The sequence below is a fragment of the Manacus candei genome, unplaced genomic scaffold (genome assembly GCF_025592945.1).
Source record: "Manacus candei isolate 608988 ecotype Guabito, Panama unplaced genomic scaffold, ASM2559294v1 h1tg000018l, whole genome shotgun sequence".
Classification (NCBI taxonomy): Eukaryota; Metazoa; Chordata; class Aves; order Passeriformes; family Pipridae; genus Manacus; species Manacus candei.
The window spans coordinates 190,425-262,513 of record NW_026138066.1 but is presented as its reverse complement, the minus strand read 5'-3'; the positions used below and the strand labels follow the sequence as shown (position 1 = coordinate 262,513).

The 72,089-nt window shown below is 40.1% G+C and overlaps 1 protein-coding gene across 1 annotated transcript; it reads left to right on the top strand.

Moving 5' to 3' along the window:
* Positions 1-13,138: 13,138 nt before the first annotated feature.
* BTG1 (BTG anti-proliferation factor 1) lies at positions 13,139-16,007 on the top strand. The gene is made up of 2 exons (XM_051783978.1): positions 13,139-13,542; positions 14,725-16,007. Exons 1-2 carry the CDS (start codon positions 13,395-13,397, stop codon positions 15,087-15,089), a joined length of 513 nt encoding a protein of 170 aa, XP_051639938.1. The 5' UTR covers positions 13,139-13,394; the 3' UTR covers positions 15,090-16,007.
* Positions 16,008-72,089: the final 56,082 nt, after the last annotated feature.

The following is a 72,089-nucleotide window of genomic DNA, read 5'->3' as shown; positions in this document are numbered from 1 at the left end:
ACATTTGTTGTGATCCACTATTACAGACAGTGACCCAGTATATTTAAACCATGTTCTAAAAAACAGTTTGGAAAATGGGTCATAAATTCATGTTTGTGCTGCCCTCAGTCCAACTGTTGTGCCTCAGCTGGGAGATACAGAGTTGTGACTTTAATCTATGCAGGGTAGGCCTAATCATGGATATATTTAGACAGCCACATTATCAGCTGCAAGGGGGACCTGACTGCTGCTAAGAGCCCAGATCCTCCATTGCATCAGTGCCCTGGCTGGTGTAGCTTTCACAAGCGGGCAGCAAAAATATTCTGAGGTGACTGACATCCCTCTGTCCTGTCAGTACTGGGGCTCTCCACAGTGCACTCCACACTGGGACCTCACTCATACCACTGCAGAGACACATTTTTGTCTGTGATCACAACGCATCAGTAACCTGATGCTCACCATCCTGGTGAAGGACCACACATATAATGTGCCCCATTCACAAACGCACATACAGCCCATGGGACCAGGATAGAGGGAGTCACACACAGCCCATGGGACCAGGCTTCAGAAAATATATATTGTGGGGTTTGGGTCTTCAGCAACAGAAGTTTCACTCTGTAGATTTGCTTCTCTTGGGCCACAGCACAGGGGCACAGGTTCTGTGTGGGCAGGGCCATGTGTTGTAACTCAGCGTAAGGAAATGCACAACAGGCTGAAGAAGTGTTAGTTAACTAGGAGTTAAATGGGCATCATACAGGAACAAAAAGACTCTATCCTGGTTTTTCCTCTGTGCATGTCTGTGGACAAAGCTTGTGTTATCTAAGCCCTGTGCAGCTCTCCCAGAGGTGGTGGGGCCAGGGGCCTTGGTTGTCAGCCCAATATTCCCTCATCTATCGAGGAGAGACTGTTAGAGCTGGGGCCAAGCAGAAGGCATATGGGAGAGCATGCACAAAACGGAAAGGAGGAGAGGGCTGACTTTCTTTTTCTTTTCTTTTTGAAAAAGGCTTTGCTAAGTGGATGTAAAAACAATTACCCATCTTTTATGTGGTCTGGGATTTAAACATGACATACTTAAATAAATCTGAAATGCTTCACTACCTACATTGTCTTTGCTTTCTTTCCTGGTCAGTTGCAGAGTTTTTAAATTTTATTTTTATTAGGGGACATATTGATTCTCTTGAAAGTACCCTATGCACATGAAAATGAAAGTAGGAGTGGATTTAGTCCTCTTAAGGAGTAGGACTATTTGTGTTAATAGAATTATCTCAATTTAATACTAAAACTTTAAAGTCTGATAAGTGAACACATTTTCAAAATTCTTTAGAATTTAATACTCTGTTTGCATTTAAATGACAGATGAATTTTTGAGGAAAGTGTTTGTTGAAATGTGTTTTATCAGTGCTGTAATCCATATGGTAATCTGTAGGGCTTTAAAAATTAACATTTCTTGGATTTCATAACAAAATATGCCATTCAAAACTTAAACTATTTTAGCATAATTTTTTAAAAATAGGCCTTAATTCTTCCAGTATTACCAGAGGGGTTCAAATAATTCAAATCAGCATTGGGATGATATTCATTGTTGTTTGTGTTGCTTGATTTGCAAGGAAGAAACAGTTCATTTAACCAAGCCAGAAATAAAAATAATTCCTCTTACAATGATGTATGTGCCTAACTCACTTTAAAGTGACCCTTCAGTATTTCAATAACTCTGCTAGCTTTTAAACACATTTGTCATGTGCATGAGGTAACAAATGTTCTCCAGTCATAGGACTTAATAACTATTAGCTAAAGGACCACTGAGAAGATACAGTTCCTAACAAGCATTCTCTAGGCTCTGCCTCTCCAGAACCCTTGATCTCATACTGTGATATTGGCAGGAAGTAACTCAAGTATTTCCCAACATTTTAATGCTTTTACAGTTAAAACTGAGAAAAGAAAACCATGAGTGTCTGTCAATAGGTCAAAAGCTGCCAGGTAAAAGAAAAGAAAATTGGCTTGGTAAATTTTAAAGGCAAGGTTCCTGAATCATTCAGCAGAGTGAAAAACCTTGTAAAATTTTACCCTCTTTCCACAGAATTCCATGGCAAAACTCCATTGACATCAGAAGAAAGCATGTTGGATTTGGGAAGTGTATGCACCAGCAAACAGCTGCCATTAGCCCACAACAATGTGTTGACCTTATGTTTCCAGAAGAGGAAGATATGGATGAATAGGCTGGTCACATTCTTTTCAAGAGGTTAGTGTGACAGAAGTATAAACAATGAAGAAGTTAGTAAAGATAACTGTAAAAATATTTTGAAAGGACTCATGGCAGTTATAAAACAAAAATATTCCACTACCTCTGTTTCATTTGCTTCAGAAATGAGTGCACGTAAAATCCTCCTCCACCCTCCATTAAACAGCTGCTTGGTCTCCAGTCTTTGGAGTTAATGAGCAACATTACTGCATTTTTATGTGACCATCCATATCTTTATTTACTACAGGCAATCTTTTATTCACCTGTCTTCATAAAAAAGCATATTTACCTTTATCAGGAATAGTAAAACTGTTGTTGCCTTTGTTCTAAAACCTCCACTGATGAAATGGGCATTTCTGTGGTCAATGTAACTGCTTTATAGCTGGAGTGGGGAAAGTAAAGCAAGTTTCTGGCATTTACAAACACAGAGTCAAAGAGATTTGAGATTATTAGATTAAAAATGAAATGAGATCCACAGTTATCTAATGCATTCCAACCTGGCAAAAGGTAAAATTTCCATCTACACCCCAAGAAAGTGGAATTGCTGTACTTTTGGTCCTTGGGTGAAATATTGAGTTTAAATCAACAAAGCAGAGAAGTAAGATTTGGTTCATCTTTCCAAGACTGTCTGTTTTGTGCTGAAATCACTGAAGTAATCTAGCAATTTAAAACATTTATGTGAAAAATCCAGGTTTCAATCACTATTTCTTACTGTACATTCTACTACCTCAATAACCAAAAATATTACCAGTCTTCAGGAAATATCAGCTATTACTAAGCCATCTTTATATAAACTATTGAATTGGTCTTCGATACAAAGAAGGAAATTGCATAACTGATGACCAGATAATTTCCTCTAGGACTGTAGCAACTGAAGGATCTCTCTTATGATCACTCCTGGACATCTCTAATATGTTTATACTGTGATATCAATATATAAAATCCAGGGGCTATGCACCCACACTTGGAGGAAGCTTTGAACAAATCTGGAAATTTTGAGGCAGAATTGGGAGTTTTTTGTTGTTTTTGAGTTTTGCCTTTTGAATCTTATGTGAAACAGAAGTGTTTGGCTGCTGGCATCCCCAGCTCTGACATGGTTCTACTGAAACCATGCTGCCTGACAGATGAGACAGAAGCTCTGAGCTCATGGGAGGAGATGACTCTGCAGGAAATACCCTACAGCTCCAGGGTAACAAAACTGAGTGGAAACAATGAAGGCATGTCTACACGGAGGAACGGAATGTGTTGCAGGCATTCCCTGCCTTGGTCTTGCTCATGTTGGTTTCTTGGTATGAAGTAGTGCAGTTCTGGGGCCTGGTTACAATGATGTGGCACCAGAGTAGTGCTGAGACAGCTGGTGGGACTCTGCCTGGTTTTGGTAGAGCACAGCACCATGTTCCTGTTCCGTAGTGTAGGTGCATGTGACTTTAGGTCTCCCTTCTTCCAATATCTCAAACGAATTTTTACTTGTTCCCTCTCCACTTACTGCTAGCTGAATTACGTGGCACAAAAATCCAAAGGAGGAAAATGTGGTTGCAAAGACATTTTATGAAGTTTCTCAAGGGATGCTTTATGCAACTGTTATATCTCACATAATTTTTAATAAGCAGGCTTTCATAAAGCAGAGAATTTTTTTAAAATTGTGTTTGAAAAAAACCAGAGTCCTCTGAAATAATTAAAAAGTGAATTAAGATGTGAAAAAGAAAAGAAAAAGTTCTGAAATGGGAGGTTCATTCTCTGAAAGCTTGGGATCTTGTATTAATGTATTGCATAGTTGTGAAGAAAATGGCTTTCTATCTTTGCCTGTATGTTAGATCCTGCTGGAACACTCTGTTCCCTGCTCCCAGGAACACTTAATGCTGCTCGAAGCATGTGTACCCAGCGCTACATGGAAGAATTAAACGGCTCCTCCCACACAGCCAGGCACATCTCCTTTCTATTGTAATGGGGGAATCAAGCAGCTTTTGTTCCTCTGTCTTTGAAAATGCATCAGAGACAAACATGGGGGGAAAAATGGTCAGTGTTTGAAGGTGCAGTTGAAAGCACAAAGCAAAAAAAACCTTAGATCACAAGGCTGGTTTTTTTTTATATTAATAAATGCTATGCATCTATTTTTTTTTTTAAATTAAAAATCTGTGTATTTCTTGCTTTGAATTGCAGGTCTGCTTGAGACATCTGGTTAATTTAAGTGAGAACTGATGGCCTTATTTTATAGTGATGTGCTTTTCTGCTGTCAAGATTTTTGTTTCTATTTCTACTAGGTCTTTTCCGACGTCCTTTAAAAAAATGGAGGAAAAAATTGTTTCGTTTTTGGTGAGATAAGTGTGGATTACTAAATCAGCTTGTATTTAGGCCTCTCTCCCTGCTATTCCAGTGTTATAAAGCATCATATAAGATGCTTGTATAAAGAGTCAGATAGTACTTGTTTTCTGTAAAACTAATATAATTAAAAAGCTAAACTTTTTTCCTTTTCTTTCTCTCTCTCTCTCTTTTTTTTTTTTTTGGTAGAAATAGGCAATTTATAGGCAATATAGGACAAAGTAGGTTTCTCAGTTTATGGCACATCTCTCAGAAAGGTGAAAAAACCAGTGGGAGCTCTAATATTCAAAGTCTTGGGTTAGGTGCTCTAAAATAACAATCCTGGTAATTTGCAATTATATGGATAATCTTATGACTGTCAGTAACATTACTCACATGAGTGAATTTAGTAAGGTTATTGAGTGTTCAGGTTTCTTCATCACTTCTGGGGAAAGAATTCAAGTTGCATAGGGACCAGCCAAAGAGCTTAATTTTAGGCATGTGACATGCAATACAATCCCGTTAAAGGGATGAATGTCTACATTTTCACACAAGCATGATTGAAGTGTTCACACATAAATGCAGTTGAACAGCACTGCATATACAGCTACACAAACAAGTAAGAATGGTGTATCTGTGATTTTAAATTTTTTTTCCCACCTGATTATATACAGAAAATCTGTCAGTACTTAAAGGTAATACATAGACTCTCAATGTGATGTTCCCTCTGCCTGCCAAATCGGTCCTAGAGAATTAATTATATTAATTTTGTCCTGAGAATTCTGTCTGAGACTGATTAAAATGCCTGAGTTAATACCATTGCAAGGAGAAGAAAAAGCTGTAACAGAAGCAGTGCCATGACTACAAATGACAATGGGAAAGAGAATAAGTTGTGGCAAGTGTTGGCTAGGAAAAATGAAGGAAAAAAAAAGATAAATGCCTGTTTTCGCAGCAGATATTCATTGCATTGATATGCAGGATTTAGATAGACAGACCACAATGACAGGATAAAAAAAGGAGCTAAAATGAAATAATTTGATCTCCAAAGCCAGACCCTGCACTAAATGAAACGTGCAGAGACATCTGATTTACAAACAAAACCCCCCCCACATCCAGCTCTGGTGGAGGGATGTTATAAGTGTAGTGAGGCAGGTGTGTATGTCTAGTTAAATATTACAATCACTGTTTTACTGGTTTTTTTTCCTGTCTTAGTAAGCGAATAGTAGGTAATCTTTGTTGTCTGTGGAAGCCTAGCCTATAATCTCCAGTGTTACCGTTGCAACATGTCCATGTTTTGCTATTTTGAGGTATTTTTGACACAGGCAGATTTGGTGAAGGTTTGTAGCTAGTATTTAATAACTGGTCCAATGGAGCCATCCATTTAAAAGTCTATCTGGTACCCAAATCACAAATCTTATTTAAGATGCTTAAGGAATTTTTATTACATCACTGCAAAATAAATGAAATTGTTTTTCTCAAATGTTTTCTAAAAAGGTTTTTAAAAATCTGTTTAGTTTTTTAACCACATCATATATCAAAGTACATAAAGGTGCAAATACTAAGGAAAAAGAATACTTGTATTTTAATGAAATTTGCAACTATAACCTGCAGACACTCAGAATTTTAATTCTAACAGTCAGGAAATACTGTTATAAAAGTATCATTAAATTTCTTGGGTTTTCCTTTGCCCAACCACAGGGTGACTGACAGCTCCATGCTGGCTGACACAGGCTGCTCTGTCACCAGACAGTGCCAGAGCCCATATAGAGCCACTATGGACAAGGGTGTTCTGAAATTATTTCAGGTGTCCTTAAAGTTGTACTGCAGGCCAGAAAAAAAAAAAACCCTGAGAAGCAGAGAAATTTAAATCTCTTTATTATCCCTCCCATCCCAGTTTGAATATGAAAAACTACAGGAAAGATTAAAATTTGTAATTTGATATGACATCATCTGATTGTAGAGCATGACAACAAATGGTTAAATCATTCTTTTCACTTACAAGTTATTTTTACTTTAATATTACTGTTAATAACTCCCATTCAGGATTGCAATTTCTGATTGTTTATCTCATCTATATTAGTCTCTCCTGTTTTATTCATAAGTGCATACAAATGAAAAAATGTGTCTGGGTTTGAGACAATTTAGAGGGAGGGAGACCTCAGACACAAGTCTCCTCCCTCGGATTCAATACCCCTGCTTTCTCCAATACAGAGAGAGACCAAATACACCTGGATGAAAGTGAAAAAATAACTCTTTACTAAGAAGAAGTGCTAATTATAATAATAATACTGTTAAAAGTATTATTGGGTTAAACCAACAGAGGAAAAACTGATGAGGAGAAACTTCCCAAGTCCCACTGGTTGGCAGCCAGCCTTCCCCACTCAGGAGAAACACATGTGGCCACAGCACAGAGACGAGATGGCCACTCTTCCATGTGGCTCACCTCCCCCACACCTGGAAAACCCGGCGAGAATGGTTGGAGAGTCAGCACGGGCAGGACACAGCTGATAGCTGGGATTTGATACTGGCAGACACTGGTGGGTGCTGGAGTGAGGCTGCGGTGCCAGTACAGGCAGCTGGAGCAGGGCTGTGGATCCCCCAGGTGACTGGAAGGACCCACAAGACACCCGTTGCATCCCGCGATGACTCTTCATTGTTACAGTTTCGCTGTTCCTTGGTGGAAGTGGTCGCCCAGTCCAGATCCATCAAGATGGTGGTGGAAGCCCCAGGTGGTGAGGGAAGTCTCAAAACTTAGCTATACACGCTCAAATTCAGATGGGAACGCCTTCAGGCTAGGTGTAAATGTTCCAGGGAGTTATCACAGCTGACACACCTGTGTACGGAGAAAGAAACAGTACTCTGCTTCACAGGATTTGCCTCTTTCCTTGTCTTGTTTAACACACAGGTTGTAGCCTGAGGCACCTGGCCTGAGTGGCCACTCTGCACATTGTCAGCAAAGCACACCGTTGATTGAGCCAGGAGCACCAATAGTCCAGTCTCTTACAGCACCTGGGTGGTCACTGCAGGTGGTAATTAATGACTGCAGGTCATTAATCATTAGCAGTTCAGTCTCTTTAAAGAAGGCAAAACACCAAAAAACCAAAAAGGCATATTTGGAGAAAAGGTGGATACCAGAATTTTTGTGTATCCAGGACAAAATGGATGATAATAATCATTATATATGACTCTGTGTTGTTATGTATGATGCTATGCAGGAGCTCTCTCTATTGATAGTTTGCCAACAATCTGGTTCTATTGTCTTCTGTTTTTACTGGATCCAAACTATGGTTCCTTTGTTCAAAACAAGTGCTCCATGTGCTGCCACACCTGCTACTATCCCATTAAAGAAAAAAAAAATCATCTTTATAAAAAAACCACAATACTATGTTCTGAATTTGCTTTTTATCTTCTACATGTGCATGCTGTCACATGTATGCCTTCTGTTGAACATGTCCTAGACAGATTCTGGTTTCTGCCACCTGAGGCTCACACTACAAGGAATATCTTCTTAGGAAGTGGCCCCTTTGAAATCAAACTTAACTCTGATAGAGCAAGCCTTTTCCCGTATGAAGTAAGTGCAGCAGAGTTTTGTCATTTTAGGATGTCATGAGCTGAAATGAACGTGCAGTAGTTATAACCAATGCTGACAGTTTCCCTTTGCCCCTCTGAGTCTTTCCATCCCTTCTTGAGCTTCCTGCAGTGGCAAAAAGGTTTGTTAAACAATTGCTGGAGTGCAGAATGGGACTTTGGCATATGGAACTTGTCTGATAGACCAATTTACAAATGCAGAGTGCATGAGTGTGTGTTCATGTGTAAGCACGAACATGCTGAAGGGAGAGGGGGGTTCCCAAAGTGGTCACAAATCAGACTTTTGCCCTTTCTCTGATTCATATCAGTCTATCTTATCCTTGCAAATGTGAGACTCCTCCTTCTGATTGACTTCTTCACCCCCACACTTTTCCAGGATGAAACACTCACTGAGACAAACACTGCAGTTATGTTCAGTGTTGCGATGCTGGGTTGAGAGAAAGGCTTACAGTCGGAGCTGAAAAGCTCTTCTACCCGTCTCACTGCAGAGTGCTGCTTTACAAGTAGGCTGGATCTGTAAGACATTTCTGAGCCCAGGTCTGAGCTTGAGTCCAAACATTTCTTGTGGCAACACAAAAGGAATGACAGCTTGCTATCAAGGCTTCAGGGAAAAAAAGATCCCTTAGGGCCATATACCCCTTGAGAGGCAGATAAAGGCACTCACCCTGCAGCAAGGGGGCTAGCTGCTGCTGCTGTCTCTGTCTAAATCAAAGACATGCAGCCAAAGTCTTTCCAAGGAGGACTCCCATATCACCACTGTAGCTTGAGGAGCATCTGCTGGAAAATTTTACATAACAAGGTGTGAACTCACAACAAGACCATGGGGGCCTGTGAGGAGCAGCATGACATGCAGAGTTGGCTATGGACTCTGGGTTACATCTGCCTCCTGGAACGGCAACTTAATGTCACTACAGCTGCCACTGCATATTCAAAGACTGAAAAGGGCTAAAACATTAAAAAATGTTTTAAGTATCCCAAGGAAAGTTTTCTGCAGAAAGAAGCAATCTATTGCTATATGATTTCAAATACTCAAATGACAAAAATAATGTGGAATTTTGGTAACAACTTATGCTAAAAATAAACTCTATACATAGCATGGACTGTTTTTGTATTTTATGTATTGCAAGCAGTACTCTTCAGCTAACGGGTGAGAGAAAGCTTATGCCAATCTAAGGCACATATACAGCAACTGTTACTTCTTTATTAGGTCAATGCCAAACAGTGCTAAGCATTATCTAGAATTGACAGTGAAACAGGAAAAGCACAGATCTAACACTTTTCTCCACTGAAAGGATTCAACAAGATACCACATAAAAAGCCTGTAACATTTTCACACTTTCTTGCATTTCCTTATTCTGTCAGGAATAATTTCCCAAACAGGAAAAAAAAACCCATGCTGAAGTGTGGTGTATTTATTTTCATAAACAAATATATATTAATTCAGACCCTAAGACGAGAACAAAAATTTTAAAAATCAAGTAGTTCTAATTCTTCTCCTTTGAACACTTCAATCTTCCCACTTACTATAGAGAACACTCGGTAGCCTCCTTCAGGAAAAAGCTTTGAAGAGCAATATATATCGCAATAGTTGCAGGGTGTGTATGTGGCACAGATAAAAGTATATTTCTATTACTTATTTCCATTACGTAGAACTCACAAGGTACTAGGCTCCCTCCAAACCAATAGCAAGAAACAGTTCCTGCAAAACTACATGAAGGAAATATTGTAAATGTTGCATTGTATTGCTTAAAAGTTAGGAAATATCAGAAGCTGCATTGCCGGTACGACCTTAATTCAACCCTTCTGTGCATATCCATTATGACCCAGTCTTTAATTATATGATCACATACTCTTTTTCTTTATTTTCTCTCCCTAGGGCCTCTGGTTCACTCAAAGTATCAGATGGGCTGAATAAAGCAGTTGTTAAATGGTTACATTTATCTTCTTCAGCATCCTGCCATTAAGGTATCAGCGAGTATCTTGCACTATTAACCAGGCGAACTGCCTCCTCTGTGTCTGGAGCTGCAAAGACAGGAGTAGACAGCTGGGGTCTGGCCAGAAAGAAAAAGAACCACTACATATATTCCAAAATGTACAGGTGCTGAAGAAGCTCACAGCAACTGAAGAAGTTCTGGCATACTGGCAGTAATCTAAGGTACAAACCAGCAACAGTATGGGCAGTTTCTCTGATGCTCTCCACCAAAGCCCTATCAAGAAAAGTTTATTTTCCCTGATCCCGTGAGCTATAACCAAAAGTCTTCCTCATTGGTAAGAGCCTGCATACTTTAAAGACAGGGATCTTTGGGAGCATTTCACAGGCTGGAAAAGGCAGCAGCTGCTTTGCTATACCACCACAGCACTGAGATGGAAGTGGACTCGCCAAGACTGGGAAAATTAGTCAACTCTCTGCATCAGAAGCTCCAGTTACCTTGTTCCCTCCTACAGATACAGACCAGGTCCTGCTGGCAGGCATCTCACAGAGCCTTGGCCTCAAAGTTACACTTGAACAGCTTGATGGCTGCAAGCAACAAAACCCAAGGTAGTTCGTTCCTTATCAGTAGACTGGATCTGTATGCACAGCCATTTACCCTTTCCATAGGGAAGGGCTTCTTTATACATGCTGTAACTATTTGGAATCAATAGGAATCAATGAAAACTTCTTGATAGCTAAAGAGTTCTAAATTTATTGACATTGGAAGAGATTTGAGGGAAACTTTGATCATCTAGAAAGATTCTTGAAAAAAAAAAGATAAAAAGGAATCTTTTAAACTTCTCCCCATCTCACAGAGCATTACATCAGGTGCATGTGGCCACATTATGTTCTTAAAAGCACAATTCAAGAGGGATGATTCAAATCTGAACAGCCTTCCTGTCCACAGCAGTTATGGCTGGGGAGAGCTTTTTAAACCTCGTGTTTTGGGGTGCTGCTATATAAGACCACATACCTACTTGGGAGCTCCTGAAACTCCTTCTGAGCATTTGATTCTGGCTGCAACTAAGCAAGAGAAACGAGAAAGTGGCCCAGATAATAAAGCTCAGGTCCAAGCAAATGTGACAAATATTATACTGTTTTTTGTTGGTTTTTTGAAGTATTTCTGGTAGTTATTTTGGTGTAATTGTGATGCTCTAATGTTGCTTTTGCATAAGTGATAGTTTCCAGTAGGATGGTGGATCTTGCTGGGAAGGGGGAAAGAAGTATCTGCTGCTTCACGGTTTGCAAGCGAACAGCACATTCCAACCTACAAACAGAGCAGAAATTGCAGCTCTGGATATACCTCACACATGCTGCGGAAACACCGAGAAGAAAGGAGGGCTGGCACCTAAGGAGCAGCAAGAGGACAGGACAGGTTGGCAGCTCTTCCATTCTCACAGGACAGAGGGACAGCTCTTGATCAGTAATGTAACACTCAGAAAGTAGGGGGGGGGGAAATAGATGAGATTGTGCTCTAAAACACACACCAAAATTTTTAGTATGCAGTAAAGCTGTGAGTTTAAGCTCTCAGGATTATCTTTTGAAGGTGTTTTGCAGATCTCCCTCGTGTATAGTGTCAAAGAGGGAATCCCTTGAGGCTGGCAGCCTAAGATAGAATAGATCCTGTGTGCAGAGAAAAGGCCAAAAGCACTATACAGTTATACCTCTCACAAAAAAATGTACTTTAATATTTTATTCAAATTATTTCACACATCTATTTTTATATATTTTATTACTCATTTATTTTAGCTAAAAAGAAATCTTAGTATTTAATTGTGTGTTATGTGTGCTTTACTGGGCTAATTTCTGATTTTTAACTGGAAGAATCGTACATGCAAATATCAGCATCAGGCTGTACTTCATTTGCAGCTTTGCATGGGGCAGGGCACATACCCTTGGGAAGGAATAAGCTTTCTATCAAAGAAGCTGCACTTCAGCATTTCTAATAAAAAAAAAGAAAAAGAAAAAATATTTCTACTCCTTCTTTCATCTCCTCTCCAGTTTTTCAAAAAGGGCAACATAGCACTGGAAGGTCTGAGATTCACACTCTTCTTGGTAGTCACTAGCTGATACATCAGCCCTCCTGTCCACCCAGGGGTTTCTGCAAGCAGGTGACAGAAACGCTGGGATAACAGTACAGTCTGAAGGGAGGACGTGCTGTTGAACAGCGTGCTGGAGGGGCCCGTGAAGACCAGATGTTGTGTTTCCGCAGTGTCCGCAAAGGGCCAGGGCTGAGGTTTGGCCAGTGGCCTGTGAGGAGGCACTTGCCCCTCTGAGCAGCGCGGCCTTTGCTTTGCTTTTGCCCAGGGGCTTGGGGGCCACCAGCTGCCCAGGGAAGGACTCATTCTGCAGGAGGTGCCCGGGCGGAGACCTCGATGCGGGCACGGCCTGAAGGCCGCGGTTCACAAGCCTGGGGGGTCAGCACGTCCGGGCTCCGGGGCCGCCGCTAACCGAGAGGTTCAATCGAGCACTCCCGGGCTCCGGGAAAAAGCAACACGGGCACAGACACGTAACCCCCGCTGCCTGCGGGGATAAATAAACACGAGTCTGGGAGCACCCTCGTCCTGCTGCGGCCGCCCTCGCGCGGGGAGGTGCGAGCGCACGGACACACGGCCCGCTGGGGCCGAGGCGAGCGGCACCGCCTCAATTCCGCCGCCACCCAGACTCTCGCCCGCCGCGCCCTGGCTCCCCCGCAGCCGCACCGCCCCGGCGCTGACGTGGCCCCGCTCTCCCCGGATACAGCGCACGGGCGCGCGGCGCGGTCCCGCCCGCTCGCGCCGCCGATGCGCGGGAGGACACAACCGGCCGCTCCGCACCGGCGGGCGCGCGCCCGCGCCCCGCCCACCCGGCTCCCGCAGCGCGGACACGCGCCCCAGCCCGCGCACCGCCCCCTGCGCGCGCCCCCGGCTCTATTTGTTTACAGCCGATTACGTCACCCGCCCGGCCGGCCCCGCCCCCCCCACTTGCCGTAACGATGGTGCGATCGCCCGATTGGCAGCGGCGCGCCCCCGGCGGCCTGACGCCACTTCCGGCCAGCGGCGCCTATAAGAGGCGGCGGGTGAGGAGCAGCTCTCTTCGCCCCTCGCTGCAGGAAATGCGGGGAGCGCTGCCGCGGCCGCCGCTGCTGCTGCCGCCCCCCTGCCGCAGGAAGAGGAGGCGGAGGCTGCCGCCCCCGGGATGTGATCTGGGCTCTGCCGCCTGCTCTGCGCCCAGTTAGAGCCACACCGCCCCCGTGCCTGTCCCACCGCTCGCCCCGTGCCCCGTCCCAGCCCAGCGCCGGCCGCCCCGAAGCGCTGGCTGCCGCCCGCCGCCGCCTCCATGCATCCCGCCCTGTACACGCGGGCCAGCATGATACGTGAGATCGCCGCGGCCGTGGGCTTCATCTCCAAGTTCCTGCGGACCAAGGGGCTGATGAACGAACGGCAGCTGCAGACCTTCAGCCAGTGCCTGCAGGAGCTGCTGGCAGGTGAGGGCGGCGCGGGCGCGGCGGGAGCCGCTCCCCCACCTCGGCCGCGGGGCCGCCTGCTCGGACAGGCCCGGCGGGGGTGCGGGAACCACCGCGCCCCGCGGGGGGGCCTGGAGAGGGACAAAGGGGCAGATCGGCCCCCCCGAGGGGCTGGAGCCGCCGCGGGGGCCGAGTGGGGCTCTGCGGCCGTGGCTCGCCCCTTGCGGGCACCCCCCCGTGCCGAGCCGGCCCCGGCGGTGGAGAGGCAGGAGCGGGCTGTAGACAAAAGGGGCTCGGGCGTCGCGCAAGCAGCTCGACCCCCTGCACGCACACACAATGTTTGCCTCCCTAGACAAAGCTTGCGAGCATCCTGGGCTTAAGCTCCGCTCCAAGGGCTCAAACCGCCCCATTTCCAGAAGGGAAAACACTCCAAATTTGCTTTTTTTTTGTCAAGTAAAATTAATCGGTGGACGGTGAGTTGGTTCCTCTTTCTTCTGGAAGCGTCTCTTAGCCACTCGACAGCTCCGGTCGGGGAGAAACACTGAGGGTTTTTTCGCTGCCCTGTGGGTTTTGTAATCCCGAGGCTATGTCCCAGAGGGCTTGATAGTGGCTACAAGTAGTTTCAGGCCGATATGGTTTTGGGTGGGATAAAACTGAGGTAAGTGAAGTCCTTGATTTCTCGCCATGGAAAACAGGCTGGGGAGAGTGATGGGGAAATACAGCTTGAGTCAGTCGGTAAATGCTGCCCGGCTCCTTCCCTAGTTATTTTTGGGTGTTCTTGGAATGTGAGGAGCTAAGCATGGATGTGATCTCAAGAGGATGCTGGGAGGGTGCCTTTTTTCCCTTTCTAGTTTGTGAAGTTTCAAAACCCTTGAGTTTTTCTGCTATATATGTAATCATTTCTGTATTTTTATATATGTTTCTGTGAATGCCAGGAAGTTGCATTTCACTTCTTTGAGATGGTGGACATTGTATACACTAGCACAAACCAGTAACTTTGTATGTGAGTGCTTCCCAAGGGACTCTGGGCTTATGTAAATCATCAGCAGAAATAAAGGTTATAGTGATTTTTGAGGACACTTGATGCTAGAATAATAAGCTTTTTAACATCTTGAGGTGTGAAATTTGCAAGAGAACAATAATTACTGCGTGTATCTTTTAATACAGAATTAAGGAGGATAATGTTTGTTTTTTATTTTGTAGAACATTATAAACACCACTGGTTCCCAGAAAAGCCATGCAAGGGATCAGGTTACCGATGTATCCGGATCAACCATAAAATGGATCCTCTCATTGGACAGGCAGCACAGCGGATTGGATTGAGCAGTCAGGAACTGTTTCAGCTTCTTCCGAGCGAACTCACTCTATGGGTTGACCCGTATGAAGTGTCCTATCGCATTGGAGAGGATGGCTCCATCTGTGTGCTGTACGAAGCTGCACCAGCAGGAGGTAGCCAAAATAACACCAACATGCAAATGGTAGACAGCAGAATAAGCTGTAAGGAGGAACTTCTCTTGGGCAGAACTAGCCCTTCCAAAAACTACAATATGATGACTGTATCAGGTTAAGATATAGTCTGTGGATGGATCACCTTAAAATGGATGGATAAATTTGGTTTTTACTTTGGGTGGGCACCTCTGGGGATGGATTATGGAATTTAAACCATGTCACAGCTGTGAAGATCTGGCACACGTTAGAGTGGTATACTTTAAAGTGACAGTGCCATAGTTTGGACAGTACCTTTCAGTGATTTAATAGCCTGTGAGTCAAAATGATAGCAACTTGCTAGGGAATAAGAAGATCTAGGAAGGGTCAGTTTCTCCAAGACATCTTACTTAATTTCTACACCAATTTTCAACCCCAGTCTGTGTTTATAAAGTGATTCTCTGCAGTAGGTCTTGCAGAGTAAATTTGCACTATTACATTTATTAATTGTTAGCATTTTTGGCAGCTCAGTAACAAGACTTATGAACACCATAGTACTGGAAATTTTATTTTTCAGACTTTTACCTAGCACTTACAAATATGTATAAATGTACATAAGAGAAACTAGTAAGAATGACCTGGGGAGAAATGATCAGATCTTTACATTGGCCTCAAAAGTAGCAAGTGATCATTATCTGCCATGGCAACAGGCTTTAAAAAGACCATATAAAGACACTGTCTGAACTGTGGTGTTAGCACCAGCCAGCTATCTGTACATTTGCTAGCTTGTAGTTTTCTAAGACTGAGTAAACTTCTTATTTTTAGAAAGTGGAGGTCTGGTTTGTAATTTCCTTGTTCTTAATTGGGTAAAAGTCTTTTCCACAAACCACCATCTATTTTGTGAACTTTGTTAGTCATCTTTTATTTGGTAAATTATGAACTGGTGTAAATTTGTACAGTTCATGTATATTGATTGTGGCAAAGTTGTACAGATTTCTATATTTTGGATGAGAAATTTTTCTTCTCTCTATAATAAATTGTTTCCTATCTTGGCATTTTAATTAATCTCTTGTCGTGATTACATAGGATCAGTTAAATTATTTTTGTCTCACAGTAGAAATAAAATAGGTACCTTAAAGACTTAAGAACATCAATGGCATCCTGATGCTAGGGAACACTTGGTACAGACCTGGATTAATGAAGACCTCATATATTAATGCTTGGGAAGTTCAGGGGAACACAATCATGTACGTGTCACTTTAAACCTTTTAAAATCAGTCAATGTGGAAATAACTCCAGGGCCAATAATTCCAGGATATAAGGAAAAGGTACAGAAATAACATCCACCAAAGATGACTTGAATAAATCCAGAGGATTAAAGTTTACTTGGCTTCCTGATGAAGGATATAGCAAACCTAAATGTCCATTTTGACCTACTTGCTCACAAGTTCACAGTTCTTCCCTGATGGATTCCCTGCTCAATAAGAGTTTCTGGGAGAAGTGTCCCTTAGCCTTAAGAGCAGCTTGCTGCCTTTTGCTTTCTTCAGATGCAAGACTTTCACTTTAGAAATCATTAAGATTGGATTCAACAAAAGGTATGTAGATCTTTTTTCCCAAACTTAAAAGGTTGGCTGAGGCTGAGAAGCCCATACTTATGTGTATTCGTAGTTAATGAATGATGTGGAGTTGTGATTCACTTAAGCACCACACTTAATGTCATTTGTATATGGCACAGCTGTTAGTTACACTTGAGAGAAATTCCTTGCCACTTTATTTACACTTGTTAAAGGTCCAGAGTAAAACTCAAGGCTTTTCTCTTCCTTATCTCCTGTATACTTTGTTCTGTGAGTGTTTAATAAAGGCATACCGAACTTGGTCACGTCAGTTACAAGAACTGCTGCTGATGCTCTGAATGAAAAGAAAGCAGTCATTACTTGCCAGTCAAGCTTGCAAGCTGTGTGTAGAACTGAGCTTCAGACTTACCATGCATTGTTGCAGCTCTTATGAGCTCAACAGCCTTTACAATGTGACGATAGTAATGGATTTTATCTCCAGTTCATATCTGTGTTGTCTGATCTGTAATATAGCTGATTATATATAAGCAAAACAGAAGACTGAAAGACTGAACTGTCCGGCTTTCTTTAACAATTTCTTTCCTCCTTTTTTTTTTTTTTTTTTTTTAAGTTCAGCTTTACAAATACGATTTTTACCATGATCTACATATGTATGTCAATATTCAGCACTTTAAAGTATTGCTAGGGCTTCTCTAGCACTATGGCTTTCTGGCATAGACTGGTGGAAGCATAAATGCTCCTGAAGCAGGGAACTTCAAACACCTTGCTCAGTATGGATCTGACAGTAATAGATCTATTACCAAAGCTTCAGAATGAGCTTGCTTTAACGTACAGGTGTAATGCATGCATAGGTCAAAGTTTAGACTCACATTTTGATATCTTAAAAATTCTATTACTTTTAAGATGACAGTTGAAGTTGTTAAACCTGTAAGCAAGAAATTTATTCAAGCTGTAAGAGTACTCCAAGACATTTCTGTTGTGTTACATGTCTGCAGACGGCAGATATGTATCTGAGTAGAAAGGTAAACATTGAGCTTGGCTTCCTGTAAAGCTATATTAAACATTCATGAAGCTCACTGCTGACTGAATTATGCTTAGTATATCGTGGTGCTGCCTAGTCCTTTCTGCTGCACAGCAAGAACAGCATCAGAAGGGGTAGCTGTATAGTTGGTCTTTGACATGAACTATGCACATTATGAAAGCATCAGCTGTCAGTACTTTCTTTTGATAAATTAGGCATAGCTTTGTGAGGCAGCAAGCGTTCCATCTGTGAGACTGGCATGTGACATTGAACTAAGAGTGAGTCTGCTCCCTTAGATGGTTAATATTTTAGTTCTTTTATGGTAAGGTGCTTTCATTCATGGCATAATTTTTAACTGCAGCTGTAACTAGTAATTGGTACAACCTGTGTACTCAGAGTTGCTGGGATTTCTTCCAGATATACCCCAATGTGTACACAATGTGCCCTTGTCTGATTTTCAAAGTACTTAGCATACTGTGGCAGCAGGGCATAAGAAGGACTCCTGAAAGAAATGGAGTATGTCTCCAAGAGGAGGCTGTTGCTAATCCTATGTTTTGCTGCAGGTAGAATAAACAGCACACTAAGCCAAATGCTTGTCACTTTTGAATTTCATTTAAGGTGCCATTATGAAACCAGCAAGGCTATTATTTTAATGCAAATATTAGAGATGAGAGAGCACATTCAAGACCTGCTTGCCTAGTGCATTTTAGTTAAATTAGTTGACTTTCCTTGAGAGGCACTGAATAATCCTATTGGTGTTGCAAGGGCAGGCTCAGCTGTTTGCAGCTCTAATGTTACAGCTCTTCTCAGAATGATGGACCAATCTGCTAAGACTTGTTGACCATTCAGTGAATATCTTTTTATAAAGTGTACAGTTGCTTTCTAGTTTATGCCAGGTGAGCACATGTTTTGTTTTCGTTTTTTTTTTCCTGACAGCACATTCCCCTACTATGCTAATATGTGGTGTCAGATCCTATGCATTCAATACTACTTTTGTATTTCATGTTTAGTAATGATGCTCCTCCTGTAGAGAGTTGTACTGCATGTATCCTGTAAGAAGCTCTGTTGTTCTGTTCTCTCTTCTCTTTCCAGTTGTGTGCTTTTTTCCTGCTTGTTCTGGAGATGTACATCTGGCTTAAGCAGCCATTTGGACAATGATTTTTATCTTCCCGTATATTTTAGTGTCATTTTTAGGTTTGAATAGAGATAAGAGGGTTTTCGTTCAATCACTAATAATGCTGATTTTAGTTTTCTACTTTTCTGCTGTCTCTGCAAAGGTTTTCTGGTAGATCTGTATGACCGACCTTATTGTGCCATGGGATTTTCTTATTATTAGTTTGTTCTATCAATCTGCTTGAGAATTTGGACATAATATAAGACACATTTCTGATGTGAAAATACCATCACTGGCTTCTACTTTTGCTATATCTTGTATTGGATCAATTCATAGGATATGAACACATCACAAAATGAGTCTTCTGGATCATACCAAGTTATATGTCACATGCCATAGCTTAGCGATGACAGTTTTGAAGGTTAATTATTGTTAGGCCAGCATGCTGTCAACTGCCTTCAATTTAAATGGGTAAAGGAAAAGCTTGAGACATGATGTAGAAGCAGGGGGAACTGTACTGCAGCAATAGAACCTTGGAAAACAGTATGCTGACATGCAAACCGTAAGTGTTCCTGGAGTGGTTGGTTCATGCTGATGCTTGTAAACATTTCTGTCCCTAAATTAAGCAGATGTCGCTGAACATGAACACTTGATACACATAAGGTGTCCTTCTAATTAACCGTGCTTATTTATGCTGGGAGAATATGATCTCTTGTTATTGTGCAGGTTAGCAATGAATACAGTGAAGAACATTGCAGCTTTTCTTTTTTGTGTATCTATTTCTGAATTTCCATAAATCAAGTACTACTCTACATTTTCCAAAATTTCCTCTACTTGATGCCATAATTTTTAGGGAAAATAGTTTACACTGGCAAAAGCTACCACTTGACTGAAGAACATTAAAGCTGTTTTTAGTTTAAAGGGTGAAACATGTATAGACTGGAGATAAATAGTTTTTCTAAAAAGGAATGTGTATTTACACATTCTTGGTGTAAATAGCTGAGATTATTTCTACACATTTCAGATTTACATTCCAATATGAACATTGAGAAGCAGGATGTTAATTCAGTGGCTTTTAGGGGTTGGTAGGGCAAGCTGGGCTTAGACAATAAATGCTGTATTAATAGTTAGCAGTGACAATTTCATCAACATAGGAATTGCAGGGTATAATTAACATCAGTTGCTTTGACACTATGCTCTTAATGTATGGTTTAACATTTCTTTCAGTAGCAGTTGGAGAATGCACTGTGACAAATTATTGCTGATACAAAGTAGGTCAACAGTAAAATGGCTGACTTACCATAAATGAATAGATCTAAATTATTGTTAGCTACATGTCCAGTGGAATTTTCTTAGTGACTGAGTTTGTGTCCTTGTGTTTCTCAAGCATGAACCTTGTATACAGCTTTTCCTAACTGCTTATTTCCTAACCATTTGATATTTTTTGCCTAAACAAGAAGGAGCATTTCCTCCCAGCTGCTGGGAAGAAATCCACACAAGCAGTAGCACTGCACGCCTGGCAGCAGTTTGCCCTTGTAGGATTGCAATTCTGTGACTACAAAGCTGTCAAGGAGAAAATCCTGTCAAATAAGGAAAACAAGCAAAATGCTGCATCTTCAAGTTTTGAGATTTTCTCTGCTGAAAGTGACTGATGATAATATATGAGGAAGGGAAATAGAACTGGGATGGTACTGGATGAGAAAAATCCCAGACTGAGGGGATGTCAGGTGGATTTTTGCAGAGGGAATTGATCCTGTGATCAGCTGCTCAGTGTCTCATAGTGGCTTGCAACAACCTTCTAAAGTTTTTTTGAGAGGTGTAGCTTTTACCTCTTGGATGTAGGAAACAGCCTCTAACTTTGCAGGTTCTCTGGGGCATTGTAAAATCCAGTGTCATTATTTTATGTGCTGATTATATAACTGAATAAAATGATAAACAGATGAATCTGTTAGCATGGTAAGGACTCAAGGGAGGAGAACTTCAGTCTTCTTGGATGCAAAGAGCAGCAGTGTCCGAAATGCCCAAGGAAGTACCAGGGCTGGGGATGCTGCCCAGCATTCACAGTTGGGTTCCAGACAGCAATGCTTACCTAAGAGCTCTGATATGGAGCTAAGGCTTGGGTAGAGCTTCTTACGCATCTTAAAGAGAGATTTCTAGTACCAACAGTATCATCTGCTGACATTGGCTGCAATTAAGAATTTCCAACAGCGTACCCTTGCTTTCCTGTGTTCTATAAAATTCAATTATTGCTTTCTGTAACCTAAGAACATGTAATAATTGGTGGTTTTGGAGTTTTTTTGGCCACAGGTTAATGAGTTTCTTGTACGTGAAAAAGAATATTGAAAGACAACATTCCTTCCCTGTACTGAACTTTAAACAATGTTTTATTTGTAGGTACACAGGGTCACATATGTAAATTTCTTGTATAAATATATATACACACACACAATTATTAGAGTGTTTTTCAGTGGGTCATCCTTAAGTCCCTGCTTGCTGTGATTTAATTCAAGTCACTGCAGGTGTTCTGAAGATTGTAAATTTGCATAGGTGGGGGGAAATTATCCTCTTTATTCACATTTTATGCCTTAAGACATTAGTATTAACAGCAACATGTATTCCTATTTTTTGCTTTCATTTTTCTGGATGTGAACTTGGAGCTTGACTCAATTTGCTACCCAGTTAAGCAGATTTTCAAGATTTTTCTGAGTTCTAAAGCAAATTGTAGTTGTCTAAAGGAATGTTTGCAACATTTCAATCAGTGGGATACCTGGTTGACAGGAAATAAAGCTAAGATAGTTTTAAAATTGTATATTCTTGCCAATACTTTGTAACACAGGAGAGAGATGTCTCTGGTTTCTGGTCAGCAGTTGGCTGAACAATCAACAAAAGGTCCATTTCAGTTGAGCCTAGCACCATTCCCTAGATGAGTGCACTAGAACAGTTGCTCGGTATGGTAACATTCAAGTTCTATAGTGTGTAAATTAGACATTTGTCTGCAAGTGTGAAAAACTGTGTATCCTAACTGCAAAATAAAACCAAGCTGCTCATGTGGTACATCTAATACCATAAAGTTACACTAGTGATATTAGCCAACTTTTGCAATTCCTCCTGTAAATATAGCCTTTATTATAACAATTTCTTTTTAAACTCCTATCTACTTGCTTCCTTTGCCGTTTGCAGCCTATTGTCTTAACTCCCTAGCTTCCAGGCAGCATAAGGTCATTCTGTTTGGTCATTGTGTTGGGAAAAAAGAAGGCAGTGGAAATGGTAATATCAACCTGAATCACACTGATATTAAAGCAAAGGGTAATTTAGTTCAATGTTGTAAACTATCTGTTTCTGTGTGATGAAGGTACTAAACTCTCAATTTTTATGGTATTTATCATACTTTGTTTTCTGGATACATTTAATATAGGTAAGACATTTGTAATATAGCTAAAAAAAACCACGTTGCAAATACATAAGTACATTTTAGAAAGGCCAGCTGAACAAATATGTCTGCTTGATTGTTTATCTAAATGTTCCTGTGACTATCTAAATTATTGTTGCTTGCAGAATTGACAAGTCCTGCGTCGTGAACAGCAGAACACTGGCTCTGAATACTGAAAGTACTGAAAGTTATTCAGTAGAAAAATACGTGCATGTCATTCAAATTTGAAATCACTATTCATAGAGTTTACTGAAGTAGAAGTTAATTTCGAGCCAACCTGATATGTGTACAAAACGTCTCCTGAATTATTAAACTGATGTAACCCCATGACTAATTCTGCAGTACAAATATGTAATTTCCTTTTCTTGCCCCTTTTGTTACACCCCCCTATCTACAGGAGCATCCCTTTGGAAGCAGTTTACAATCGATAAAAGGAAGGTTGGAGTTACAATGTTTTAAAATTTAAGACCTCAGCTTCGCACAGTCCTAATTTTACCGTTATGAGTACCAGGAAGCCTTTTGACTTATTCATGTGAATACATCATATGCCCTTCAGTATTTTATGAGATCAAGTATGTGTCAAAAGCTTTCTCAGTGAAGCAGAAATGTACTTTTTGTTATTTCCATAGGTACTGGAAGGCACATTAAAATCTTTATTATTGACTGAAAAGAAACTTTCTTCTTTATTACTGTAGAACAGAGATAGTGAATAGGCTGAAAAGAGAATGCTGCACACCTACTGCATCATGATCTCATTCTCGACATGACTGCCTTGGCACTTGCTAGTTCCAATGTTCATGAGTCACACTCCAGTATGTGATTTGCTTAAAAGCAATAAATGTCAGCACTTTTATTTACAATCTGCCTTTGAAGATTTGGAAGTCATAAACTTCAACACATTTTTTTCTATGACTGTGAAGGCTAGGAACTAGCTTTACCTTTCTCTTTTAAATGAAAGATGACAGCTTTGACTGATGTATTGCTCAGTCTGTCCTAGATGCAGTGGGTTAAGATGTGTAACTAACCAAACCCACTTCTTCCTTCACTTAGCGCGAAATTACCATCCTGGTAGGTGGGGTGGCAGAAATGGCTTTTCTGACTCTTGTTCAAAATTATCTGAAGTTGTTAGGGTTGGTAGATTTGTGTCATGTCAGACTGCAATGCCTGAGGCACTGTGGGAGCCCAGTGCTGGGGAGCTGACAGCCTTTGGCAGACGGCTGGGGGTGTTGCAGGGGCATGAGCTCAGTGCCTGTGTGTGGAACCCTGCAGACTACTGTTGTCACCTGCCCGCAAGAGCTGGGATGTGCACAGCAAACCACACTCCTGCTGAAATTTTGGGAAGGGGTCACGTATTATCTCTGGGGGAGGGAAGGGAATGGGGAAGGCAAAAGACTAGACAAGCGATCCATATGGTGAGTCAGTGGGAAAAAACTTGAATGCAATTCTAGCCTAATAATGACTCATAGCTACATTGTTTATAGTTCTTGAGAGAGTGTCTGATCACATGGGCTATAACATACACGTTTATATGCTGTCCTTGAGGACAAATGAAGGAATTTACAGGGGAAAAAACCCATCAAGCTTTCAATTTTAGCTTACCTTTTTCTTGTGTGTATTTGAAAGTTTCCATTTATTCTAACTCTCATTGCCTCAGGCTCCTGTGCTAATAAGCCTGGCAGATTTTGCTTGCGAACTAAGCGTGCTTGCTAGAAACCTTACAAGCATTGTACAGCTGCTTTTCAGAAACTTATGGGAATGTGGGATGGTGCTCTGCAAGGTTCATGTTACCTGCCCTTTAGGTAGCACAGCAGCTGTGCTTTGGGAAACTGACTTTGCACGTTCACAATTCAGTGGGTAAACCTATCCTTCATCTTCATGGTCCTAGAGTTTGGTATGTGTTTGACTGTCTCCAGTGTTACTATATATTGCTCAAGTCCAAGATAAATGGCAGTGCTGATTTGCCAGAATTAGGTTCTCGACTGATTGTTTTCTCTGCAGCCTGCTTTCCAGATGTAGCTGTGGGCAGTGTGGATCCTGCCCGTGCTGAGAAAACATAAGGTCAGCAGCCGGTGGAGCTGCAGTGATGTAGGAGGCAGTTATTCTGTTGGTCATAGTGGTGGGGGTTAATATAAACTGCAAAAAGACCTTTTTTGACTAATGATTTCTAAAGAAAGAACCCCTTTCAGTGGAAATTATTCAGAGAGATGTAACTGTGGTTGAGTGGCTGGCCCAGTTGTGGGTCTTCCTTTTCAAGAATGGTGACATTAGTTAAAATTTTTAACAGTTCAGTCACATGCTGCATCTACGTGGAGGTACATCCATGCAAGAACCCAAATTATCACTATGAAAGAAGATACTGAAATGGCATAAAATGTGTGGGAAGCTTCTGCAAATGCCATGATATGGTTAAGCAGTTATTATTGCAAAATATTTATGAAAAAAACTGGTGGACACAACCAAAGGCAAGAAAGCACCCCATATCCCTCTCCCTGGAAATGTGGGAAGAATTCTTATACATAGGCTTTTTATCTGATGTTCTTCCCTTTGGGGAAATGGCAGTGAGAGTAGGGAACTGGAGAAACTGGAGGGTGGCAAGTCAAATGAATGTCTAAAGTTAGGTCATGTTAAATCTCATTACAAAATGCTTGAGCCATGAACAAATGCCTCTTTATGAACTAACTATGACATAGGTGTTGTTTGAGTTGATATTAATTTGGTAGTTTTTTTCAGGAATTGAACAGACTGATCCGCAAGTGGAGAAAATACTTTCAGAGGCTTGTCACTCCTTTTATTAGTGCCCAGAATCCAACTGAGAATGCCTCAGTGGCCTATTGTCTCCTCTCTCACAATATTAACTCTCTCCAGTAATCTCCATGCCTGAGTATGAGACCTCTTCCCTAGGCTCTCCTGATGGTCGATGAAGAGAAGAAACAGACCTTTCATAGGAAAATCCTCAAAGTGATTTCAGTGTCCTAGCTAGAAAGGATGCACTCTAGAATAAGCACTGGGTTCTCTTCGTATAAAGAGAGTGAGAGCTCGCTCAGATATCACTGACTATATCTAGTTAGATGAGTCTCACCCTCTCTTTCTGAATGGTCCTACATGTGATAATGTGCTTTAACTTGCAGTATATTGATTAAGATACCTGTATCTATTTTATTAACTCCCAATGCCCCAAGTGAAGAATAGCTTACTCTGCTTACATGTGCATTTTGAAGTCCACTGGAACTGAGTACCTTAGAGGAAATAATTAGCAGTGTGTTTCCTGAATTTCGGGAACACGTTCTCAAGTAGTTGGAACAGTGGAAATTTATTTCTGAGAAGTTGCAGTGTTTGGCTCACCCCATGGCACCATCCTGTGCTCAGTGACAATGGGCATGCACACTTTTTTCCAGGGAATATTGTACTATGCTTTAACTTATATGTATCATTTTGTTGACATAAGGAAGAAATAAGTATTTATTTTAGTCCTCACCTCATGCTTCTTTCATTTTAAAAAGTCAGTTACAAAACACAAGAGATCAAATTCTGCTGTTTAGTGTCAAAGTAAAATGGCTCATTAGAAATCATTGGATTCACTTTGGATCAACATTAATGTAATTGCTAATCAAGTTAAACTCACTAAGCATAAACCTGGACATTTTAAGTGCAGCTTCCTTGAGAAGAGAGTGCTCTAAAAGGACTTAAACACATTCCTGGTTTTTTTTTGGTTGGTTGGTGTTTCGTTTTTGTTTTTGTTTGTTTGTTTGTGGTTTTGGTTTTTTTGTTTTGTTTTTGTTTTTGTTTTTTTTTGTCTTACCTACACTGAGTTTACACATGAAGCACACTGTTATGGTTTGGTGTTGTTCCAGCTGCCAGGCAGCAGCCCTGTGTTTTGTGCAGGGAATTCAGCTGGACTCTCACTCATGGGTGGTAGCTGTTGTGCCTATAGCTCTGCCACATAAATTAAACCCCCAGTTCAGTTGTGTGGGGTTGGGACAGGAGTATCAGGCTGGCAATAAACAATTTGAGGATTGACAGGGTAGTACAGGATTTCTCTGCTTCTACTGGGTGACTTTGCAAGCCCGGAGGAATAGAAAATCTTTGTGTGATAGTGGCTCCCGAAGTACATGGGCTCTATGCTCATTGCGTACTTGAAAGTGCCTGGTGAAAGGACTCTCTTGACAGTTTAACATGATTGTTTTCTTGATTCAAACACCACTGGGTGATAGATGCTGTGTGTAGTACTCTGCAGTCTAGCAAAGGCTGTGTCTGCCATTCCCAGTACTACTGCTGGTTTCTTGGAGGATCTTAAGGGACTTAAATGAGATTACTTTTATGTAATAGCTAGAGATCACGTACTTGTTTACTTTATTTTTTTAACCCACTGTTGGAGGTATCAACAATTAACTATAATGAGTCAGAATAAGATTAAAACTGACTTTTCTGACATAGTTAGATTATTGCTATCTTTGTCTTCTTACACATCTATTTTTGCACAAGAGGGGTATACTGCTGCCAAGCTTTGGGGCTCTAAGATTCAGAAGAGCAGCTAGGGAACCAGCGCAACCCTAACATCTTCATTATGAGATACCAAAATAAATTTTGGAAACAACAGTGGCTCCCACATCTCTTACTTTAGGATACTGCTAACCTGCTCCAAAGGTTTTGTTTTATTTTTGCTCCTTGAAACCAGGAGGATTGTCATGTTGAATCAGCATGTTTTGAGATAGGGTGCTCTCATATCTTGGAAGATGCTTACACATCACAGGGAAGAACAGCCAGGGTCGCTAGAGAAGCAGAGAGCAGTAGACTCTTAGACATTCCCTGTTTTAGGTGGTGCACTGAGCTGCACCTTATCTTTCATTGAATGTGTTGCAAATAAGGCTGCCTCCTACTCCTGTTTATCTGCTCAGTAAAAACTTCTAAGATGAGTGATGGTGAGAAGGGCCAGGCAGTGAGCTCATCTTCACCAGGACCACACAAGCCCATTGACTTTCATTGTTTCACATCAGGTTTTCACTTGTGTTTCCTTTAAATGGTAGGAGGGAGTCTGTTTTTACCTTGGCTGTGTATTTTATTGCATGTTTAAATTATATTTAAACATCACCTTTCAGCTGAATATCATACTTTTTTGCATGATGATCCATTAATATGGTCATGGAGCAAATTTATCCCACCTGTAAAGTAATACACTTAGAAATAAATAATTGTGGCTTAATTTCCTTTGCTTTGTTTTGTTTTTCAAAGTAAGTTGCTATTCAGTCTTGACTTGCTCTCTATACTTGTGAATGCTAATGATTGTTTTAGTTAAATCCACTAAAAACTTTCTCAATTGACTAATATCATTCATATTACATAGATTTTTCTTCAGATATTATTCAGATTACTTAGATTCAGCTAATATTTTGATATATATAGAATCTGATAAATTAATTTTGTTCATATAATATTAAGATTGCATAAATTTTACATAGATTGCACAGATTATTGTCACCTTGGACTGGAGGGAAATATGCTATTGATCACTACAAATTAATTTCCTCTGTGAGTGTGGCGATATAGGAGTGAGTTGCGGTTTAATTTTTTTAGATTGTGTCTGCTCTTGCTCACAAAAAAACCACGTTCCCAGGCTCTACCTGATTTCAGAGAGAAGAGGATTTGCCCCTTGGTGCTCTAAAATACAGAGCTTTCATTTGTTTGGATATTTTTTCCAGTTGTAATAGCTTTGTTAAGAACTGTGTAATGTATCATACAACGCAATAAATAGAATAGAACTGCGTGTTCTCAGAAAGACTGTCAATGGAGACTCATCACTGAATGGAAATGCTTCCAGTCAAGTTCTGCAGGGACCAGCACTTAAAAGTGTTATTAAGGATTTTCATTAGTGTTTTGAAAATTCATATAAAATCTCTGCTCCTAAAATGCCTGTGTGTCACTGTTTGGAGAAGCATAAAAGAAGGACAGTAAAGTGCTGATACTGAATGGTCTATATTGATTATAAGCAGTCCATTTATGTTATATTTGATCTTATTGAAACATATTCAAACTCACTTAGGAGCAAGAAATACAGGTCCTCTGTCTGTCCAATGGGAAACTGCATCCAGTGACTGGGATGAATTTGTAACTTGGCAGATGAGGAAGAGTAGTAGCTAACAACATAACGTTCTGGCAGAAAGTGAGACCCTTAGGTGTATAACAATTGGGCAAAGGAAAGGTGTGAGTTTACTTTGAAATGTGACGTGGCAGATGCTGGGAAACTGCTTATTGTGTTGGTGTCAATGTTGATGTAAGGACTTCAGAAACGGGGGGGAGGGCAGAGCAGTGCCACCAGGGTGACATCAGGGTTGAAAGAGCTCTCTATCCTAGTTAGCATATCAAAAGGACAGGTCTGAGAAGCCACTTAACAGCCTGAAGGAACCTTCCCAGCATCACATACTGGATGACCAAGAATCCTACAGCCTTACAGGAAGGGAGATAATGAAAAGTTTGGGAAATGTCTGAATCAATGCATTTTATGGAAGTAGATTACACATTTTTCATAAAGAGGGTTTAATCCTTTGAGCAGCCCACCAAAAGAACCAAGGGCCCCATTTCTTGATGTCTGCATATCAAGACAATGTCACTTTCTGGAAGAAATATTTAAGTTTGTTATTAGACAAGCTATATGAAATGTGGAGACTTTTGATATATTGAGAGGCTGAAACAATAGAAAAATTAATAAAATACGAGATAATTATTTTTTTTTTTTTTTGTCCTTAGGCTCTGAATCTACAAATATCTAAGCTTCTATATTTTGGTCATTTTCTCACTTTTTGCTGCATTCCTTGAGCACTAACTGACCATACCATGCTGTCTTATTAGTCATTCTTTATATATGGGTCTAAGGTTCATTAAAGGTGTACAGTTTTTTTTGTAATTTCTTCCCAATCTCTGCCTTATGCAGCTGTCCTGACAACAAAAAAGAAAAAACCCTCATAAATATTTCGTAAGAGTATTTAGAGATCAGCCATTTCTTGGAGAGGAAGGACCCTCTTTCCAATAGTATCAATGATACATATATACATACATTTAGAGACACTTCTTTTGTTTTCAAGGGTCACTAAGTTGTTTTAAACTCTTATTCTTTAAAAAACTTGTATGATTAAACAATCGATATGTACCTATAAATAACGCATTTTAAAATACTTGGTCTTACTCCACTTTTCTGAGTGTAGTCAACCCTTCTAATATTATGGAAGTGAGGAAATGAAAGAAACTTCTGCTCTGGGAGACATAAAGAAGCATACAGAAACACTGTGAAAATGAAGCCTTGTATGTTCACCTGAACCGGTATAAGAGGCCTAGAGGAAGGGGAGGGGTGGTCAAGGAATCTGAAAGGCAAAGTTGCTTTTACTGCTTTTATGATACAGTTGAAAATGTGACCTTTCAAAAATAATATTTTCATTGCTTTGATGCCTGTTTTTTTTTTAGGTTATGTTATCATTTTGAGCTCACAGTTTAGTGGATAGAGGATAAGGTAAATAAAAAAGGAAACAAAAACATATCCAGTGTTTATATTGGAAAAGCGACTGAATGACTACAGGGAACAGATGTTTCAATGCATGTTTAAATACCTATTAGAGTCCCAAATGCATCTTGGAAGTGCAGAGCATCAGTTGCCACTTCATAGTGGCAAATTAGTAACCTGGATCAGATTCCTCATGGCTTTGAGCTGTGTCTGTGGTAAGTACAATGTTTCAGAATGGACCACGGTATTGAAAGACACAAGTTTGATTAATCTTGTCTTTTATTTTCATAAGTATACTAGTGACTAGAAATGAAAACCAAGATTGTACTCTAACTTCTAGGAGAAGAGGGTCCCTCAAGTAAGGAATATAAAAGTTCAATAGATGTGATTGAAAAGCAGTAGCATTTTGCATATGTTGACCAGAATATAGTAGGATGATTTGCTGCAGGGAACAGGAGGGGAACACAGGTTATTCAGATGTCTTAACTGTGCTGTGTGTTTCTTATTTGAGCAATTACTGAACTCATATTTAGTTTGTTTTTGCTTAAACACAAATTCAGACTAGAAGCCTAAATGAATGAGAAACTTTTGTCTTCTACACGGACTGGCCATGTTTTCACACTCTGTCAATCCCTATTGAACAAACCTAAATTCTTGTAACCTGGGCATTTTTGTGAGTCAGTCATATCCATGGAAGTTATCCCTGTGTTCAGACCTGCAGATGTTGCATTAATAAGCATATGATGGTTCTCTCTGTGTTTTAGTGTTGTGATTAGCAAGCAGTTAATTTTGGAAGCTTACATCTGCATTTGGGTTTAATGTCAACATTATATTTTGACCTTCCGGTGGCTCAGAAATTACCTTATTTTTCTTTGCCAGGAGTATTGCTTTTGTTGTTTTCCTTAAATAAATATCCATAGAGATTTCCATCAGTTTTTGTGATGGAGTCTACATGAAATAGTTCCTGCAAAGTGAGATGAAAGAGGACGAAGATAAAGGCTCTGGACATCAAGTCCTGTCCATGCTCCTTGATACAAAGTAGTCATCTTTGCCTATGTTGGTGCATGTCTTTGTCCTGCTGCTGTAACGGTGAAAGTAGCCAGTTATAAATAGACTTAAACTGCAATACTGAAAGAGTTTGACATTTTTGACTAGAGGGACCTGAAAGCTTGTGCACTGCCATCTTGGTGGTGAAAGAAGCGGCTTTGTCCTCTTAGAAGCCACGATCCCATGTGTTTTTATGGCTCCTTCCACTGAAATGTGCCTTTGGAGCAACCCTGGGGAGCAATGCCACAAGTATTGCACCAGATTTGCATCATCAGAAAGCCTGGGCTTATTAGAATGCTCTGTCTATGGGCAGCTTTGTAGTTTTGCACTGCTTTCAGGTAGTGGTGAGGAACCACTGAGAAAGGTGTGAATGTGAGAGAGAGCAACCAGCTTGTGCATTCTGCTACTGCATTAGGTTCACGGTGAGCATGAATTTGCTGGTTACTCGGGGTTACTCGAATGTTATGTCATAACATGTAATCTAAAGAATCAATGTTATGGAAATTATATACTTAATGGTCAAACACAACACAATGGAAAAGAAGTATTCAAATTGCTCAAAAGCAAAATACATTAAAGTTCTTGCTGCTTGTAAAAAGCTTTAGCAGCATTTTGAATGGAAATATCCTAAAATCAGAAACCTACATGGTTTGACTTGCAAATAGAGAAAGAGAGGGTTTCTATGTTTCTGATATTTTTTCCTCATTTCAATCTATCAAATTCATTCACTCAATCCAAATTTGCAAAGATTTTGTTATCTCTGAAAGATGTTTTTTAGTGGTTTATTTTTTCTTTTTCAAACAAAGGGGGGGGGGGAATCTTGACAATAAAACCTCAGTTGTAATGTGTTTTCATTATTTTCTCTAAGTCCCAAAAGAAAATAAAAAAATACTTCTTGTTCATAGTTCTTGTTCATAGTTCTTATAACCTGAAGATCAATTCAGTAAAGCTTATGATAGTTTCATTGCTGGTTTTAAGAGGGACTCTCTTTTCACTCTGTAGAGCTTAGTGTTAAAAGCTAAAGGGAAATTTCACTTAGTAATTAGTTTCTGTCAGTACTAAAAGAGAAATCTTAAGGTTAATATACCTGCACAGCTTGTATGTCAGTAAATAAAGGAACTGCCTGTTATATCTGCATATGTTGTCACAAATCTTAGGCGAAGGTCAAAACCTTAATTTCAAGCTTTAACATGCTTCCATTTGCCTTATTCAAACACTATATATATAGGCTTATATCCTACAAATCGTGGTTTGAGGCTCATCCAAGGGTCAGTCCTGGTAAGTGAGTTAGGATTCAGGTTCACGCACAGTATAACCCTTGCTCAAATTGACACAGGAGGAAAGAGTAGAAATCTGGTGCTCTGCCAGTTTCTTTTCTTTTGTTCATATGTGTTTCTGATACAGGTGGCTAGAGCACTGCTGATCAACTGTTCCCAATTGGAAATGAAAACAAAAAAAAAACTCACCTTGGGCAGGGCAGGTGCTGTGGAGTGCCAGGCTTTCTCTGTGGCTCTGGTGTGAGCTTAAACCCCCCTCAAACACAACCACACTGACTGAGCTGTGACACAGTCCAGACTGTGGGGATATCTTACAGTAATATTGACAAGGTGGGACTCTAGATGGGAGCAGCAGTTATTTGAAATCACAGGTAAATATTGCTCATTCTTTTCTAACATTTTAAATGCCTGAGGGTGTAGTTAGTTTGTCGGTACTACCATTTCACATGTGTTAAGTATTTTCCTTTAATTTTAAAAATGTTAGTGCACACAGTCTGAAAAAATATGTCGATAATACAGCACACTACATGCAGTGGTAAAGAGAGATAGCCTCTTAACCAGGCTCAGGCTTTGTAGGCATATGTACAAGATATGAGAAGCAAAAAATGTCCTGTGTAGGAATAGTTTTGTCCCCATAGTTATGGGTGTATCAGTGTGTGCAGCAGCCAGATAGCTATCCTGCAAAACACTCTGCAAAGGGCAGTGTCTGTATCTAACTGCCAGATAAGCAGCTCTGCTTCCTCCGAAGGGTGCATCATCCTGCAGTCTACCCAACAAGGGCTTATGGCTTTTTTGTGTGTTTTGAGTTGGTTTTTTGAGTTTTTCTTTTTGGGGAAAGGGTTTTGTTGATCTCTTATTCCCATGAAATAAATAAGATCGTCTGGCATTAACACTTGGAAGAATATTTGAAAGACATCACCTTCAGTCCTCCTGACACTGAAGCTGTGAGCCACAAGCACATCAGATATAAATACTCCAGAACAGTTAATAGCTTGGTGATGAGGCATTCAATGGGAGACAGAAGGCTGAGACTAAAGTCCTTCTTCCATTAACCTCTTGTCACCAGGCTGTCTTCTTGGGCTATGCGAAACTGCCTCAGTATGAAATATTAATTGGGAAGTACACTGTACATGGGGATTCAAACTATGAAGCTATTTTAGGGATCTCTCCCATTCATTTTGAACCAAAATTTTATTCTGAACAACCATTTCTTCCTCAATAATTGAGCAGATGTAAGCCAAGTTTCCACTAGTATAAATTACAATTTTTTTTTCTATTGTGGAACGAACTTCCATTTCACACTTCTATAAAGAAGAATTATGCAACTCTTAGCTGTAGTGAGGTCAGCTGGGGTCCCAGTATGGTGTTAAGGGAGACAACACATTCTTGTAGATTTGATACATGGACTTAGAAAGTTTTGGTCTAGAGAGCATTTCATTAATTTTCAGGTTACTTACTGGTGATAGTTCGCTTTCCCTTTTCCTGATATCTTGATTTCCATTTGAAAATGAGAGTATTGGTACTGATCTCATCCATAGCATGCTTCAGAATGTACAGATGGAAATGCTACAGATGTAATTTATATGACATGCATATTCTAGGGCAAGATTTTGTATAAAAAAGATTAAAAGATTCAGCTTTTCTAAACATTCAATTTTATTGGCACTCTTGAATAATTGAACCATGTAAAAGAGGTACATTTAGTTGTCTTCCTGGAAACAAGAACTTGATCCGTAGGACTGCATCCCTTTATGGAATGGAAAATGGCACAGTTTATCCAGAGGCCAGTCTGTGTTTTGGAGTAGGCATCTGATTGAAGAGTTGTAGGTCTGGTCCATGAATATGATCAGACTACTCTGATTTCACTCATATTTTTGTAGTTGAATTTTTTTGCTACTGTGAAGTGCAGCTTTGGCTGAGGGGTGGTGGTAGGTGTTGTCCTGTCAGTTTACATTAACTGATGGTTTTCTCTAAGAGTTTCCCTCTCCCTACTCTTGTCTCTTGAAGTGACACCCTATGGGTGGTGTTGACTGCAGAGCAGTGGCCCCATGTTAATATATAAGGCTTTTTGTGGACATTGGGCACTGAACACTCTTAATATATAATGATTTTTTACCTACTTATGTCTCTTCCTGAAATTGTGAGCATGTCCATTTATCTAATAAAAACCCCAAAAGATGGCTCTTTTATATCCTGACAAAAAGCTTTTTGATTAATCTGTATTAAAGTAATATAATTTAGTTTATTGTAAACATGTAAAAAACTTTGATTCGGTTGGGTTTTTTTTTCATGTTGGCATCTAAATTAATGTTTTGTTTCACGTTATCATTTTTGATGATGTGTCTGTTCTTTCCAGACACAGGTATTGTAGTTATTAGATATCAATAAATCTTTCTTTTTTTCTCATAAAAAGTCATGTTAATACGATATCCTACAGATCTCTGATGTTTACATTGTATCAGCACAGGGAAATTCTACTTTCAGTTTGATACATAAAGCCCTCCTTGTCTCTCGTGCCTTTTGTCTGTAGACTATTATGCATTGACTAAAGCCATGCATGACTTGAACAAATGTTTGAATAGGATTCTTGTGTAGTAGGACTGTACAAGCCATTAGGCATACTTTCTTTAACTTGGTGATGAAAACATTGTGGTACATTTGGTCTCACAAAGTAGAGTAAAATTGCTTTTGTGGTAGCAGAATAAACAGCATTCTAATTTGTGGGGTTTTTTTATTGTGCATGTGTGTGTGCACGCTGCATACTTGTGTCAAAATTATCAAGCAGGACCGAATATGAAAAACGTTAAGGTTATTGGAATTGTGGTATGAAAGCTGGGCTGAAGAGAGAAAAAAAAGTATTGTTTTTTTTAATTCTAAAATTTGAAATCAATAATATTCTCTTGTTTTTGTGATCTGAGCCTTGAAATCTGTTAATTGACATGGGAAGCTGTTGCTAACCATCTTTGTAATATATAAAGCCTGTTGTAAGAGCATTGTTTTTCTTTCCCCTCTATATGTGATAAATACTGCAGTAAGGACTTAAATTTTTGCTGGGGGAATGTGAAAAACACGGGAAGCTGCTCTCTGCCAAGCTATTTCCCTAAGGATCCTCTTTACATGCTGACAATCAATGACCTGTCAGGTGTAGTTATGTGCCATAGCAATGATATGAGGTCAATCAGATGAAACCAAGGTATGTATTCCCATCAGATCCCAACTATCTATTTAGCATTGTCAAACTAAGTTTTCTTTGCTATAGAGCATCCTCTTTCAGTTTAATTTGTTTCTAGATTTGATTAACTCTGAATTTACATCTAAATTGTGAAATTCTCACATTTCAATAAATGAAAAAAAATCTTGCTTTGTCTTGAAATACTATACTAATGTTTGCTATTTGGTCTTTCAGCACAAACCCATGCTTGTTATATTGCTTTGCAATTTTCCTCATATAGATAGTGTGTATTTGATGTAAAAAACAAAACAAATATGTTCTTTGGTGTAATGGTGTGGAGGTATTTATTTAACCAGTCCTACAGTAACATAAATTTAGTGTCTCCTAAACACATACATATTTCTTAGAAAATGCCACCTTAGAGATATAACACATTTGTTTTCCTGTGCAAATCCCTATTTGTGAAGCAAAAGATAAAGAAGTTGTGTCTGTAAGTCAATATTTTTATATGGAGTCACTTCTCACTGTGTCCTTGAAACCCTGCATCCTACCAATATTTCAAACCTTTTGATACCAGAGGAGAATAAACTTTCTTAAAATGAATATAGGATTTTCCATCTTTTTCTCTTAAGGAAAAAAAAAGAGTTCTGTTTTGTTAGCTAATGACTGAGAACTGCTAAGCATTAAGAACAAACATACTTGGTATGTTTGTGTACTGCATACAGTGTATCACTGCAACAGCATTTTTAGCTACTGTGTGTATCTTACTGAAAGCAGAAGACAGCAATGATAACACAGAAACTAAACAACTGGTTTAAAATGTATTTCTTAAGTTACAAAGAAAATAAGTATTGCTTTTTTGGGGAAGAAAGAGATGATGGTGTAATGGGAAACTAAACCCAGGGCTTTTAAAAATCTATATTAAAAATATCTCATTCAGAAATGCAAATTAGTCCTGACTGAATGCTGCTATGAGATTTTGTATGAAAAATCTCGTTTCTTTTCATGGTGTTGTAATTCATCCTTTATTTGTTGTCTTGCTAAATATAGTGCAAGTGCTATCATTTGAGCTTGTTAGTGTATGTCTCCACTGTGATTTTTTTTCAGATATTTTTAAGTCATCTGTTGGGTTTCTGTGCTGCATGTGAATCATGTGAGCAACTATACTTCATGCTTCAAAAATATGTAAAAAATATTACAGTTCTTCAAAAAGAAGAAGCAGAGATCTGGGTCCACAGTGGAATGCTGGAAAAAGAACACAAAGGTGGGATGTAAGATGATACCCCCATCCTTTAATGGGGGATAATTTGTAGCTAACTTATGAAGTGGATACACAATTTGAGGAAACGAGCATCCCACCCATTTTTCTTTGTGTGCTCGGTAGAATTCACATCCTTCCATTTTTGTATTTGTTTCCTTGAATTGTGCCTCATAACTTATTGTCATTGCTCATTAGATGTTGGTGTGTTGGGAGGGTTGTCCAGACAGTGACCCTGCATGGTAACAGCTGAGGAGTTCAGAAAAGATACTCATAATTCACAGTGACCTTTAATGAAATGCAAAACTAAAGAAAGCTGCTTTTAGTTTACCATATCTGAAACAAAGTGATAACTATTCTTACCTTCAGTCTTTGCTGTCATGATATTTAAAGATACTCTAATGCAGTGGAAACATATCTTCACATGAGACCCTACTATTATTGTTTTTTGGTGAATGAGATTCATCGTTTAAATTCCGTTTTACCTCTGACCGTCAGATTTCGGACCTGGCTGACCAGTTCTCAGCCAGGGCTGCTATGTGTTCTGGCAGACAATCCTGAGAGCTGCAGCGTGTTTGCACATTCCCCTTTCTCCTGGAAGAGAAGAGCCACATGTAACCTGTGAATGCAGCGCCATTTGCAATTTCTCTTTCTAATTCCTTCCTCTTTTCCTTTCTTCTTCCTACCACTCCAGAGTGGTTTGGGTTGCTCCAAACCAGCTGGCAAAGAAAAGGATCCATATGACAAACCACACGGAATGGCAAAGGAGAGGTGGAGGCTGGAGAGGACTGTGATCTGTGGGGTAGCTGGTTTTGGGCAAGATGAAATTTGGCTCTCAGCATGCACCTGCCTGCAGTGAGGGTCTGAGAGCATCACTGCCACAGAAGAGCCTGCAGCAGGGCAGAAAGCACTGAGGGCACATCCTCAGCTGCCTCTCTGCTCCAGTGGGACAGTGAAAGCTGGTTCTGCTTTCATCAGGTGAGGAACTGAGCCTGAAGGCAAACTCAGCGAGTATTTTTTTTTAATCCAGTTGATCAGAGGATGAAATTAGCCTCTCCCCCCAGACAGATGTAATGCCAAGACTAAGTACTCACCTCTCCAGAGAAGAAGCCCCTCCTGGAGCCTTTCCCTCTGATCCTTGGGCTGCTCAGTGCCCTATGCCCTGCCGCTTCATGCTAGTCAGCTGTGTTTCCCTCCTCCAAACCCCAGCAGAGTGGGGTTGTGCTGGCTGCCTACCTCTCTGCAGAAGACCCTGCGGGATTTTGTCCAAGTGCTGTAGCCCAAACAACAACTTGTGGGGCCACTGGGGTAAAATGCTGCCTGCCCAGCCTATCAAGGGACCTTGTTTTACACATTCTGTCCTGAATGGGGAATAAATGTTCATTGAAATGACAAAAGACGTGCCATCCTATTGCCTGAAACAGATGGGAAACCTAGTTGCATTGGCCATATTGCTTTTGAGCGATTCCCCTAGTTCATCCACATAAAAATATCTGTCCCATGAGCCTTAGACCTCCTGTGGACCACTCATTTAAGACACTTCACAAATCTGTCTGGTGGAGACTTACTGGATGCATCTGGTTTGCTCATGTTTCTAAAAGTGAGCAAAGAACTTATTTATTTGTGACTGTTCCCTCCATTTGCATGGCATGAGCTTGGTTACCCAAGAATAAATGCCTGCCATGTTCTAAAATGGGGAAGACTTTCTGTGTGCAGCTGGAAAATAAAGCTGTGTTGCAGCACCTGTTCAATCCCATTACAAAGAAAGCCAGGGTGGTGGAGTAGAGATAAAGCAGATTGTATAAGATGCAGTTTTATTTCAAGTGAAATTCAAAGCCTACCACTAGGAATAAACACTTTCTTCACAATGCAGCAGCAAGGAAGGGAGAATGCATTTCCAAGTAAATTGTAAAAGTTCAGGAAATTCTTGGCTCACTATTTGTTCTAAGTGATATAAAGGAGAAGGAAGAGGCTCTATCCAGCATAAATCATATTTTTAAGAATTTCCCAATATTGCTTCCTGTCTTTGTGCTTGGGCAGCAGATTGTATACAGAAATAAAACAAATTTACTTTATCTTTTCAGAGGAAAGTGTCTGCTATATCATTTTCTGGCTCTCATTTGTTCATTCACCGAAAAACAGCAGGAAAAGAGCTTTTGTATTAAGAACAGTCAAGGTCAGGGATTTTTGTTTTTGATGTTCGCTGCCAATAGCTTGACTTTTCCGACTACTATTTCCAAGTCCATCTCAGATAGCAATCTAATTGATAGCTTACAGGGAGATATTTCACAGCTACAGGTTATCTGCAGTGAGTGGAGAACAGAAAGAGATTCATGCCAATCTCAGATTAAGTTAATCAAGCCTACTAAAGGGCATCCAAGTTTGTGACCCTGATGCTGCAAACTCTTTTTCATGCACACTTACCTTTGGAATCTGTATGAGCAAAAGCTTTACCTACATGACTTGGTTTACAGAATCAAAGCCTAATACACAAGGATTCATTATAGCAAATACTTATTTTCATAGTAAGCAATTAAAACCACAAAACAATGTTGTGATTTTATAAAAAAAGAGAACCAGTGTTCTGTAAGTGGTAACCTGCATGTCTCGAAAATTTTTCAAGCCATACTACCTTCCCATTGCATAATCAGTTGTCCTCACTCATTCACAGTCAATCTCTTCTATTTCCGAAGTCTTAAGTTAATGGTTAAAGAAAATAAAATAAATCATTAGACAAAATATCTATGTCATAAATGTCAGTATGAAAGTTTGAGCATTTCTTGTTCAACTTCTTTTTCTGGCAATGGGGTGTTTTGGTGGCAGTCAGGCACAGTTGAAGTAGAAATTTCTTGTAGTTTTTTCCCTGGTCTCTAAAACTAAGCTACTGTGTAAGAGTGGAACTTAATCATATATCCACTGACAACTCTTGTCTAAACCACTCATTATCAGACTGTGACACATGGAGAGATTTCATTTTTTCTCCCCACCTTTTAATGTAATTCTCAAGATTTTATGAATGTATCAGAGATTTCCAGTAATGGAAAGCTGGTTTCAAACTCTGGAGAAATACAATAAATCACCAGCCATATGGGCTTTTGTCATTACAAGAAAGCCATAATAAGACAAAAGCTGAAGTAAGTTAAAACAGCTGAATGGTGATTTTAGGCTATCATATGCAAAACCCACTACCTTGGCTTGTTCACAGGCAGCTTCTTTAGAAGACTGAAAGAAAATATTTTTCAACTCTTTATTTCTTGCCTATGTCAGAAAGAAAGCAAAGTAAAAGCCATCCCAGTGACGCTTTTCATGCTCTGCTTACTTTGTTTTCGCATGAGATCCTGTCTGCTACCTTTGTTTTTGTCCCCTTGCTTTTTACAGGGTTCCTTGTGCAAAACAATGAAGAGTCCTGATAACAATAGGCAGTTGCTCCCAGGCCTAGTTGTTTAGCAGGATTCACTCCAAGAAATTGAGAGGGGTGTGTTGAGTCTTTTTTCCATTGCCAGCCTTTACAGTTAGCAGGCCAGATGGCACGAGACGGGTGCAAAAAATAATGACAATAAATAATGCTGCAACGTGGACTGAGCTCAGTTACTTCCACTTCATCACACTGTTTGGAAGTGCCTTTGATGTATAAAGGCACCCCCTAAGATAATGAAATGCGGTGGCAGCTGGTTAATGGCTGGGAAAGTGCAAACCCTGCATTGAACTCTTCCCACCAGGCTATTCAGCACCCCGGCAATGTCGTCTCAAGGAGACAAGGAGACAGGAAGAAATGGAGGCTTGTTGCTGAGCAGGATTTGGGCTTCTGGACAGGCTGCTGTAGGTGGGGTGTTATTTGCCTTGCTGAATAAAAGTGATGTGCCCAAGGCAAAGGGAAAGTTTTTACTGTCTTAACACATTAACCTTGCAGACTCTGTCCTAGAAATGTTGAATGAAACCACAGGGTCATGATACTTGAAGAGACGCTGCTCTCGGGTAAACTTTAAAATGAGCTTTTTTCACTATGATCCCATGCAATCAGGGTCAGTTTCCTTTCAGGCAGGACTATCTCATGGCTCAGTTCCATGGGCAATAAAAAAATAAACACATCCAGACTTTTTTCTCAGCTGCTCCAGGGCTAAATATGTGGAAGGGTACATGACAAAGATCCAAAATAGACAGCAGACAGACAAATATTAAAACTCTATTTTTTTCAGGAGCTTTGAAACAGTAGGGGATTTATTCCTCCAATGCAAAGAAAAGTTTCTGGTCTCTCTGTTAAATGATCCTGTGTTAATAACGTTATAATGGGGTCTGAGCCTGCAAATACTTGATTAGACGTGCACTTATCTTTATGCACGTCATTAGTTCTGCTAACCTCAGTGCCATGGTTTGTCACCAGAAAGTTCAGAATATGCATAGACTTTGCAGGTTTGGAGCTTGTCCCTGCCAAATGCAGCAACAGCCTGCCTCAGCAGTGAGGGTGCAATGGGAGAGTTGCAATGGGGGTCTTATTGTAAGAAGTATAACTAATGAAAGTCAAATTTACCAGAATAAATATTTTGGTGAAAAAAAGAGATCAGATCTTTTATTATTTGGCAGAGAATAAGCCCACAGTTGTCTGAGATCTGCAGTAGCCTCCAAATCTCATCAGTTTAGGAGCATGCAGAAGATTAAAAAGGGGACATTTTATATACTTTGTCTCAAATAAATACCCAGATCCATAGTCAAGGCAAGGCTGCTGAATCTCAGTGTGTATTCTCATTGACTGTATGCCAAAGGTGTATTGATTATTTGTCACTTGGGCTAACGTGTACTGTATCTTGCAGTACAATTCCAATATATTTCCTGAGAGTAAGCATAAGTCAATATCATCAAAATTTTCAGTATCAAGAGGGAATAGCTCTATTTAATACTAGGATTATGGCAGCAAACTTCTGATCTCTTCCTTATGATCCCTTATCCTGGCAATGTGTACTTGCTTTTTAGGAAAAGTCTTTTTGTTTCATTAGATTGGCATTCACTAAGAAATCCCAGCCTGGGTAGAAATATTGGCTCCATCAGTCAGCCTTTGACCATACCCTCCACAGAGCTTGTTTTCTAAATCTGGTTTTGAGAGCTGTTTGCTTGACAGACTGCTTTGCAGACTTATGATTGTTTGTTTCTGGCTCCTTTTGATTGCTTTGCTAATCTCTAGATTTTGGCCTTGAGGCTATTATTTAGTTTGTACTTTTATTGGTGTTTGTTATTTGAAACTTTGTTTTCTGTAGATTTGCAACGCCTTTCTAAACTGCTTTTCTGATTAAATTTTGTCAGAGGTTGGTCGATTGCTTTACCTACTCCCCCCCCATTTGTCCTCCTAATCGTTCAGTTGAGAACTCACCTGCCTCTTGTTTGTGCCTGCCTTTGTGATTTGTTCTCAGATTAGAAGGGGCAGCTGCAAAGCTTTTATTTTTATTTGTTCTTCACACTGAGTCAGGTAAAATATTAACCACCCCTGAACTGCTCTCCCAAAACCTCAAGTGTATTACAATAGAACTTTTGCCTCCACAGTTCAGAAAACAATTGTATTTCTTTGATGGTCACTTCATACAGCTCTTTTGTGTGTGCATGTAGACATATTTGCTATAAGGATAGAATAAGCTTAAGCATCAGAAATACATGAATATATATGAAACTAGCCCCACCTTTCCAACAATTTGTTTGTTTTTCATATTTAGGCCTCATCCCTGCAATGCCAGGAGCTCAATGGGATAAATGCATGCATCCAGTATTTCCCGAGCATACAGCTTTCCAAGGCATGTGGTTCTTAGCTCTCTGATTCTTTGAGATTTATCTACCACAAATTGTAGTTTCATTCTTTTTATATCTGTTAATAAAGTGATTTCTGTCTTTGTTTGGTGATTTACAAAGTTATACTATTTCTCAGTTATTGAACATTCTACCTGTTTACATTTGCTTGCTTGGTCAATGCTTTAACCTTAATGGGGAGACAGTTCTCCTACAACTTACTTATGATAACCTCTGTTGCGGGACTTTCTTCCTACTAGTACTTTTCAAACATGTGTTTTGTTTCTCTTCTGGGCTCAGGGGTCAGTGGTAAGGAGGGATAAGGGGTGGAATATGCCACAGATTAGGCTTAGTTCCCCAAAGGCCAATTATTCATACCAAATTTCAAAAGTTTAGGTTACTTCAGGCTCCAAGATCTTGGTCGCACAAGAAGCTGAATGGCCACAGATTCACAGCTAAAGCCAACGGTCTCTGCAAGCACTTTAGTTTTTGGGGAATTGGACAGGATGTTCAGAACCAAAGCTTCAATGGGAAGAGAGTTATGTACAGAACACTGCTGACATAAATGCTTATGTGCCTAAAATTTAGGATCCCAAATTAACTGATGCAGAGTTAGTGGGTTATTTTTAAAATCTTTTTCTTGTCAAAGAATGGTAACAGTGTGATATGCTAACCAATACTGGACTTGTCCAGGCCCAAGTCTGTGTGTCTACATAATGTGTGCTGAGTCTGATAAAGAAGATAGATAAACTGGCTTTCTTGTTAACCATTGTTATTTCTTTGTATACCATTCTGAATGGTTATGTAGCCCCTAGTGGGACCCTGGTTATTGAATTTTGTTTTTCTAATTATGACAGTATTTTTTAACAGACAGTATATATGTGTGGTGATTGAGATGTGTCCATCTCCTGAGAGATCCTACCCCTGATAATTAACCCAGGTTACAATTTCTCTTGCTTATTCACATTTTAGCTACCAACAGTGGATTTTCCTCGCTCCTATTTTTTATAGTGAGCACTTGGGTTATTCCCTCATCTTTAGACTGGCTCTTTTAACCTCTGTCCAGTTATGTATAAAAGTGTTTGCTTCACATTTTTCGATGGCATGTTAGCATTCATCATTCTTCTGATTCATGCTTTCAAATCTTCTGACTGAATAGTTTTTTGGATTAATTTCCACTGCTCATGTTTTGTGGATATTTTGCCATTTCAATTTTCACTTTTATTAGTTCTCTAAACCATCTTTACCTTTTATAATGTTTTAAGTGATTCTTTTGACGTCTGGGGTTGCTGAAGTGATGCACAGATTGGGCCCTACTCTCTTTTTAAGCTGATGTGGTGATGGCCTCTCGAGGTCTGGACTGCAGCCTGAGCTCCTTCCAAGCTCCATTTCATTCTGCTGCAGGTTTCTTTGAACAACTGAAGCTGTTATACTAATAATTGGATTATAAGCATAGTTGGTTGTTTGATCCTTCATGTGCTTTTGATGCTAATTCTACTTTAGCACTTCGTGTTGTTTCAATATGAATACCTTAAATATAGTTAGTTTCCTAAGATGCCCACAGATTTGCTTCAATGGATGAGGCCCTTTTCAATACATTGATTCAAGGTTTTTTCTTCCAGCCAGTCTCTGTCAGAGATGCATGGCATTTGATGTATATTATCTTTCTTTCAGGAGTGAGATTCAACTGTAGGACTGACTCCAAAGTGCAACCTCTATGGAAATCTAGCCTACTTACACCAGTAAATCTATGAGTGACTATACTGCAGCGTTGTATGTACTGGAGTCCACAAAGCGTTTCATAGTCTTGTTCATAAACAATGCATTTAGGTGGTTCATTTCCAAAGAAAAAAAAGTCAGAAAAGCATAATTTCTAGTGTCCAGTAAAAAAACCCAAACAAACAAAAAAACCCCAAACAAAACCAAACAAGCACCACAGAATGTTTTTTGGATTTTTTTTAATTTTACTTTTTAAAATAATCCTGAATACCTTTTCACACCAGTGTGGTAATGTAACTTTGTGCCACCAACTCAGAGTTTCTTCTGGAAATATGTGGTAACTGCCTTTGAACTGTAAGTGCTCCAAAGTAGTCCTGCCCTCTCCAAGAGAAGACTTTAAGGGTATTTCTGTTGCTCTAATCCACTTAAAGTGGGTTGCTAAAAATCTCTAGACTCTCTGACAGAAGATGCTCTGTTCTGCAAGAAACTCTGAGCACCAGTCTTTCAAGGATTCATTACCAGTAAAATGTAGACACTCTCAAAGTGAGAACAAAGTAAAACTACTAGCTGTCAGTTAGAAGAAGGAGGAAAGAAATGAAAAAACTTAGTGTGTAGTTGATAATTAATCTTTAAGGTGCTGCAGACTGCACTTAGTCCTTGTAGTGTCTAGAGAGAAAAAGATGTCATCCACGATCGTACATATTCCCCTGTTTTTCTATCAGAATGTTGTTTAGGCCTTGCCTCTTCAAAGATTTGTGCACATATTTAACCTTACTGACTTGCTCAAATGGTAAAATTAAGGATGTGGGTCAGTCTTTACACAAACAAGATGTGTACTTTTTTTTTCCCCCTAAAGTGCACATCGACCAAAGTAAGCTGCAACAGAAGTGAGGGAACATTTCCAAACCATTGTGTGCAGACTTGCTTGGAGGGTTTCCTGAACTGCATCTCCCTCTGACACTTTTGAGTATCAGGATTGCGATGGATGCACATGATTTTATCTGAAGTGACTTACAGTGAGCCAAATTTCCATGTTCCAGTAGCTGTTTTCAAGAGGAAAAAAGAGTTCTCACTTGTGAAAAAAACACAGAAAACACTCTCATTTTGGAGAAAAAAAATTTTATAAAAACCTGCTTTGATTAAAAAACCCAATACATGTTATTATCCAGATATTAATTTTCTATGTTTTTAGCTCATGATTAAGGAGGCTTTGCAGTACACCTTTTCCTTTCCACTCTTGTTATTTCATGTATTCAATTAATTTAACAATAACAAACTGAAACATTGCAATGTGGGGTGAGGAAAGGCAGCTTTTTAATACCATTTGGTTGTTTGCCAAAGATTTTGCAAGTGTTCCTGTTAGGACATATTACTACAGTATATATACTACATTATATATATACAGCTTATTTACATTCTTACAACATGTTTAAACTTCTCAGTTATAAATTTCTTGTATGTCTAGATTTGCCTGGGAAAGCAAACCTGCACAGCTTGCCCTTGTCCTTCTTACTTGGTAAGGTTGATATAGCTTTTGTCGTGTTGGGGCACCTTGAAGACACTAGCTTAGCACTCCACAGTGGCTTGAAAATGTGTGTGTTTAAATGGGAGCAGGGGAAATTCAGAGAGGAAAGCTGAATGGTTTATGTGAGATGAAAAGAAAGAAAAGTGATAGTAAGAGATCAAAGTATGTTGATTCAGTTCTATAATTTAGACTCACTATCAACTCAGGTGGCAGTTCACCAGTCGATTTTTTTCTGCTTGCCTGTTCTCCCAAACAGGGAGGATGGAAGGGGAATGGGAAGAGGGAGCAATTCTCAAATCTACCCTATTGTTTTCATTTTACAAGCAGAAGTGAATTTGGGAGTATTTGGAAAATAGCTGAGTGACATGTTCCCTGCCCCCTTTTTTTTTTTGTCTGTGGTTTTGTTTTTGTTTGTTTGTTTGGGTTTTTTAATAGTTCTTCTTTTTTCTCTTCCTTTGGAAGGGGTTGTAGTAAACTCTATTAAATATGAATGTTAATCAGGCAAGTTCTTCAAGATGCTCTTCTTGGTAAGAAAGGACGAAAGTTGTCAGTGGGAATACTCATATGATCCTTTATATGTTCCTGCTTGAAGTATGTGAACAGTGAAATTGCAGTTGAGAAACGGCAGTAGGAATGTACTTTATTGTTTCTTCCTCAACAAGTTCCTACATGCACCTATTACTACAGAATGGAGTTTTTCTTCTTATGTCCTTGCCCAAGACTTTGAAAAAAAGAAAAAAAAAGACAAGCAAAAAAACTTTCCACAGTAAATTCAAGACAAAAGGAAATAAGTTGTCCACAGGGAGGCTGGTGCATGCTTTCTTAAATTCTTGTTCCAACTAAAGGCTCTCTGAACTTTTTGATGATATAAAGCATGGCCATATTTTCTTCACTGATGATGAAAACTTTATCTTCTAATTCTTTGGAAAGATAGTTTTATTCATTGCTTTATCTCATCAAAGGGTTTCTAAAACAACTTCGTGCTGCAATACTGTCCAACATTTACTTATAATGTGGACCCATAGGGCCTGATGGTGTGTTGTTCTGTAGCTATTTTCAACAGTTGCAAATGGGATATGATTATTGCCTTATATGAGAAAGGTGTGCTTCAGGCATTGACCTTACATGAACTGTTTACAACAGGCACAAAGCAACAAGGAATTCAGCAGTGTTCTCATAAAGAGTGCTTTTCCCTCGCCAAGATATTGTCTGTTCTCTTGGAGCATTACCACATTGCAGACTCACCCTATGTCACTATTCAAACATCTTGTGTAAATAATAGATTTTTTCATTGGCCCAAATCTGAAAAGCTAGAGGAGAGGTGAGGAGAGAATGATCTGAGTCAAGCAGAAGAGAAACTACCCAAATTTTAAACTAAATTCAAAACCTTTTATTAAATTTGTGGGATTTTCAAAATCTTTTCCTTGTCAGCTGGATTGTTTTAAAGCATAAAAAAGTTATTTTGGAAGAAATAGTAAAAACTTCATTTAGAAAAATATTGAAATAAACATTTCACCTCTTCCAAACAAGCCATTAAATTTTAAAAATGTCTTAATGTAAATGCCAATAGTCACTATTTAAATGTTTTCCTGTTACTTTTTAATCTCTTCCTCTGTCTGATAGGTAAAGTGTGAATTATTTGTTTCTCTTAATTCCCTGGGAGTTGTGGGGAGACAGAATCGTATTCATCACAAACAATTGATCAGCTCTAAAACCAAATAAACACTGAAGTGTCTTCTGTTTGAGTATTGCAAAGCATGAGATATATTATTTGCATTTTAGCCTTCCTATATCATAGGCTGGTGCTGCTTGCCTATAATTCCACTTTCTCTTGCTCAGAATGGAAAATCTTGGCAGCGGTTTGAGTGACTGGCTTGCTACTTCCTTCCATTCTCATCACATTCTTCCCTGCAGTGTGGATAGTCATTTTGGTGTAATTTGGGATCTAGAACAGTTTGGGTTGGAAGGGACTTTTAATGGTCATCTAGTCCAAACCTCCTGTAATGAACTGGGACATCTTAAACTAGACCAGGTGGCTCAGAGCCCCATCCAAACTGACCTTGAATGTTTCCAGGGATGGGGCATCTACCAAATCTCTAGGTAACCTGTGCTAGTGTTTTACCTCCTTCATTTTAAAGAAATTTTTTCCTTATGTCAAGTCTGAATTGACCTCTTGGGAATGGTCCTGTACAGGGCTAGGAGTTGCACTTGATGATCCTTGTGAATTCCTTCCAACTCAGCATATTCTATGATTGTGACCCTCTTAGTTTAAAAACACTGCCCCCTGTCCTGTTGCTACAGGCCCTACTAAAAAGTCTGTTGCCATCTTTCTTATGTGCCTGTTTTCAGTTGTTGAAAGGCTGCAATTAGGTCTTTCCAGAGCCTGCTCTTCTCCAGGCCGAATAACACCAATTATCTCAGCCTTTCCTCATAGGAGAGGTGTTCCAGCCTTCTCACCAGCTTTGTGGCCCTCTTCTGGCCCCACTCCAACAGGTCCATGTCTTTACTGGGCTGAAGATGCCAAGGCTGGATGCAGCACTTATATAGTGCCTCACAGGAGCAGAGTAGAGGGGCACAGTCCCCTCCCTTGACCTGTTGGCCATGGTGCTTTTGATGCAGCCCAGGACACAACTGGCTTTCTGGGCTGCAAGTGCACATTGTTGGGTCATGTCCAGCCTCTCATCCAACAGCACCCCCAAGTTCTTCTCTACAGGACTGCTCTCGGTCCTTTCATCCTCCAGCCTGTATTGATGCTGGGGGTTGCCCTGACCCAGGTGCAGGACCTTGCACACAGCCTTGTTAAACTTCATGAGGTTCACACAAGGCCCACCTCTCAAGCCTGTCCGGGTCCCTCTGGATGGCATCCCTTCCCTCCAGAGTGCTGACCACACCACATACCTTGGCACCATCTGCAGACTTGCTGAGGGTACACTTGCTCCCACTCTCTATGATGAAAATATTGAACACCACTGGTCCCAAGACAGAGGTCTGAAGGATACCACTTGTCACTGAATTCCATCTGGCCATTAAGCCATTGACCACTGCTCTCTGTTTACAATACTAGTCTTATAAAGGCTGGAAACTATGATCTTTTAAAAAAAACTCTATTTACAAAAGAAGGGTCCAATAATCTATTTTTATGCTCATTGATTTGTGTCTTTTCTGGGTAAACTGTAAAAATATCTGCTTTCTTTCCACCAGAAATTCCTATTCTGTGAGATGTACTCCAATTTCCTTTATCCAAAATACTAATACTAATACTTTTATCTAAAAATGCAAATGTAATTTCTAGGTATCTTTCTTCCTGCCATAATGGAAAGACCCTCAAGCATAAGGCCATGCCTACTACTGTTTGCTGTATCAGTTCCACATGCTAATTTGATTTCCTGTAAGAGGAGATGAATATATTCATTCTGCATCAGTGCAGGGAAAAAAAAAAGAAAAAAGGAAAAAGCTTGACTAGTGCTTTAAAGAGAGTGACCTCAATGAAAAATATTAACTTTGTTCTACATTATGAGCGTTAGACATAAAATCTTGCTCTAGCACAGGCTCCTGACTTTCCCTGGTTTTCTGGCTGGTCACGGATGTTGTTTCTGCCACCTGTTTGAAGACAATTGTGCAACTGGGACCGTGGAATGACATCCAGTTGCCTTTTTTTGAATATGAATAGGACTTTTGAAATTGGCTGTGCTGAGCAGTTTGGGGCTGAATCACTCTGTAGACTTGCCAGAGAAAGTGTTTAGCCGATGGACCTGAGCCAAAGCCCACTGAATCTCACAGCAAGACTCTTTTTGGCTTTGGTAGGTTGTGGCTTAAGCTCTGTATGAATGACAGCTTTTCTGAAATTATTGAAAAGCTTACAGATTTCAATTTCTGGTTTTCTTTTTCCAAATTGTTTCACCTATATTTTTCAGTTTGAACCACTGCTGCCTGGTTCTGCTCTTCCCTCCTCTGAATGGGATGTTAGGGCTGATGGTAATATGGATACTCCATCATGGAAAAGTCATGAAATGCTCTGTGCCTACTGTCTGCTTTTACTTGCTTTTCATTTGTGAATGTGTGCTATTTTAAAGCACTTCAGATACTGTCAGACTCCAAGCTATTTTGGACACGAGCATGTAATTTCCCTTCCTTCTGCTGCAATCACAGTTGGATCCTGCAGGCGTTTCCCATAACTGGCCTCAGTTATCAACAGCAGGAGTTTTGGTGTATTTCCCTTCGCAAAGACTTTTTTTGCCAGATGGGAGTTGTTAGTTGTTTATACCAGGCTATGAGTAATGCCCTTTTGCTAGCACTGTACACAATGGGGGTTTTTTTGCCATTTATTCCTTCTGTTGTTGTATAATGTTAGCTTTACAAGTTGCAAAGAACAATCTTTTCCCTGCAGGTGTCCTTTTTTGTGCTTTTTACTCTTCCCCCCCAAAAAAAAAAAATTAAAGGTGAAAAGAATAAATAAAAATAGAAAAATTAACAAGAAGCTTAGAGGCCTTTCCTTTACTACTTACTACTGTGAATAGATGTTAAACGTAGATTTGTGAGTCCACTTTCAGGTTTCTCAGATGCCAGTTCTTGTTGAGTCCTCTTTACGTCTGTTACAGGACCCTACTTTCATGCTATATTCCTTGGTTTTGTGGGATGCAACCTAGTTATTACCAGTTCCTAGCATTTCTGTTAAATGTTGGGATAAGTTCTTTCTCTGCAGACCTTACTCCATCATAATTCATACAATAAGATTTTATCCTGCGGGCCATTGAGCATGTTCTAAGAGAAGAACCCTCAACCCATGCTTATTCTGAATATTGACTTTCCGTATTTGGTCCATCACTCTGAAGTCATAACTTGATAATGAAAACTGTCTATGACAACTTTAGCATCTCTTTCATTCTTTATTTCATTTCACAGATAGATGAAATCTTTTATACTTCCATCTGCTTGCTTACCAAATTTTTTCTGTTTTTTAATTCCAGCAAAGTTGGCTTTAGTATGACTGTATGTAAGACACTTTCAGAGCCAAATTATCATACTTGTGCTACATTTCTACAGAGAAGGACAGCCCATGCCTACCACACTCTTTTCTTGTGATGTATAAAAGTCTGCTACAATAGCCCACTGTCAGGAAGTGTCCTAATTTCACGTGGTTCCTCAGGGACTTATGGAACAGGCTCCCTGTACACCTGCTAAGAAGATATGTCTTTTTGATGTTCCACACTAGCTAACACAAAATTGCCTTTTTTGTAAGCTTTGAGCGTATACCCCGTTGCAGTGAATTAGAACCTCCCTAGATTGCTCTTGCTTACTTCAGTTATCTTTCACAAACCTCTTTAAAAAACCCCTTGGCCCTAAATATATGGGTAACATCTGCACTGTGCACTCTACAACAGCAGTTATCTTAGCAGAAACTTGGCAGAACTTCTAATCAGATCCTAATTATATGGTTACCCTTTTGCCTTCACCACTCCTTTAAAGTCTCTCCCTGCTTAGGACTGTGGGATGGTTTGTGAGAACATACAAAGAAACAGATAACTCTTGTTAAGGCTCTGCCTTCTCTATAGCACTAATTCAGCCATAAAGAAAAAGAAAGTAAAAATATGCCCTCAGGTATGCTTTCTTTTATGCATATATTCAGGTCCCATGAAAATATTTATCTGTAAATAAGCAGCTTGGTTTAGTCTCATTTCTCAAGGTTATCTGGTTGCAGGGTGTAGCATGCACTTTGTAGTAAGTGAAAAACAAGTTTAATCACTGAAATTCTGTTATTTCCACCTGCAATAATATGCAAGATCAAGGTAACAAATTTTATTTCCAGCTGGAACTGTGGGGTAAGAGGCTGCTGCTGGTTTTCCCTGTAGACAACAGTAAAGAACACATTTTATGTCAAAGTAATTGCACTAACAGGTGCCGTTGAGCAACTGTGTTTTGGTTGTGACACTGCTGTGGCTCATTGCTTACCACAAATGTTTATATATAAAAAAAATTCAGTTCTGCTTTTAAATTCCTGTTCAACTGACAAGAAAGAACAGGGTAAACAAGGGTGAAGCAGTAACTACAGTTTAAAAGCTAGGAAGTCTCCTTCCCATTTCTGGTGGGTGAATACCACTGTCCTATCAACAAGTCCTTCCTCAGGCATTTATCATAGCAACCATAAAACGGCACCCAGTGGTGGCAACATTAAGACCTGTAAGAACCGGATGAAATTCTTGCAATAGGATACATGCTGATATGGTTATGTTACATGTTTAGGGAATAATGTAATTTCATGCATCAAATTCTCAATGCTGAGGTCTGCGTGTACAGCAGACACCCTTCTTGCCTGCTCTCCTCACGTGGTCTGCCTCAGGGTTTGGCTGCTTCTGCTGCTGGAAGGGCAGTCTGTGCAAGGTGCAGGAAAGGGAGGGTTGGCAGCACAGCACCTAAGAGCCCACAGTATTTAGGGAGTACAGAAACAGTACTAAGTTTGGAGAAGGTTCCTCCTAGTCTAGTGAATCCATGTAAGCTAACTTGCTAAAACCATCACCTGCTTTGTGCCAGGCTCATGACAATGTTTGAGTTTTTCAAGGCTGTGGACAGTTGGGGAGAAGGGCACTCCAAATAAGTGTATGAGCTGAAAAACTACATACCTGAGCTGAAAACCTTGTGTGACATACACCAAAGCTGTGTTAACAGGTCCTGATATAAGATATCGTAAATGATCTCCTAAAATGGATTCACCAACCCAAAATTTAACAATCTAAAAATGGGACTAGTGTCTTTAGCTGTCTTCTTAGTGTCCCCATAAAACCAATACACACATCATGCTGTCTAACCTAGATGTCTATTTCAATATTAGAGTGTATGTCTTTTAGGAAGCCAAACATTTATCCTTGCATCCTGACAAATGCATCCAGTCTAAAAGATAACAGCTCCTTGTAAAAACACACTGAAACTGTCTAGAGTCATATCAGGAATCCAACAGTGTGCTTTTTTTGTCTAGCATCTTCACCTCTGTCTTGATACATTTTGTGCCTATAGTCTCCATGCTTGGTTGCTCAGCTTTAGCTTCCTCAAGGTTTCTTTCTGGCTCTTGTTATGTGTAGGTGACTTCTGCAAGGACTGTAGTGTTTGATAAGACCTCTTTCCCATGCTTTCTGCACCATCCATCTTTTATGATTTTTCCTTCCTAGAGGACACTGTGTTTACTCACTTGGGGGGGTTCCTCCAAATCCTCCTATTGCACTCTTTCCTCCATCCATACTCACTAGCCTTATTTTGCTGAGCTTTTCAATCTTTCCAAATTTTTTTCACTCTAAAGCAAATGACTTTGGCTTTAGAGCCAAATCCTCCTCAACATCTTAGTTTGCTGTTCATCATTGCTGCAGTAAATGTACACATGCATGTTCTGAGCCATAGCCAAGACAAGTGTACATTCTGATGCCTAAACTTCAGTGAGTGTGGTTTAAGATAATTCATGTTACTTCACATTTTCTACGTTTAAAGAGTGCTCACGATAATGAAGGAAGTCTGAACCCTAATACTACATTTTGGCAAACTAAGACTTCCCTGTTCTCGTTCCCTTCACTTTTAATTCCTTCTCTCTGTGATTAGTAATTTTCTTTTCCTTTGGACTGGTGTAATACCCACCCTGCTGTGCAGGTATATTTCTGAATGGATTATTTTAACTCAGTTTTGAAGATGGAACTGAATTAATCCATGACTTCTTCATGTTATATTGTCACATTTTGTATCACCAGAATAATGGATGACTATTCTGTCTGAGTTAACATTAAAATAGTCTCATGGAGGCTTCTAGGAGGATTCATCCTGGCTCTATCACAGGGTACTGTGAAGCATCTCCATGTCCTTTGCTATAAACTCACACTCCCAGCCACTTTGCTTTCATGTTCGTGAGAATGAAAAACACTTTCATGGTATGGGGCAATGCTTTCAGTTTGGGCTACGTTTTTAATTTGTTTTCCTAAGGAAATATCCCTGCACTTTTTCTAACAGCTCTTTATATGCATGAGTGTGGAGGAGTCCCCTTGCTCTTGTTCTCGCTGTCTTTGCTGCCCTTAGAGCACTGATATGGTGTTATAGACAGATTACCTGATGGTCTGCAGAACACAGTGTTTTATAGCCTTTTCATCAAATTGCCTTCTTACACAATGTTCATGATATAGGTTTCATTGACATTTTTATTTCTTTTTCTTTTTTTTTCCCTTGTAAACAGCTCAATAAAGCCACCAAAGTTGGCAATTGTTTCAAATGAATAGCACAGTACTGTGATGCTCTGCAATACTTTCCTTTTCCTCTCTCTCTACCCCAGGTGTCACACTCCCTTACACTGAAACATCTAGAATGTGGCTGGATATTCCTGGCAGAGACTGAGTTGGACTACTGATGGGAAACAGTTGAAAACAGCTTCCTACCAGGACAAAACTACTCTATCCAAAGGGATACCAAGGTTGTTACTTATCTGCTCATGTCAGTCTTTCTGGCAGAAGACATGGTTCAGAACTACAGTGCTTTTAAAAAGGGATTTCCTTGTTTGCACTCTCTGAATGTTTTTGAGGCAACCTCAGGCTAAGAAGACCTCTGCTATCTGGTATAGTTTGACTTGGTCATTTTTTTTAACTTGATTGGTCTTAAGATTTTTTTTTTGCATATAATAAGGCTAAAGTGGAAAAAACATGATATTACATCTTTTTCTGTTTCTTATGACTGCTCTTACTTTCAGTTTTGTAGAGGGAATCTAATGCTTCAGACTAGGCTATTCTACTGAACTTCTAAAAATTGCCTTCACTCACTATTAACCAACATGATCTTGGGACCTCCCCTTGGATGCCATTCTCAGAGCTGCAGAGTTGCCTGGGGCACATCAGTGAGGACATCTCAGCTTGCTGCATGTGCAGCTCCCCTTATCAAACTGAAAGCTAGGCAAGTTCACTAGGCACAAAAAAATCTAGATTTTCTGAAAAGCTTGCAAGACATATGGATAAAACTAGAGGCATGGAGTAATAAATGGGACTGGATGAGGAGAAAGTGTATACATTTAGACCATTTAACACCAAATTTCATGTAAAGGTTCTGAGGGATTATCTGAATGTGAAGCTTAAGCTTAAACTTGTGGACTGTGAGACTATACTAAATGAAAACAAAACAATCAAGCAAACAAAAAAAATGGGGATCATAAACTTAGAGCAGAATAAACTGTTTCAGTCCCTTATTGCATTTCCCCATACTGGGAGGCCTTGTTCTCTGCAGCAGTGGGGTTGCAGCTGCCATCTCACTGCAGAGCATGACAGATGGTGAAGAGAAAAACTCTGCTCTGCTTTTGGTGAGTTTCTGGGCTTTCTTCTTTCTACTGTTCACATGGCATGGGAGAAAAAACAGCCTGATGAAAGGAAAGCATTTTTATCTATCATTTTGCTAAGGAAAATACCCACAAGATTATAACTCATCTGTTTTGTTGAAAATGCAGGCGAAGTACAAGAGGTGATTTATTTTGGTGAAGTCAAAGGGGAACTGTAACTTCTTGCAACAGGAAACCACCATCTGCAGAAAGAAGGTTGCAGGGTAACATCTAAGCTAGAGTTGGGACTACAGACAGTCAGAAGCAGCTGGACAATGGGGAGGGAGGGAGCAAGGCAGATCTGGGTCTGGCATGAACTGCTTGCTGCTTCTGGGGAGGCATCACTTCTGGGATGGCAGCAGTGCAGGGTGTGACATGCCTCACCTGTAGGAGAGGCCCAGGGGCTGAGGGAGTTCTTCAGCTGTTCAGGCAGCAGGACACCCGTGATGATCTCAGCTAGTTACCTGCTCCTCGACTGTTTGGAGGCAGCAGTGGCTGCCACTGAGATTGCTACAGAACTGCTTCAAATGACACCATGGCCACTGGTGTTCTCTGTCCCATTTCAGACCCTGGTGAGGGGCCGTGGTGTGATCCCATGTGCCCACTAAGGGTTTCTGTCATATCTGAAAACTGACAGAGGGGAAAAATGTTCATTTCTCTTTGGTAAAAAAAAGACCCAGACAAACAGTATCACATTTACTCCCTCAAATAATAATAAAAAAATAATAATTCCAGTGGAAAATAGCTTCTGTTACCGGGAGTTTGGAGCATAAGTCTTTTTTTTTTTTGAGAGATCATCTCACATGTTCTTGATTACTGCTCATATCTATGATCAGACTGCTTAGAAAAAAAAAGAGGTATCTTCACTCTCTGTGACTTGGCTGTGCCACCTCCAGGGCATGTATCTGAGTGCTGTGCATCTCCCCATCTGTGGAGTTGTGCAGAATTGCTGGTAATGGGGCAGTTGTGTTCTGCAAGGATGAATGCTCTGTCTCTCCTTGGCAACAGCTGTGGTTGCTGAGAGACTGCTGTTTGCTTTAATATCATGGTGAGGCTGGTGGTGGTGGCAGAAGGGAAGGAGTGGAGGGATGGTCTACCCAAGAGAGGATAGTTACTGTTTAACTACACAGATTCATCTGCTGCACACTGTCTTTTAAGAAGTCCACAGTTTTCCTGAAAATGCTGTTGCTGGGAATGGAGAGGCTGCTTAAAGCCTGTCTCTCTCTTTCTGGATGCAGAATGAACGTGCACTGTTCCCTCCGGGAAGTATCCCTTACCTGACCCCAAGGAGAAACATTTGCCTTTGCTCTTGACCAGCACATGTGGCAGTACTTTTGCAGCCCCTTCCAAAATTTCCTTGGATGGAGCAGGACTCAATCCTTTATCAGGAGTGGCTCAGCACTTTTTAGATTTTTTCTTTAACTGAAAGGCTTTCTCCTGTCAGAGGATGTTATATGGCCAAAATTTATACCTGAAGACTGGAATAACAAATGGATGGCTCTAACATTTGGGTTGTGTCTGTCCATATCCACAAGATTTTTAAAAATCAGCTCCCAGTCAGGAACTATTCAGATGCTTCATGTTTAAACAGCTGTTTTCCTCAGTGTTCTTCCCCATGGTTTATTGCCACAAAGCGCTTTCATTGTTGAGCAGGGTAGAAACACAAGCTGACAGTCAGCAGTCTGCAGGTAAAACATTAACTGGAGCAGTAACAACCAGGTAACCTGGCATGATGCAATCCACAGAAATCTCTCTGAGATATTAACTTGTGGCTGGGCAGGGAGGGGAATAGCAAATGTGTCTTCATGATATTTAAAATGTAGATGACATTTAAGACTTTTAATCATTTTCTTGAAACCTGATCTGGTATTTGCTTTTCTAAATTTTAAATTCAAAAAAAGATATCCCTGAGCTCAGAAGAAAGAAATAATTTCCCCATCTATGTTTAGGACAGGTGGATATTTCAGGGGTTTTTATTGGTATAGCTACAATCTGCTCTCCTTCTCCTTCCTCCTCCCCTTCTTCCAAGTGTGCAGTTACAGGGAGAGATGCCAGGCTGCTATGGCAGGTTTGACTCTGTGCTCACGGGCAGTGATAGGAGGAAGGCCGTGAGTGCCTGCAAGTCAGCAGTTCTCTGGAAATTAAAAGTTGATGGGCTATAACTGTAGCTGGATTATGGTTCTTCCTGAAAACTGAGGATGTGGAAAGGAATGAACATAGATGTTAATTTCCCGGGAAAGAAGGGGAAGGTTTAAATTTCTGTACCTATAGATTGAGAAAAAAAGTTCATTTGAAGTACATGAACATCCAACAAAGTCTTTTTCCCTTCACTCATGCAAGTTCTGCTAACTTTGGGGGAACTATTTGTTCCAGGTACCAAGTGGGAAGAAATTGCACATAGTGTTGTTTCAGGGCATTTGTGCTCAGATTTGCTCGCAGTAAAATCAATGGGAGTGATGCCATTATGAAAACAGCAGTGTGGAGTGCTGCAGTCCAGCATAGCTCTGAAGGTGTCTGCTTCTCATCAGGTGATGATACAGAAATCAGGAAATTCATATTTTCTCTTCTACTTAAGAGAGAATGGCAATCATATTTTATTGTTTGCCCCTCTTTCAGCGCAGATTTGCTTTAACTCTTCAGCTTTACTCAGCTCTTTGAGAGCTAGTTCATTTTTCATTAAGAAAACACAATTTTTATCTTGGTTAAGTCAGTTTTCTATACTGATTGCTGGGCTTAAAATGATAAAGGTCTCTGCATGAATCACAAGAAGACAAAAGACATCTCAGATTCATGGCTGTTTACAGTAGGGTAAATATCAAATCCTTTGGCCAGCAAAACACATTAGTTCAAAACTCAGAGGACTGGAAAAAATTACTTTGCTTGATTAGCTTTAAGCTGACATGTCTGAAAACATCAAACAAGGATCAGTCTGCTTGTGAAATTTGTTTCCAGTTATAGAACATGACCTTCTTGATTCTCAGCAGCGTCGTGTCCTAACTTAAAAGAGCTACGCTTTCTTCTCACACCCACAAAAGTACCCCCACAGACTCTTCTGTGTTGGATAACACCACAGGAGACCCCTGTATCCATGCTAAGAAATATGGGGAATCAGAATGATCTGGTGAAGATGAAGAGAACAAGTCACAGAATCACAGAATATGCCGAGTTGGAAGGGACCCACGAGGATCATCGAGTCCAACTCCTGGCCCTGCACAGGACCATCCCAAGAGTCACACCATATACCCAAGAGTATCATTCAAATGCTTCTTGAACTCTGTCAGGCTTAGAGCTGTGACCATTTCTCTGGAAAGCCTGTTCCAGTGCCCAACCCCTCTCTGGGTGAAGAACCTTTTTCTGATATCCAACCTAAACCTCCCCTGACACAACTTCAGGCCATTCCCTCGTGTTCTGTCCCTGGTCACCACAGAGAAGAGATCAGTGCCTGCCCCTCCTCTTCCCCTCATGGGGAAGTTGTAAACTGCAATGAGGTCTCCCCTCAGTCTCCTCTTCTCCAGGCTGAACAGTCCAAGTGACTTCAGTCACTCCTCATACGGCTTCCCCTCAAGGCCCTTCACCATCTTTGTTGCCCTCATTTGGACTCTCTCTGATAGCTTAATAAGTCTTATGAGGAGCAGATGAGGGAGCTGGGGTTGTTTAGCCTGGAGAAAAGGAGAATCAGAGGAGTCCTTATCACTGTCTATGACTACCTGAAAGGAGGTTGTGGTCAGGTGGGGGATGGTCTCTTCTCCCAAGGGAGAGGCAACAGGATGAGAGGAAATAGCCTTAATTTGCACCAGAGGAGGTTTAGACTGGATATTAGGAAAAATCTCTTCACCAAAAGGGTTGTCAAGCACTGGAACAGGCCACCCTGGGAAATGGTTGAATCATCATCCCTAGAGGTACTTACAAGATGTGTAGATGTGGTGCTTAGGGACGTGGTTTACTGATGCACTTGGCAGTGTTAGTTTAATGATTGGACTTGATGGTTTTAAAGATCTCTTCCAACATAAGCAATTCTATGGCTTTATGATTCTCCTTGTCACCCTCAGATCAACCCTTTCTGCAGCCGACTCACCCTAGAGACAAGTTATATATGTGGTGAAGGATATTGCTTCAGCAGGCAATATCCTGGCAACAGAATGATCCACATTGTACCAAAATGTAGGATTTTTCAAATGGATTTGCAGGATATACTGACAGAGTTTTTCTTCATCTTTACACAACACAAGCCAAAGCGTGTACTGTTAGCACAGTAGACAGGTAATGAGCCTCAAGCTGGCCCAGGCAGATTTATAAACCAAACTGGGAGACACCATCTCCCAATGTTTGTTTCTTTTTCTCACTGCTGTCTTCATGGGAGAAGATGCAGTCCTCTTATGATGAGAGCTGGCAAGCCATCTCTGCTAGACATAGAGCATTGAGTATTGAAATAACAAGGGTCCAAGGTACCAGTGCAGAAGAGGGAAGAAGATTTCCCTGTAAGACTTCACTTACATATCTTGGGCTTACTCAGGCTCTCAGTAGGGGAGGTAGGAGGCAAGTTGTTACCTGCAGAAGGAGATAGGAAAGGAAATAACAAACCTAAAATGATTAGGTGTTTCTTTTGGGGGATAGGAAACAGAACAGTGCTGATTTAAAGTGGGTAATCTTCTCTCCAGCCTGTACAGCACTTTCAAACAGGAGACTTTAACTCATACAGATTTCAGTAGACTGAAACCGTAAAAAGAGGCAAGGACCAAGAATACTCCAGCAGTTTACACGCTGCAGAACAAGTATTCAGTGTTTGGGATTTTTTTACAGTGACTGTTCTATGTGTTTATTTTTCATTCCCTTTAGTAAAAGTATCAATGAACAGGATTTTAGAACCAGGAATGAATACACTTCTTTCAGACTCTCTACAAGTGATATACTGGTATTTACCCAGTCAGGATAACCAGGTCAATTGTTTTTGGCACAAATCCATAAGCATCAGTTCCTCTGTCTGGCAAGTGCTCTTTTTGTAGCAATCGTCAGGACTGTTGTCTAGTCCACTTCCAAAACACCATGACAGAAAACAAGGAGCAGATTTAGCAAAACAGCCAAGTTCACATAGAGCAAAAGCAATCATCTGAGGCAGATGATTTCCGTACACATATGTGGTAGGCCAGCAAACTGGTATAAATATCTGCAAAAGCAATAAATAACTCCAGTTCACAATGGGTGGAATTCTCTCCAATTCCATAGTTTAGAAGTGGGACCCACTATATATAGTTTGAGAGCAATCTTCAGGACGCAAGGAAATTTCATTCTATGAGCTGCTTTAATTTTGGCCTTATCCCCTAAAATTATCTGCCAAACTTCACTATAACATGCAATATTTGGGTGGAATACATGGAAGCAGTTATATGGAATATAAATGCTTTATATATTGTGTGTGGTGACAGTTCTGATGAGTTACAAGAAGGGCAATGCCTAATGCAATCAATTCTCAACAAATTATTAATGTTAATTTTATAATGAATTTATAATCGTTATACAGAAATCAATAAAAACTATGACTAAGAGCTTGCCAACCTGAGAAGGATGTCTACTTTAAACTTTAGTCTTGAAAATTGAGCAGATTTTTTTGATAGTAATATACTGTGCTTCAGACACCCAAGAAAATGCTACAAAATTAGTTTTCTAAGATACTTTGTTTTTTTTTTCCCCTGAAAACTGTTACCAGATTTAAGGCTATAAAAGTTGTCAAAAGTATGAAATAAGTCCCTATTCCAAGGACTGGAAAAAGGACTGGTTTGCATTTTAATTTTAGGTATAATATCAAAATATTCTTGAGTTCAGTATTTGCATTAATAATCTAATAATCTAAATCATGCTTACATGATGCTGAACTTGAAACTGGCCATTACAACTCAGGAAAGGGATTTTAGAGTTGCTGTTGCCAAAATCAACTTAGTGTGCAGCATTGGACACAGGGTAGAGCAGCTGCTCTGGGACTGCTGGGTTTGGAAAACAGAAGGTTGAGGTTTGTGATCAAATCAAGATGGTGGATAGAGTGAGAAGCTGTGGGCTTGTGCTACTTGACTAAATTAGTAGAAGACCAGCTCAAAGTTAGTAAAAGAAAAGATTTCTTTTTTCATTGGGCATCAAACTTCTGGAATTTGCTGCAGATGTACCAGCAGATTCAGAAAGGGGTAAGACACATTTGTGAATATTAGAGACCATAGGCAAGGAAGTGCCCTCTAGCACCCCCAACAAGGATAAAGGAGAGAAGGATGTGTCCTTATACACGTGCACTTCCCAAATTAGCATCTGTTTTTTCATTGTTGAAAAAGAATACTATTCAACATGAGCCAGGGGTCTGACGCAGTAGGCACTGGTTACAGTTTTATGCTGTATGGCTGCTCTCTGTGCTGAAGATGATTTTAGTGTACATGATTTTAGTGTAGATTATTTAGTTGTACATTTCTCTTTGAAAGGAGAGACCAAACAAGCTGGCAATGTAACAGGATGGGTTACTGAAATAGTAGCTGGAACTTTTCCCTCCAGGAAAGGTGAACATTCCCGGAAATGCTTAGAAATTTTTACAAGCAACAGATTTTCCCCCATTTTTTCACCATTGTTTTAAAACAATACGGAGTGATACATAAACCATCCAAATTTAAGGAAAGAGATGTCACAGTACTCTTTGTCTCCATCAAATACAGATAAATGTGAAACCTGTGTAAGTAGACAAGTCCTTACGTATTATTTTCCTTCTTGTTCTCTTTTCACATTTCATGTATCTGTCCCAATTTTGGTAGGTTAACAGTACTCTGTCTGCAAGTCCTTAGCTTTCATTTGCTGTCTCTTGTAAAAGCCACCCAGCCTCATCTCCCCAAGTCTCAAAGAAGCTTGGTGGAAGGTTGGTGCCTATTCTTGATATGACATGAAGAGTGGAACCTTAAGAATGAAGCACCTCAGCACAAAAATACCTGTTAAAATCTTCATTGCTCAAATATGTCACATGGTAGCATTTCCAGACCTTTATCCTTGCACTTCACACTTGTCAAAATTGAAAAGACAATAACTCATTGTTTCTGGGCTAAGAAATTCACACTGTCCTGCTGTGTGACTTCTGTGGGGAGCAGGAGAGCTTCTAGAGTGTGAATTGTTTTCTTACAGGTTTTTTTTTCATACAGAAGGTGCAATGGCCTTCTCCAATTCTTCCCCTCGTGCTCACTGTACCACTTTTTAAATAGAGGTTGACCATTGTAGAATTTTCTCTCTGCTAATAAATAAAAAAACAAAGCTGTGTGAAGCTAGGCATGAAGGGTGTCGGTGGTTTGCCATTAATCTTTCAAGCAGTAGCCAGATATCTTCTGCCAGTTGTCGTGCATTTTGCTAGGCAAATTTTATGGCTGTCTTACTGGATATTCTATGTGTGTGTTCACATATGTGACCACTAAAGCTCGTTTCAGGTGAGATGCTTGTGGGTTTGCTGACAGAGACCAGCTGAAGGCAAGACAGTGAGCTACCAGTACAGACGACCTGGATTCTTACCATTTGCTATGTTTTTTCAGACTTTTGCCAAAGACCTTAGATTTTGCAACTTCCTATTTCTTGCCTGGTGCCAAGTACTATTCAGCTCTTTCTCTCCCAGCAGAAACCCAGAGCTATGAATCTGAATGCCATTACTCCCAATTGCAAATAGTCTTACATTGTCTATGGTTCACTGATGCAGAAGTTGTAGTCTATGGTCTATGTCTATGTGGTAAAGAAATATTTAAGAAATTAAATTCAAAAGAAAACAGTTCACACTTCTGACCTGAAAGTGTCTCAAAAATAGAAGTCATATTCATAAAGGCTGGAACTTCATGTATTTCTCATAGTATTAACACCTACAGTGGAAAACAGCAGGTGACCTGCAAGTTAAAATTAAGTTACAAACCATTATAGTATTCTTCCTGTTTGGCTGGGGTTTTTTGTTTTACTTTGGTTTTCTCAGTGTTTTTTTCTCTTTTTTTCCTCCTCATTGTTTTGGTTGTTGCTAACCAAGCCATCGAATCTTTCATTTTATTCGTAATATGTTAAATTTTGACAGATTAGTAGACATAGTTATTCTATCAGTGGTGTGGAGAGATAGAGCCCCTCTGGAGGCCCTATGCACACCTGATGCCCAATACTGAAACTGTTCTTCGGGCTTCCCTGCCACAGCTGAGAAGGAGAATAGTAACAAGACTCTAAGGTATGTCCACGCAGAGCAGCTGTCAAAGTGTCATACTATGGTTTGCATATTTACTAGGTAAGTCTGCCAAGAGTTGGCACACTGAGGAGATAAATCTGTGATTCTTGGAGCAATGCAAGACAGTGGCCTCAGAGAAAAGATCTCTGAGTTGAAGTGGGGCATCTGCTGCAGCCCTTTGCTTTCCAGGCACAGAATGCTTTTCACAGGGATGTTCATGTCACTCAGAGGCAGTTAAGAATGTGATATAGTCTCTCCTGGTACATGAATTGAACTCATTTTCTCTTTGGCTAACTCCTACCTTGAGATGTACCTTTGGACATGCTATCCTGAACTGCAGTAGATCCAATGAATGCAGAAACTGGCCATCTGAATGATTCAGGTGACATTTATTCCTAAGCCAAAGCTAACATAAATCTAAGACTTATGCCTTTCTTTGGACTTTCACTAAGGCTTTACAAAGCCAGCTCAAGGCTTCTTGGCAATGCTGCGCAAAAAATAATAATAATAATGCAAAAAAAATGTGCTTCCTGACAGAAAGTAAAACTAAAGGTAGGATGGACACGGAATGGAGGTATGTAGGGACCACTGTGGAGAGTCAGGTTGCTGCTCTCAGTGCTACCAGTACAACAAAGGGTGGCTGTACCTGCTTTTGACAGACACCCTCTCAGTCTTCCTCCCTTTGCTTTGCAAAGCTGGCTCCAGCACAGCTAAAGCTGCCAAGGATGTTTTGTCAATGCCCACAGTATAGTGAGGCTTTGTTCAGAGTTAGAGTTCACTGGGGTGCTCTGAATTGGAGATAGCCATTCTTGCCAGGGTGGAATTCATCCTGGCTGTTCATGGGTGCTCATTCCACATCATCTGTGGAAGGATTTTAAAGCACTGCGTTTTTTTTTTCCTTTGTGAGTTTGAGTTTTATTGTTTCCGAGAAGCATCCTTTTCTCTTTAGGGTTGTCATTTGGCCAAATAATTCATGACCACTGTCTATGTGGGTGCAAGAGTTGGACCACAACTTGCAAGTTCTGAGCTTTCCTGTATCAAGCCACAGATGTTATGCATAACCTTAGGAAGGTACTTCAGCTCATTCAGGCATCACTTCCCTACTTGCATGTAGCTTTCTGCTTCAGTGGAGATTACTACTGTAGCTCAACTTAGAGGTGAATATCTAACAGCAGAAGTCATGATGAAGACACTGTGGTTACTCAGATTATTATTTGAAGAAAAAAGTTGTTCTCAGCAATGACTGTATACAATTTCAATCAGTTGGACCACAAAGGTCATAGTGCAGCTTGAAGTGCAGGCTTTATGCAAGCACTGCTTGATTGCTTCACTGGAAACTGTTACAGTTCCAGCAGGTTTTTCCCTCAGTTTCTTTCCCAGTTAAACCCTAGAAGTTTGAAGCAGTCAGTGCAATGCAAGCTGCTGACAGACTAGCAATAGTGTGTCTGTCCCTCCTTGCCAAGACCAATTAGATTCAAATGTCGCAAACATTTCCAAGAGAATTAACATGTCGGCACTAAACAGTGATTCACAAGAATTGCACAGATGCAGTTGGGGCTTTATTAACTGCCATGGAAAAGTAAACAAATGGTGGGAGAAGGCCGGCATTGTGGGCCATATGACACCGGGAGCCACTGGAAGAAATGTCTGTGGCAATGGGCCAAACTGGCGGTGTTGAATCTGGGGGCCTGTTAGATAAGATGTTTGCAGTTTGTCAAGATACCCTATTTCCTTCTCACTTTATTTGTTTACTTTTCCTTTCTGCTGGATGGATCTGACTCTCCCTGCCTCCTCCCTTCTTCAAAAGCAAAGTCCATACTTTCTGCACATGCTGCCCTTGAGTTGGAGATGGCTTGTCCCTGCTGCAGCTGGCAACAGGGAATTGTTGGCCCAAGTGCATCCTCCTTTTAGCACCTGCAGCAAAGTGCACATGGCATAAGTAGAGCAATCAAGTGTGCATCACGAAGAGATGAGGAGCCATACAGGCTCGGGCTTCAAGTGGAAGTCATTTTATTGGTTCAAAAATCCCTGCTTATAAACTACCCTTTTGTATCGTGGTGTGTTTGTGTGGGTACAATGCGAAATCCTGCTCATGAACATCACTGGTAGGTAAATCTCTGTTCTTGCTGGAAAGATGAGGCTCATCTTACTCAAGTCATTTTGGCTGAGTATAGAACTTAAAGGGTCTGGACCATGATGTTTTTTCTTGGTTTGGACCATGGTAATTTTTCTGAGCCAGAGAAGGCTTGTCTGGGGAAAATATGTAGTCCTCAAGATATAAAGCAACATCTTTATTGAGGTGAATATTTTGGTGGAGGGAAGGAGTGAGGGTTCATAGCTAACAAAATATTTCTAACATCTCAATTTTGAGGAACACTTTTCTTTAATGGGTTCCAAATCATTCCACAAATGAATCTGTGAAAATTTATATGTAGGAAGACTTGTCCTATCTGTCCTATGAGCAAGGAGAGACAAGAACAGAGCTCTTCTGAAACTTACTGCATGTGCCACTACTGACCCATTGGTGGGAAAAAAGTCACTATTTCCCTAGAAAGAGTACAGATTTTGGTCATATTTTCAAAAATGCCCAATTTTTTGGGATTTCACAGTTCTGGCTAAATCTAATGTCAGGCCTGACTTTACAAAAGTCATTATATTCATTCCTTGCAAAAATCTGTTTTGTTGTCAGATGTACAAAAGGGGTGGTACTCAGATTCAGGAATTGCATGCAAAAATTTGAGCCAAGTGAGACATTTACAAAATTGACACAAAAGGAGAACCTGAAGTTTCAAAATGTGGAAAACAGTCCCTTTAGACTAGTGCTTTGAAAGTGTACTCAGACTGGGCAAGGCATTGCTGAAAAGATGTTATCTGTAAAGCAGCAAGAGCAAGTCAAGATAATATTCTATTATGCTTTCTATGAAAGGTATGGCGAGTAACTAGAAGCAAAATAAACCATAGAACTATGCCTCTACTGCATGAGAAATGTTGCCCCAAGGAAATTAAAAACTGCATACAATTGCAAGCGTTAATCCCCGCCTTAGACACTGTGAAAAGACCCTTGAGTTTCCCCTTGGCAGAGCTTCAATTTCTAGAGGAATTTTTGTGTGTGCACAGTGGTGCCCTGGTAGACACGTATGGATCTGTGCCCTGCCTGTACCTGCTCAGCAGGAATGTAAACAAGACAGGGACGCTGTTGCTTTTAGCTATTTGATCTGTTGAAATCACCCAAGGAGAAATCATAACAGTGTTTCTTCTGTCTCTATGCTGTAAGTATATTCTTTGTGGCAGAGAAAGGAAACTGTGCTCTTTGCTAGTGAGACCAAGAACAGAGAATAAAGTCCTTGTGCCTCAGAGAAACAAGAAGTAAAATAAAGCAAAGGTTAAATCTGCAAAAGTGTCATTCATTTACTATGCAGCAAATGAGGCTGAGGCAATCTCTGAGCAAAAGTACCCAAGACAGATGATGTGACTGCAGTCATGTATGTTGGCATTTATTAGTCTTGCCTGGTTAAAGCTCTCATGCTATTGATGTTGTGCAAGAATAAATATGGAACAGTCATGGCTGAGAAGTGAGCTAGATCGGGGCATTTCAGTATGTTGCAAATGCTTATCAGACCAAAACTGCACAGAATTTCTGGAGAGCCCACCTCATCAAACCCATTTAATGCTTGCTTGGTGCTGCCACACTTGCTGTTGTTTGCTGTTTGAACTGTCCTAATATCCCAAGGAAGGCTGTGAGTGAGGACATCTATAGCCATTTCTAGTTTTGATAACTGTCTAATCTTGAAAGACTTCAGGTTTTTTTGTGTCTGACCCTCAGTTTTCCCTTAACTAAAGAGATGTCACTGTATATGCGCATATACGTGTGTGTGCACAACAAGACATATTACTCTTTGAAAAGCACATTTATGCTTCTGGAAGAGCTAAAAAAACTATTAGGTGTTTTATCTCTTTGATAGTAGGAATAGTTCGGGAAACACAGCTGCCAGCTGCTGTTTCTCAGCTGTTGCTTTCTCCAGCGTGTCAGTGCTATAGTAATAATTAAAATGACAGATAAACAACATCCATGTTTGCTTTTCAAGCCTAGCAGTGAGTAAATTCTGTACTGACCATGTTAGAAGTGTATGAACTCTTTTGACCCTTGCCAGCACCTCAATATCTGCCTCTTGTGAATGCAATGTGCTTAATTATTTTTATTATTTGGAACAGAGGGTTTGATTGATGCACACTTAGTGAGAAAAGTCACACATACATCTATGGGCACAAACCCATATTCCTATTCCTCCAAAGGCATAAGAACATAATTTTCTCATGGTAGGAATCCTGTCTTTTATTTAATTACAGGCAGGATTAAACCCTGCACTAGGTCAAATTGTGAAGTTCAGTAGTAAAATTCAACACACATTTAAGCATTTTCAGGTGTGGGGTCCAATTCCTCTGCGCACTAGTGTAATATTCTGTTGTTGAGGAGGAAGAGAAAGCACGTGTGGCTTTGTTTCTTCAGTGCTGCCACACAACAAGAAGTGGCTTAGTTCACCCTGTCAGGTGGAGAACAGGTGGTGTAAGTTATACAGCAGAACAGCTGATTCCACGAAATGCATCTCAAAATTAGTTAAACAACCCAAGAGCAAACACAGCCTGTGGTTTGATGACAGCTGAGTGAAGGTTTGTATTGTACTGATAACATCCTGTGTCTCTGTGGTCGTGATGTGGTGTAGGCACACGCAGTGCTTTGCACTACGTCATGAGATTCTCACACTGGCTGATTTGGCTGTTATTTAATAAGTTTATTTTCCTCTTCTTGCCATGGGATTATTTTTGTTAGTCTCTGATATTCTCAGAAATTCTTCATAGTGCTGCTAATGTTTTGCTTGATGTTTTGCTGAAATTGTTTTTTCTGCGATTTTTTAAATGTCACATCTATTCTCAAAGAGCAGTTACTTAATTGGTGTACAGTGCTGGATCAGATTCAGTACCTGCACACGTATTAGCTAGGTACAAAGCTGTATGGGTTGTCAGAACATACAGAGCATATCAGAACATGTCAGAATACTTAAAGAAGAAGAAATGTGAGCTCAGCTTCCTGTACCAGAAAAGTGACAAACTCTGATGATGTGGGAAGTAGCACAGAAGGGTAATACCTAGGGCAAACCAAAGGCACAGGCCCTGCTGGATGCTGCAAGACATGAGCAGAAGTCAAGGAAGGCTTCTTAGTGGAAAAAGTCCTACTTTTTGGGACCATTTAAACCCAAATATGAACAAAATCAATAATATTGACATCTCCTAAAGCATGTCTGGTACGTTCTCATACCTATTAGATTTCTTATGTACAAATAAACACTTATACTATATATTTTATATATAACAATTTTATATATTACAATTAATGAAACCCATTTTTTCCACAAAGTCTTTGTTATAGATATGAACTACTTAATCAGTGACATCCTATATGATTACCATTTTGTAGCCTGGGGAACAGAGAAACAGAAATAAAAGGACTTACCATACAGGTCAGAGCAATCTTCAGTGGCAAACCCCTGCATAGAATTTAAACTTCAGTAGCCCAGTGGCCTGTTTTCTAGGAATTGTTGCCTCCATATTTTGCAGTATGCAAATATACAAATATGGAGTAATGGTATTAAAATACCAGAAATAACCTAAAGAAAAATAATACACGAATGTAAAAAAAAAAAAAAAGGAAATAAAAGGTTTTCTGAGTAGAAACACAAAATGATCTATTAAAGTATTACTGTCACTTTTCACTCAATTTGTTTTTTGTAAAACAATATCTGACCCACATTCCTCTATGTGCTTCCACTGTTTCTGTATTTTGTATTTTTCCAATAAAAAAACCAAAAACCAATCCCTTGAAATTTTTCGATCATCTTCATTTGCTCTAGGAGAATGAAAGGAAAGCATGCAAAACCAGCAGGACTCCTGAAAGGCCAGTTTTTGTGGGATTTTCTTTTCTTTTTATTTTCTTTCATTTAGTGCACTTTACAAATGTGCTGTAGGCTCCGTTTATAGTAAGAACACATTTTATCTGACAAAATGGTAACTGATGCAATATGATTTAAAAGTCTCCCCCATCATGCAGAAATTAAAATCCTCTCCCCAAGGACATTCCTCAAAACATAAAGCAGAGCTTTTCTCCTCATTTAAATAATATTGTTGTGTGAAAAATAACAATGAGCCATAAAATCTGGAGGGAAATGATTACTGAACACTAACATATGCTTAAAAACGCATGGAGGCTGTCAATTGCACTTCAAGCCAGGGAAATGAGTTTCTTGATCTTGTCCGATCAGAGGGCAATTTAAAGAGATAGGCCCTGAAAGTCTGTTTTCAAAACAGCAGTAGGAGAGCCAGCAGCCAACAATATGAAGGTGCCAGTGTGTTGTGTTTGCAAATGCATGTCTAACTGTCCCTTCACTACCCTGGCATGCTCTTTTCTTAAAATGGATGAGAATAATTGTCTCCAACATTATTACTATTATTTATGTATAAAAACGACATGAAAAGAAGATAAAGGTTGCCTACTCAGGCACTCAGAAGTTAGAAAATAATGGTATTACTGTTACCTTGACAACATTTCTCTCTCTTTCCCCTGCCCCCAGTTTCATTCGTGGAAATGGCTAAACCACTTTGCTGAAACTCTATCAAATAATTAAAAAAAAGATTCAGTCATGGGGAGACAAAAACTTCCTCTCACCTTTCCCCAGAGTTTGACAAAATTCAGACCAGCTGGAAAACAAGGTTTTGTGATGAGAAAGATCAGGTATTGCCACATACCTTGCTGGCACTTGTAGCTCCATCCACACTTTCTCCTTCAATTTAATTTATTTTACACACATCCCTTAAAACTACATTTGGTGTGTACCCTTTTGTGCTGTAAGATGTAAGATCATGTAAGCAGCAGCACAGGGACCTCAGTTTCTTTCAGCTACCCAAGGAGGGTGGGCTTCCTGCCTTGGTAAAGGAACAACTAGGTGGGATTGAAGAGGGATGAAATGATCCTGAAGGGAGCACTTTGGTGTTTTTAGCCTTATTCGTCATGCTTGATTGACCCACATTCAACCCAAATTGTTGTGTCTGGCAAATGGAGAGAGTTCTGCCTCTGTAGAGCATTGGAGGCTCTGCAGAGGTCCTGAGCTGGCAGCCCCTGTGGGCAGGCAACAGTGCCTGGTGACATCCAGTTCATCATCTCTAGCTGAGCTCTGAATGAGGTCAGGCAAGAGACTGATAAATGGCCCTGCCTTGTCAACACTGCTGTCATTAATGGTGTTATCACCCAGAAAATGGGAACATGAAGGAATTTGTATTCTTGCGCCCTCCAGATTTGGAGAGCAAGTGGGAACAGGGGCCATGGAGGTGACTGTGTTTGCTCATACAACTTGCATTCTCCTACAAAGAAGCTCAGTGTTTGGTTTGTAACCAAAGACTCTTTGTAGATGATTATAAAACATTAGACCATGGTTCATTTTTCAGACTACTTGAATTTATGATGAGATTTTTTTCAAAGAAGGTACAGAACATTTTAGCACACACTGGCATGGCTCAAACATTAACAAACCACTGACTCAGTGTAAAGGCCAGAAATACTGTTATGAATCTTTTCTTATGTCTGGGCAAACAGGGCATCCAAAAGTGTAAGGTGAAGTAGCATATATAGGGGTTGGAAGTGGACCCAGCTGACCAGCATGGTCTGTGACAAATGATCTGACAGCACTGTGAGAGGAGGGAGGACTGTGGTTTATTCAAACACTGAGTTCTCTGGGGGGAAAAAATAAGCATTAAATTTGCATTTAATGACACATATTTTTAAACCAAAACAATTACAGCTGCATTAATTTTTCTCCCTTTTCTTTTGCTTGGAGCACAGTCAGTCCTTGCTTGCTGCTTAGATTCCTGCTGAATGCATTTCTGACTCAAATCAGAGTCCCCTGGCAGCTCCTCCATTTGCTTCTGCGTCTAACCAGCATTGTTAGTAGTGTGTCAACAGCACAGAAACTGGTTGATCAGGCCTATTAAGTCATGGTCTGTAATCCATACTCAGCTAAGGGGTACCAATAATTGTCCCCACAGGTTCCAATGTTTGTGAAAAATATCTAAAGTCAGGGACAAAGTCGTCAATGACTGACTTATGTAAGGTGACTGTGTGCCTCATTCCTGTATTGGCAGTGCTGGGTGATATGGCTGTCTGTGAGGTCAGACTGAGGACCAAGGCCTTCTGGTTCAAAAGCATCAATTCAATTAGGTATTTTGTTAATTACTTTCAAGGGAGGAAATCTAAAGGCATTTGATATGTCTTGTTTCTGCAGCTCTGAATCAATCCCTTTTCCCCAGGAGGCTTTTGTCAATGTTAAATAGTACTTTAAGTTTTAAAATCTAAAATCTTTGGATCAGTTATGCACAGATGCAAGACAATCAACTGTTATATTTTCCATTGGTCACTATCTGCCCTTAATCCCTGACCCTCTCATGCACTTGTATCAAAAGAAGGCAGTGTTTTTTTCCAAGCAAAGCATTAAGGAGTGCTCTTTTCTGTCTGAAATACCTTATTTATAAACATGGAAGTGTTAGGACATGAGCAATATATTAAACTTGTGTAATACAGGGAAGCAAGCTTAATGAAGAAGTTCAGATGTAAGCCAGCTAGAGATCTGGCCTATAAATTAATGGTTAATAAATATGGAATAACAGGTATTTGTCTACAAACACTAACAGCTGCTATAAAATGGAACTGGTTGTTCAAAATTGCCCAAATACATTAATGTGCTGCTCTGCATTTTATTGCAGAAAGATGGATGATTGGTCCTGCTGGCCAAAACCCAATTCCTCCCACAAAGGAGAATGATCTGCAGCTGAATTACCTCTGATGTTGGTTTTCTATATTCCTTTCAACATGGTGACAATTTTGAAAGCATAATGCAGTTTGGTCATGCATGACAACAATTTTTGCACCAGAGTAACATGTGAAAATTCTAAATCATGCTGGAAATTTGAAAGGCAAATCCATTTGATTAGGATATATAGCCTAGTAAATGCTCTCTCTCTGTTATATTTCATGTCAATAAAAGCTTCTCTTGATTTGATTTGTGTGTAGTGAAGATTCATTGGAGAGATTACAGGAATTCTTGCTGCAGAACTGAAGCTGAGACATAGGTGGTAGAACTATAAGAGTGGATAATCATTTTCAACTAAAATATTATTG

Coding starts and splice junctions, on each gene's coding strand:
- BTG1 (XM_051783978.1), top strand. CDS start 13,395: ATGCATCCCGCCCTGTACACGCGGGCCAGCATGATACGTGAGATCGCC. Junction 13,543..14,724: donor CCTGCAGGAGCTGCTGGCAG/GTGAGGGCGGCG, acceptor TTTATTTTGTAG/AACATTATAAACACCACTGG.